This window comes from Lutra lutra, chromosome 3 (genome assembly GCF_902655055.1).
Source record: "Lutra lutra chromosome 3, mLutLut1.2, whole genome shotgun sequence".
In the NCBI taxonomy this organism is placed as follows: Eukaryota; Metazoa; Chordata; class Mammalia; order Carnivora; family Mustelidae; genus Lutra; species Lutra lutra.
Window position 1 is genome coordinate 174,117,365 of NC_062280.1, and position 72,089 is coordinate 174,189,453.

The window sequence follows — 72,089 nt, forward strand, 5'->3', positions numbered from 1 at the left end:
TTATTACCAGAGCTCTCTGTTTCTGCATTTTCTGCATTCTCCTTCTCCTTCTTCTTCTCCTTCTTCTTCTTTCTTCTTTTTTGAAATAGACTTTATAGGGAGGATGGTTTTTGGTTCATATAAAAATCCAGTGGAATGTACACAATTCTCATGTAGTCCACCCCTAACACACCCATAGCCTCCCAGAGTGATACATTTGTTACCAGAAATGAACTGACATTGACACTCGTTATCACCACAGTCCATAGTTTCCTTTAGGCTTCACTCTTCGTGATATGCAGTCTATGGCTTTTGATACATGTATAATAACATGTATCCATCACTATAGTTCCCTACAGAATGGTTTCACTGCCCTAAAATTCACTTGTGCTCCACTTTTTCATCTATCTCTCCTTCCAAATCTCTGGCAACCACTATTCCTTTTCCTATTCTCATAGTTTTGCCTTTTTATAGAATGCCTTATATTTGAATTACATCATATATAAGCTCTTTCAGTGCTGATAGGACATATATATTGACTTCATAACCATGGATCCATTACAGTCCCCAAATTTTACTGTTTGAACCAGTTAATACATGAAGAGATACAGAAAAAAATTCCGAAGAGATACAGAAAAAAATTCCAAAGAAAAAGGAATGACTTTAGGGAATTTACTTAGGTCTCTAACAGTGCATAGAATCCTTCAGATACTATGAGTTAAAAACAAAAAATGATGATTGTATCATTAAAAAAAAGTTCATGAAATGTCAAGAGAGAAATTCAGTCAAATATTGAAGAAATCATTGGCATAAAGTAGCTCTTAAATCATTGGAAGGAACTCAAATAATAGTATGTGCAACTTGTACCAAGAAAATGTGTTGAAATTACTTCCTTTGCCATGCTGTCGCTTCATATTAAGAAATAGATACACTGAAAACTCATGGTAAATTTGCAAAGCAGGGAAACCAACAGATATCTTCAGTTTTGACCTTTTTAATAGGTTGTTTGAGCACAAAAATGAAAGTATTAGATTCAACATTGCAACTCTGCATTGGGAAAAAATATGCTGAAATTCTGACAAATTCCAGTTTAATGTGTTGTCAACATATATTCACAAAGAAATACATGCTTAGGCTCCTAATATGTTATTTTTAAATAAATTCATATTTTAAATACCCATCTAAAATGTGAGCTATATTTGGAAATTTCATTATAGAACTGTTATAAATATATATATTTCCCTTTCACTACTTAAACCAATTTCCATATAAAATACTTTAATGCATCTTTATTAATTGTTAACATTATGGAGAGTTAAAATAGACTTTTATCAAGGAAGATCAGTTTGCTTCTCAGAGATGGCCCAATAAATGGTAGTAGTGTGTGAGTTCCCCTTTTCCAGGATAAATACTTGATTTTACTCAATGCTAAATTATTAAGGTAAGAGTCAAACACTATGTTTAATTTGCAAAGAAAGCAAATTATAAATAAAGTGTTGCTGTCATATTGAGTAAGCTGTTTAATGTAATACCAATAGGATCTAGGGAAAGTGGGATTCAAAATCAGATCTGTCTTTACTACTGTGTATATTGCTTTCCAATCAGCATTTATCTGGACTTCAAGATATGGATTCACACTAATTAGGGTAAATGAGACTAATACAGATATCACAACACAATCGACAACGTGTAAAAAAGATATTTCTTTCCATAGCCTAAACAACTTTTATCTGTCCAAGTACCACTTCCTCTTTTTAGAGGAACAAGAGGAACAAATACAGAGAAAATGGTAACTGGTTATCCATGTTATATTATATACAGTGCAGGATATTAAAAATATTCATCACCATATGAGAAAAAAATCCTATGTTATCCTTGCATTCCCAATACTTGTGACTTACCAAATACACGGGTTTCAGTTTTCAGACAAAGAGCCCCACCCTTTGACACTCTCCCAAATTCTGGAGAGATCCCATGTAGATATAGGTCATGTAGTAGATAGGCTACAAAGACAGAATGTTTTCCTTATCTCTCCGTACACACCAGTTCCCCCAGGAGGTGAATCTAGCTCCTCTCCCCTTTAATGTAGCCGATGTTCTAACAAAAACCTAATCCATGTGGTACTGGCTCTGGGATGAAGTGATAAGAAAAGTCCAGAAAGACAGCAAGAAGATTATCAGGAGAAACAAGAAATTCAGTGAGAAAACTGATAATGGAGACTGAAAACACCAGGCATGTTATGTTTTGGTAGAAAAACTGGCAAGGCTACTGTGTTATGTGTATTGATAGAAAATATACCTAATAGATTTGAGAGCTAAGTAGACATATTTTCAGGCATAATGTTCAAAGTGCCAGTAGGTTTATACATGCTCCCTATGATCTATTATAAAGAAAAAGAGATGAACTAAAGAAGGAGCTGTTCAGTTTTCCAGCAGAGTTTGGAGGAAATATTTCAAACCCAATATTTGCTAAGTTAGAAAATATAAGCTTTTTTTCATCCCCTACTACTCCTGACCAAAAAAAACCCCAAAAAAAACAAAAAAAAAAAACAAAAAAAAAAAGAAAGAAAAAAGAAAAAAAAATTTCCAAGTGAGAAATCACAGTAAGATAAATATCAGTCCATAATATTTCCAGTAAAATGTGGCTTCAAGGTAACTACAAGTTTAGGGCTGCAAGTTTCTTATTACATTCTTTGAAAGATTTAAAGTGGTGCTTTATAATCCCCTGAAGCTAAACCAAATGGATTCTAAGAATCTTAGGGCATCGCCCCATAGGAGTCTTACCCGCCGAAAATAAAAGGATGTCTGTCTCTTATAAATGAGTCCTTGGGAGCACTGAGTCAATTTCACTGTTACTTATTAAAACCAACAATGTTTTTAAGAGAACTGTATTGGTGAAAGAAACAACAGCCTGTAATAAAAGGGACAAGGCAGTGTAAAAGAAAAGAGAAATATGGCTCTCCTATTTTTAAGGGCAGTGTAGCTAAGAAGTTAAGAAAGCTATTCAGTTGTAAGCACAGGCTCTCTTTTTCATCAAGACATAAGAAAGAGTAAACTCAAAAGGCAGAGAGAAGCTCTTAGAAGATAGTGCTTAAAACCTTTGGAAAATACTCCCAAGGAGAGAAAGTAGGCCTTAACTGAAGAACCTCCCCTGTTCCAGGAGTAGGAGTCTCTAACAAAATATGTACAGTTGGATTTCAAAATGTCCATGGACCAGTGGTTGCTATGTGCTTCTATTTGCTACGTTTTTGAGTTTCCAGGATTTTTTTTTTTTCCTGTTCCTGACTCATCATTGTATTTTGGGTTGTAGGGTAAGGGGGAAGATTTTAATTTTTGTTCACATATATTTAGATTTAGGTAATTTTTGTTTTTTTTTTGTTTTGTTTTTGTTTTTGAGAGGGAGGGAGTTGGGGAGAGGCAGAGGGAGAGAGAGAGAATCTTAAGCAGTCCCCATACCCAGTGTGGAGCGCAACACCGGCTCGATCTCACAACCCTTTGATCCATGCTGAAATCAAGAGTCGAATGCTTAACCAACCGAGCCACCCAGGCACCACATCTTTTTAGTTCTGGCATAAGAATCACTATACTGAGAAACTATAGTGAGAAACTGCCCCTAAGGAAGCCCCTCTCAGCTGGACCTGATTTATATGATACAATCCTGGCTATGTGCTAGTGCCAGTTTTGGATAGATTTTGCATGAAGTGGGTGTGTATTTCACCTCTTTCTAGTCTAGTCCATTCCATTCTAGTCCATTCTAGTCTAGTGTGTTCCGTTGAATACAGCTGAGAGAATAACCACAGTCTGTCATCATGTGGAACAGAACTGCCCAGCACAGCCCCATGGGAATTTCTACCCCACAAAATCATGAGAAAGAACACATCCTTGATCTAAACTACAAACTATTGGAACTATTATGCAGGAATGGATAACTGACCCAGAATGAAGTTTTTATATAGATAACCATGGATAGTTCTGTAATGGTTAGGTATTATAGATACATTATAAGCACTGTTACAAATATGAGAATCAATTGAAAATGAGGGATATTTATTTATTTATAAAAATTTTATTTATTTGTTTGAAAGAGAGAGAGAGAGCATGAGTCGGGGGGAGGGGCGAAACAGACTCCCCAGTGAGTAGAGAGCTTGAACCTGTGATCATGACCCAAGCCAAAGGCAGATGCTTAATGGACTGAGCCACCCAGTTGCCCCAGGGAATTTTTATTTAAAAAATGGAATCATGTGCATTATACAGAAGTTAGTAAAATTTAAATTTTACCTCAGATTTTGGATCAAATTAGAATAATGTATTGAGCTTAAAGAAGAATTTTGCATGGCACACTTTAAATTTTTTTTATTTTCATAAAGATACATATATCTCTCAGATGACTGGTGTTTTTGTCACAGACAAGCATCATGGCCATAAAATAATGATATGGAGTTCATAAGAGAGAGAAAAGACAGAATTTAGTTGTTAATCTAAGAATTGGATTATTTCAATCATATACTTATTCGGTCACATTTTAATATATCTTATTAGGTCTCATAATGTGGTTCATCTAATTGCAGTCCTCTTTTATTTGTTGAAATATATATGATATATAAAAATTTCTTGTCCTGGGGCACCTGGCTGGCTCAGGGGGTTGAGCCTCTGCCTTTGGCTCAGGTCATGATCCCAGGGTCCTGGGATCGAGTCCCACATCGGGCTCTCTGCTTGGCAGGGAGCCTGCTTCCTCCTCTCTCTCTGTCTGCCTCTCTGCCTACTTGTGATTTCTGTCTGTCAAATAAATAAATAATCTTAAAAAAAATAAAAATAAATTAAAAAAAAATAAAAATTTCTTGTCCTATGGAGAGGCCCTTTGTAGTTGCTATGAGTCTATCATAAACATTTTACCAGTTCATTGAGAAAGTAATACTGTTATAAAGCTCATAATTTAATTCATGACACTGAGCAAAATGCATTTTAACAGTACTACTTTTGTATTATTTATTTTATTATTCATCTGAGAAATAGTCAAAATAAGCAAAAATGTTTATTTTGTGTGACTCAGAAGGAGAGGCAGAATTAGACTCTCTAAGGGTAGCCATTCTTGGACAAAGTACATCTTCATTTGCATGGATAATTGCTGAGATCATAGAAATATATATGATAACCATACAGGTTTTCTTTCATAGTGTTACTTATTGAAAATCAGTACATGAATATTTTAAATGGATACAAACAGATTTTAAGAGAACAGTGATAAAATATGAAAAAATTTAAAAGCACTTAAAATATTCCTTATTGACCATATTTTTAGGTCTATTTCTGCTGAAAGTGACAGAAAACTAACTTGAACTAATTTATGCCAAAAAAAAGAAATGATTGCAAAGCAGTGCAAAAGTCTTTGGGAGTAATTTTGAATTCAGACATGGATTGAAAACTAGTCATCAAGACTGGATTTCTCTCTCCATTTTGGTTCTGCCTTCCTCTCTGCTGCCTTCACACTCTTGTTCTCAAGATATGGATAGTAAATCTGTACCATTAAGCAGTGAGTGCACCTGGAATGCCATTAGACTCACTTAAGGAACTCTAAACCCTTACCTAAATCCAGCTCCTCAGAAGCAGTCTTAGTTGGTCTGCAGTGGACCTACACATCCATATTGTTTAAAGGTCTTCAAATGTTTGTGACAAAGAGAGCTCTCCTCTTCTGTCGATACAAGTCTTAGGAGCAAATCTCATTGGCCTCTATGTAATCAGTATTCCAACCTTGAACCAATCATTTTAGGTCACTCTGAGGACTCTCAGGCCAATCAGGGATGGCCCACCTATTTCCTAGCAACTGGGACAATTCCATCAAAACCACGTGTGCAAAGGCAGTTTTGGAATGTGGTACTTAAGGAATGTTAGGGTAATATTTTGACAGAAAGATGACAGCATTCCTGATAGCAAAAGCAGCAAGGTATCCACCATAAGTCAAATATGTAATGTACTTGTGTGTTATTTTTCTAATTCTTGGTGAACCACGATTCAAAAATTAGAATGCAAAAAGTAATATTTCACTGTAAGTTATAGTAGGTTGTTTTCTGTGTGTCATGGAAATTTCCCAGATGTAGGCATTATATTTTAAATATAGCAAATAAAATATGCAAATATAAATGTTTATTTCATTTATGCCTTGAGTTATTATTTTTTTAATTTATTTATTTGAGAGAGAAAGAGTGCAGGGGTAGGGAGGGAGGTAGGAGGGAGAAAGACAACCCCAAACAGACTCCCTACTGAGGATGGAGCCCAAAGTAAGGCTCAATCCCAAGACCCTGAGATCATGACCCAAGCCAAAATAAGAATCAGACACTCAGAGGCAGGGGCGAGATGGCAGAGAAGTAAGAGACCCCATTTCAACCGGTCCCCTAAAGTGAGCTAATTATCTACCAGAACACTCTGAACACCCATGAAATCAGCCTGAGATATGGGATTATATACTTCTGGATCTCTGCAAGAGGAGAAGACGCCAGTTGAGAGGTAAAGTGAGTGGGAATCAGACTGATATCGGAGGATAAACAGAAGGGGGAGGGAGCCACCAGAAATGACCCATTGTAAAAAATACCCCAATATGAGAGTGTCCTGTGATTGGGCCCAGCATTACCTTGGAGTCTGGTTACAAGCACTCAAAAAGAGCAAAAGCGCTTAAGGGGCAACTGGTGGAATCGGGTGGTAACGGGCACAGGCCTAAACCCATGGACCCAGGACGGCCTCCGCCGGAGACCACCTGTGCCAGAGTGTGGCAGAGCCTACAGGCTGTGGTTCCTGAGCAGCCAGCTTTCCGTGGCTTGCACCAGTGCTGGGCCAGGCGCCCTCCGCAAGTGAGGGAGTCTGAGGTGTGTGCCAGCCAGCGCGCTCTAGAACCACAGCCTTTGGCATTCTGCAGGTGCACTGTACGACCGACCAGGGACTGAACTGTGCTTCCTGCCCACACCTGAGAGTACTCTGTGTGGGCACTAGCCGGTGGGCACCAGGGCTAGGCGAGAGCCTGGACACTCCCAGCCCAGGCTTGGAAATCTCAGTGTGCGATCTCTGCTTAAGCGCAGTCCTGGCAAAGGCGGCCACTGAAAGCGGGCTCCCTGGACCAATATCACTGGTGCTTTTAGTAGCATGGAGGTGCAGAGACAAAGCAGGCGTCTTTTGGGCGATCCTGGAGACAGTGGCTGGGGACATGCACTGCCTGTGGGAGGTCGCACCGCTCAGCGGCTCAGCAGAGTTGGCAGGGGGAGTCTGTGTTCTGGGCCACCCACGGGGAGCAGACTGAGGCTCCTCTCTGAAGATGAAGGTCTGGGCGCAGTTTGCTTTCCACTAAACCTTTGAAAAGCCACAAAAAGCCTCCAAAGAACAAAAACCTCCAGAGAACAAAAGCCTGAAAAACCGGTTTCCACAGAGCCCAGCCCCTTGATAGGGGGCAGGAGGACTCAACCCAAGCAAGACTGCCTGAAAAACAACACAGCAGGCCCCTCCCCAAGAAAGCCAGCCAAAAGAATGAGAGGACAACCACCACAGGGTCCCCCTAAAACTGTAAAACCCCAGTATCAAGGTCAAAGAAGATATTAAGCTCCCAGTATTGCCCTAAAGCCTGTATATTTCATAGATAGAACTTTCATTTTTAATTTGTTCTCACTATTCTTATTCTTTTTAATTTTTTAACCTATTTACCATTACACCAAGAGGATCAATATAACAAATTCCATAATAACCTTTTAACTTGAACTTTTTTCATACATATATCTGTGGGGGTTTTTTGCTTTTCTATTTTTTAAAAATATACGTATAGATATAAGCTTCACGGTAACCCTCTTTCCCTCATCAATACTACCCCTTTATATAAACCAGTTTTAATCTCCCTTTAACTCTGGATTAAACTCCCTTTAACAAAGATATCAAGATACATCCAGGAAGAATCAAAATAACATTTTTCCCCCACATTGACGATTTATAACTGCCCTCCCATCTTTTTCTTCTGTCAGTGTTTCTGTGTATTTGTTTTTGTTCTGGTATTATATAAATTTTATACTTGGGGCTCATTCTGGCTGGGTTCTTTTTTTTTTTTTTCCTTGTCATTTACTTTTGTCAATCTTTTCATTTGTCCATTTCTGTTCATATACCTTATAAATCTTACCTTTGGGGCCCATTCTGGCTGGGTCTTCTCTCTCTCTCTCTCTCTTTTCTGTCTCTCTCTTTTTCTCTTTTTTTCTTTTTTCTCTCTTTTTGGTGGTAACTTCGATTGCTCAGAAGCATTCCAGGGTGCCCCTTGCCTGGATCACAGCTGATATATTCAGCTACACATCCCCTCAACCACCTCTCACAAAATGACTAGGACCAGGAATGCCCAACAGAGGAAAAATTCAGAGACTGTGACCTCTCCATCAGAGTTATTGGGTCTGGACATAAACAGTATGTCAGAAGGGGAATTTAGGGTAACAATTATCCAGGCAATGACTAGGTTGGAGAAAACCATTAATGACAACATGGAATCTATTAAGGCAGAAGTGAAAGCCACCTGAGAAGAAGTTAAAAATGCTATCAATGAGATCCAATCTAATCTAAATTCTCTAACAGCTAGGGTAACTGAGGCAGAAGATAGAATTAGTGATCTAGAGGACAAAATGATAGAGAAAAAGGATCAGGAGGAGCCCTGGAACAAACAGCTTAGAAACTATGAAGACAGAATTAGGGAACTAAATGATGCCATCAGAATTATTGGGATCCCTGAGGGGGAGGAAAGAAAGAAGATTAGAAGATACAGTTGAACAAATTCTCCATGAAAATTTTCCCAGTCTGGGGAATGGAACCAGCGTTTGTGTCCTAGATGCAGAAAGTTCCCCAAGATCACAGAACCTAGAAAGACCTTGAGACACCTCCTTGTGAAACTGATGAATAATAATTCATAATTTTAGACAGGAGCTCTTGAGAGCAGCTAGGGGGAAGAGATTCTTTATGTACAGAGGAAGGTCTATCAGAATAACATCAGACCTGTCCACAGAAACCTGGCAAGCCAGAAAAGGCTGGCAAGACATATTCAGGGCACTAAATGAGAAGAACATGCAGCCAAGAATACTTTATCCAGCAAGGCTGACATTCAAAATGGATGGAGAGATAAAGAGTTTCCAAAACCAGCAAGGTTTAAAATAGTATGTGACCACCAAGCCAGCACTACAAGAAATATTAAGGGGGGTTCTATAAAAGAAGAAAGAACCCAAGAGTGTCATAGAACAGAAATTTACAGAGAAAATCTATAGAAACAAGGACTTCACAGGCAACATGATGCCAATAAAAATGTATCTCTCAATAATCACTTTCAATGTGAACGGCCTAAACACTCCCAAAAAATGGCACAGGGTAGCAGATTGGATAAAACGACAGGACCTGTCCATATGTTGTCTATAAGAGACCCATTTTGAACTTAAGGACACATCCAGACTGAAAGTGAAGGGATGGAGAAGCATCTTTCATGTCAATGGGCCTCAAAAGAAAGCTAGAGTAGCAATTCTTATATCAGATAAATTAGATTTTACACCAAAGACCATAGTCAGAGATAAAGAAGGACCCTACATCATTCTTAAAGGGTCTATCCACCCAATCTAACAATTGTAAATATTTATGCCCCTGATATGGGAGCAGCCAACTACATAAGACAACTGTTGATCAAAATAAAGAGTCTTATTGATATGAATACATTAATAGTAGGGGATCTTAACATGCCACTAAGAGACAGATCATCCAAGCAGAAAATCAATCAAGAAACAAGAGCATTGAATGACACATTGGACTAGAGGGCCCTCATAGATATCTACAGAACATTCCACCCTAAAACAACAGAATACTCATTCTTCTTGAGTGCACATGGAACTTTCTCCAGAATAGACCACAAACTGGGTAACAAATCAAGGCTCAACCAATACCAAAAGACTGAGATTATTCCCTGCATATTCTCAGACCACATGATTTGAAACTGGAACTCAACCACAAGAAAAAGTTCGGAAGGAATTCAAACACTTGGAAGCTAAAGACCACCTTGCTTAGGAATGCTTGGATCAACCAGGAAATCAAAGAAGAACTTAAACAATTCATGGAAACCAATGCGAATGAAGACACTTCAGTCCAAAACCTATGGGATACAGCAAAGGTGGTCCGAAGGGGGAAATACATAGCCATCCAAGCCTACCTCAAAAAAATTGAAAAATCCAGAATACATCAGCTCTCTTTACACCTTAAAGAACTGGAGAATCAACAACAAATGAAGCCAACCCCACACACAAGAAGGGAAATAACAAGATTAGAGCAGAGATCAATGAGATAGAAACTAGAGACACAGTAGAACACAATTATGAAACTAGAAGCTGTTTTTTTGAAAGAATCAATAAGATCGACAAATCATTGGCCAAACTAATCCAAAATAAAAGAGAGATCACCCAAATTAATAAAATTTTGAATGAAAAGGGAGACATCACGACTAACACTAAGGAAATAGTAACAATCATCAGAAATTATTATCAACCATTATAAGCCAATAAGTTAAGCAATCTAGAGGAAATGGATGCATTCCTGGAGACCTATAAACCTCCAAAACTGAATCAGGAGGAAATTGACAACCTGAGTAGATCAATATCTAGTAACAAGATTGAAGTAGTGATCAAAAACCTCCCAAAAAACAAGAGCCCACGATCTGACAGATTCCCTGGAGAAATTCTACCAAACATTCAAAGAAGGCATAATACCTATTCTCCTGAAGCTGTTTCAAAAAATAGAAACAGAAGGAAAATTTCCAGACTCTTTTTATGAAGCCAGCATTACCCTGATCCCCAAACCAGGCAAAGACCCCACCAAAAAGGAGAATTTCAGGCAAATATCCCTGATGAATATGGATGCTAAGATTCTCAACAAGATCCTAGCTAATAGGATCTAACAACATTAAAAAGATTTTCCACCGTGACCAGGTGGGATTTATCCATGGGATACAAGGGTGGTTTAACATTCGCAAATCAATCAATGTGATAGAACATATCAGTAAAAGAAGAGAGAACCACATGGTCTTCTCAATTGATGCAGAAAAAGCATTTGACAAGATACAGCATCCGTTCCTGATTAAAATGTTTCAAAGTATAGGGGTAGAGGGAACATTCCTCAACTTCATAAAATCTTTCTATGAAAAACCCAGAGCGAATATCATCCTCAATGGGGAAAAGCTGACAGCCTTCCCTTTGAGATCAGGGACACGGCAAGGATGTCTACTCCCACCACTCTTGTTCAACATAGTACTAGAAGTCCTAGCAACAGCAATCAGACAACACAAATAAATAAAAGGCATTCAAATTGGCAATGGAGAAATCAAACTCTCTCTGTTCGTAGATGACATGATACTATATATGGAAAGCTCAAAGACTCTACTGCCAAACTACTAGAACTCATACAGCAATTCAGTAATGTGGCAGGATACAAAATCAACATACAGAAATCAGTTGCTTTCTTATACACTAACAATGAAAATACAGAAATGAAATTAGAGAGTCAATTCCATTTACTATAGCACCAAAAACCATAAGATACCTGGGAATAAACCTAACCAAAGAGGTAAAGGATCTGTACTTGAGCTACTACAGAATACTTATGGAAAAAATTGAAGACACAAAAAGATGAAAGACCATTCCATGCTCATGGATCGGAAGAATAAACATTGTTAAAATGTCTATACTGCCTAGAGCAATCTATACTTTTAATGCCATCCCAATCAAAATTACACTGGCATTTTTCAACGAGCTGGAACAAACAATCCTAAAATTTGTATGGAACCAGAAGAGACCCGCATTGCTAAGGAAATGTTGAAAAAGAAAAACAAAACTCAGGCATCGCGTTGCCTGATTTCAAGCTTTACTACAAAGTTGTGATCATCAAGACAGCATGATACTGGCACAAAAACAGACACATAGACCAGTGGAACAAAGTAGAGAGCCCAGATACAGACCCTCAACTCTATTGTCAAATAATCTTCAACAAAGCAGGAAAAAATATACAGTGGGATAAAGACAGTCTCTTCAATAAATGGTGGTGGGAAAATTGGACAGCTACATGTAGAAGAATGAAACTTGACCATTCTCTTACACAATAAACAAAGATAAACTCGAAATGGATAAAAGACCTCAATGTGAGGCAGGAATCTATCTAAATCCTCGTGGAAAACACAGGCAGTAATCTCTTTGACCTCACCCCAGCAACTTCTTTCAAGATATATCTCCAAAGATAAAGGAAATAAAAGTGAAAATGAACTTTTGGGACTTCATCAAGATCAAAAGCTTCTGCACAGCAAAGGAAACAGTCAACAAAACAAAGAGGTAACCCACGGATTGGGAGAAGATATTCGCAAATGACACTACAGACAAAGGGTTGATATCCAAGATCTATAAAGGACTCCTCAAACTCAACACATGCAAAACAGATAATCATATCAAAAAATGGGCAGAAGACATGAACAGACACTTCTCTAAAGAAGACATACAAATGGCTAACAGACACATGAAAAAATGTTCATCATCATTAGCAATTAGGGAGATTCAAATCAAAACCACATTGAGATACCACCTTACATCAGTTAGAATGGCCAAAATCATCAAGACAGTAAACAACATGTGTTGGAAAGGATGTGAAGAAAGAGGAAACCTCTTACACTATTGGCAGGAACGCAAGTTGGTGCAGCCACTTTGGAAAACAGTGTGGAGATTCCTTAAGAAATTAAAAATAGGGCTTCCTTATGACCCTGCAACTGCACTACTGGGTATTTACCCCAAAGATACTGATGTAGTGAAAAGAAGGGCCATCTGTACACCAATGTTCATAGTAGCAGTGGCCACAGTCGCCAAACTATGGAGAGAACCAAGATGCCCTTCAATGGATGAATGGATAAAGAAGATATGGTCTATATATACAAAGGAGAATTATGCCTCCATCAGAAAGAATGAGTACCCAACTTTTGTATCAACATGGATGGGACTGGAGGAGTCAAGGAGAGAGAGTCAATTATCATATGGTTTCATTTACTTGTGGGGCATAAGGAATAACATGGAGGACATTGGGAGATGGAGAGGAGAAGTGAGTTGGGGGAAATCAGAGGGGGAGACAAACTGTGAGGGGCTGTGGACTCTGAGAAATAAACTGAGGGTTTTGGAGGGGACAGGGTGGGGGGTTGGGTGAGCCTGGTGGTGGGTATTATGGAGGGCACATATTTCATGGAGACTGGGTGTGGTGCATAAACAATAAATGCTGGAACACTGAAAATAAAAGAAAATGGGGAAAAAAAAAGAATCAGACACTCAATGAACTAAACCATCTAGGTACTCCTAATAGTATTATTATTATTGAAATAAGCAGAGCCTTTTCTTCTATCTACAGATTGTTCTACAACTAAAAACTATGTATCCTTTACAGATATTTTTGTATGAAAGAGCCAAAAATTTTATCAAAATTATACTCTTCTAAATTCAAGCAGTGAAGGAAAGATTCTGATATACACATTAGAATCTTATCCTTTATATATTCTTCATTTTTCTTCATAGAGAAATATGTCATTTCACAAAGTACTTGAGTATCTGATGCTCACTTAAATCTCAAAAACTCAGATTCCATTTTGAAACACCATTAAGTAAATAGACCACAATTACCAGAGAAATTGAGGTTGCATGCAGTGAGTCACATAGAAAGAGAAAGGAATTGGTTTACTCTAATTTAACAGACCCTCTGGTATTAATAGTACCTGTCAACAACAGAGAAGATGCTTTCTGGGAAAAAGGAGTTGCAAGTTCCCTGTTAATTCGTTTATTGATCTATGACCTAATGCATAGAGGATAATTAAATGAAACTCTTTGTAGACATCTTTTGCATTAAGGTGAATACACAGCATTCATTTGTTAGCTTTTATTTTTGTTGTTTTGGTTGTATCACAACAGCTTAACTTTGGTTAACATGCAGGAAAATGGATTTATTGAAAAGACATGGACTATGTCAAGAAGTTAGAAGTAATAACTCATAGGCAGAAAAGAAACCTAGAAACTTGAAGAGCATCAGCACAGAATTTCACTGACCTTCTCTCTAATGAATATCCTGGCTCTGCTAAATGAAGCCCAGCTATCAGCAGCATCAGTGCCTCCTGAGCGCTGACAGAAAAGACAAAACTGTCCACTGTATTATAGACCAGCTAACAAGTTCTAACAAGTTCCCTGGTTTATCCTTATGCACAAAGATTGAGAAGCGGTTCAATTAGTGTGACCCAAATATAACAACAAATCTCTGTCTCTCCATTCTTAAGTTAAGAGGGTGGTAGAGAAAATCTGGTCAACTTGGCTCTAGCTGAGTGTTTCTCTAAGTTATATCACAAATGGAGTAGGGCTCAGTCACACAGAGCAAATGCTGGCTCTTAGAGTCTCTTCACACCAGCATGTGGACTCAACAGGTACATTGTTTTAGGAATGCAGAATCACTCCCCTGCCTTTTGACAGATGTGAATACGATATGAATATGGAATTAAAAAACAAGGAGGGATACCTGTGTGGCTTAGTTGGTTAGGTGGCTGCCTTTGGCTTGCGTCGTGGTCCCAGGGTCCTGGGATCCAGCCTCATGTCAGACTACCAGCTCAGCAGGGAGACTGCTTCTCCCTCTCTCCTCTGCTTTTGCTCGCTCTCTCTCTTTCTCTCAAATAGATAAACAAAATCTTTTAGGAATTCATAAAAAGAAATGCAAAAAAAAAAAAAAAAAGAAAAAAAGAAATGAAACAAGTGTTAGAAGCCAAGGCATTTCAAAAGAAAAAATATATGAGTAAGTTTTATTTAAGTTTGGAAGTCTCTTTAACAAATCATCAGTGAAAAGTTTTGAGATATGCTTATTGAAAGATAAGACAAGGGGCGCCTGGGTGGCTCAGTTGGCTAAGCCACTGCCTTCGGCTCAGGTCATGATCCCAGGGTCCCGAGATCAAGTCCTGCATCGGGCTCCTTGCTCAGGGGAGAGCCTGCTTCTCTCTCTGCCTCTGCCTGCCACTTTGCCTGCTTGTGCTCTCTCTCTCTCTCTGACACATAAATAAATAAAATCTTTAAAAAAAAATAAAGAAAGATAAGACAAAATACTTAATATGTAGATAGTTGGGGATACTTGGGAATATGATCAATGAGGGCTAGCTTTATCCATATATAAACTGTTGCATATGTGTGTGTGTATATATATACATATATATACACACATATAGTAAATGTAGAAATTGAATAGATACAGAAATTAATGTAGATCTGTATGTAAATGTGAATTAGTATACATACATATACTTATTATCTTTCTCCATTGTGTTATTAGAAAACAAGAAAGTTCACAAAGAGATGGGAACATTTCACATGGATAAAAGAAGCAAGTTGAAAAAGTTCCCAGTGGCCAAGACTGAAATAATTAGAGTAAAATAATAATGAAATGACTAGATTTTTCACTCGTGTAATAAAATAAATGCCCTTGAGTTTATACTGATGTAAATAAAAGAAAGAAAAATATATAATTTTCTTGGGGTGCCTAGCTGGCTCAGTCAGTTAAGTGTCTGCCTTCAGTTCAGGTCATGATCTCAGGGTCCTGGGACCCAGTCCCATATCGGGCTCCTAGCTCAAAGGGGAGTCTGCTTCTTCCTCTCTCTTTGCCCCTGTCCCCGACTTGTTCTCTCTCTTTCTCTTTCACTCTCTCTCAAATAAATAAAATCTTAAAAAAAGAAAAATAAATAATTTTCTTAAAATAGAATTCTAATTAATAAGCACAGAAACAGTAATGGAGGTAGAAAATTGCCATTTGCCAAATAACATAGTGTTAATCACTGCAAACAAGACCTCTTGATAGATTATTAAAGTTACTAAGACATGGGGCACCTGGTTGGCTCAGTTATTAAGCATCTGTCTTTAGCTCAGGTCATGATCCCAGAGTCCTGGGATCAAGACCCAGGCTCCTGCTCAGCAGAGAGTCTGCTTCTCCCTCTCCCTCTGCCTGTCGCTCCCCCTGCTTGTGCTCACTCATTCTCTCTTTCTCTCACTCTCAAATAAATAAATAAAATATTTTTTTAAATAAAATAAATTTAGTAAGACAAAGTATAATGGGATACAAGAATGTTATTAAAGTCTCAAAGTATTTCCCCAAAAGAAAATTATTAATTACAAAGGGGGGAAAAAAGTAACATTAGAATCCAGAAATCTGGGGGCACCTGGGTGGCTCAGTGGGTTAAAGCCTCTGCCTTCAGCTCAGGTCATGATCCCAGGGTCCTGGGATCGAGCCCCGCATTGGGCTCTCTGCTCAGCAGGGAGCCTGCTTCCTCCTCCTCTCTCTCTCTGCCTGCTTCTCTGCCTACTTGTGATCTCTGTCTGTCAAATAAATAAATAAAATCTTTAAAAAAAAAAAAAAGAATCCAGAAATCTGACAGGCACAACTGTAACAAACTGATCAGTGTTATCAGTGTCAGTATTCTGACATAACGGAATCCTGCATCTCTGACCTGATTGACTGTGAAGAACATGGTACCATGTCCATGTCATTCTTTCACCAAATGACATCACTATAACCATGAGAAACTATTACACAAACCTAAATTAAGGAAAAGTCTCCAATAGGGCAGACCAGGGTTAGAGAAAAACAGGAAGGTTATAAAAGACAGGAAAGACTGAGAGACAGTCTTTAACAGATAAAAAGCCTATAATAGATCAGCAGAAACTAAACATGACAGATATATTTAGTGTAGTGTTCTTGATTGGAACTTAGTCCAGAAAAAAGTAAAGGTTGGGAACCTGGTGAAATTTGTGTAAGGTCTCAAGCTTCGTTAATAGTATTCATAGCAATGTTAATTACCTGGTTTGATATTTGTATCATGGTTATGTAAGATGTTAACATCGAGTAAACTAGGTGAAACATTCATGGGGAAACTACACACTACCTCTATACCTCTTTTGTAAATCTCAATGTATTTCTCAATAAAAGGTGAAAAATAAAAACTTACTTTTTTCTTCATATATGTTTTTTAAATATTTTCTTCAGCTAAGGAGAATTCCCTCTGTAATTATTAAACATCCTAACAGACTGAACAATAAAAATCCCATTCAAGTAAAGTGTTGAATATACATATGGATTAAAAAGACTCTTTTCAATGATGTATTAATTTAGAAGATGTTTCATATTACTATATTTTTGGTTGTCCATCTCTTCACTATTAATATTTAAGAGATTTTAGGAAGTCATTATTACTGTGATAGTAAAGCAAAAAATATCAATTTTGTTTACCCACATAAAAAATGTATATGATTTAAAGCAATATATTTTTTTTCTGTTTTATAGCTGGTACACAGAATCAAATACTATAATATTTAATTTCTGAACACTGGATTTAAATAAGCATTATTTTTTGTTGTTGAACGCTAAATCATGTTAGCCCACTATTCAATTTCAGCAATAAATATTTCCTGTTAATAAAGTTCTCATTCCTATATATTTTCCAGATTATACAAATACTTTTGAAGATCACATCATATTTATAGTGCAGTTTTAGGTTCGCAGCAAGACTGAGTGAAAAATGTAGAGATTTTCCATATACCATCTGTCAGCACACATGCACAACCTCCTCCACTATCAATATCCAGATCAGTACATTTGTTATAATCAATGAACCTCCATTGATACCCTATATCCAAAAGCCAAAATCCATAGTTTACGTTATGGATCAGTGTTGGTGTAATACATTCCATGTATAATGAAATCTATTTGCCATTTTAGTGTTGTACATTATAGTGTCACTACCATCAAGTTCTCTGTGCTCCCATATTCTTTCCTTCCTTTCCTCTAACCCCTGGAATTACTGATCATTCTCCTGTCTCCATCCTTTTGCTTTTTCCAGAATGTCAGTACAGTATATAGTCTTTCCAGATTGGCTTCTTTGCCCAGTAGTATGCATTCCAAGTTCCTCCTTGTGTTTTCATGGCTTGAGAGCCCATTGGTTTTTAGCTCCGAGTAACTTTCCTTTATCTGAATGTACCAGTTTATGCGTTCACCTGCTGAAGGGTATTTCCTTTGCTTCTAAGTTTTGGCAATTATGAATAAACCTACTGTAAATGTCCATGTGCAGGCTGTGGGGCACTCTGATGGGGTAGGGGCCAGTAGTGGAAGAATTCACCCAAGGCTGAACAAAAGAGATGAAATTTTATTGAATACACTGCAAGGAAGCAGAGGGCAGGGCCGCAGAGGAGAAGTGTCTGCCGTGAAGTGGTGGTGAGGGGCCACAATTACAGGGCAGAGTTGACAGAACATGGGGACATATGGAATTTGCCCTTTTGTGGTAATCTTAGGAACTGTACCTCATTGTAACTGGTCAGTTAGAGCCTATGGTTATTTCGAGGTAGGTTGCTTAATGCCTGTTTGCATTCAGCTTGGGGGGTCACTGTGGGGCCATGTGCCTTGATCAAATTTCCACTGGTCAAGTCTGTTACCTAAAAAGCAGCCTCTACACAGGTTTTCTCATGATATCATTCAACCCATTTGGGTAAATACCATGGTAAGATTGCTATATATTATGGTAAGAGCATGTTCAGTTTTGTAAGAAACTGCAAAATTATCTTCCAAGTGGCTATTCTACTTTACATTTCTACCAGCAATGAATTTAACATAGTCAATGTTTTGGATTTTGGCCATTGTGCAGTGGTGTTTCATTCTTGTTTTATTTGCAATTCCTTAATGACATGAGATATTGGGCATATTTCTGTGTATTTATTTTCCCTCTGTATACCTTCTTTAGTGAGGTGTATATACAGAGATCTTTTGCCTATTGTTAGATTGGGTTGTTCATTTTTTTATTGTCAAGATTTAAGTGTTCTTTGTGTATTTTGGAAAAGTCTTTTATTACATATGTCTTTTGCAAATATTTTTCTTCCAGTCTATGTTGTCTTCTCATTCTCTTAACATTGTCTTTCCCAGAACAGAAGTGTTTAATTTTCATCAAATTTAGCTTATCAAGTCTTTCTTTCATGGATCCTATTTTTGGTGTTATATCTAAAAAGTCATCTCTAATCCCAAGGTCGTTTAGTTTTTTCTCCTGTATTATCTTCTACTTTTATAGTTTTGTATTTCATAGTAAAGTCTGTGATCCATTTTGAGTTAGTTCTTGTGAAAGGCATAATGTCTGTGATTAGATTCATTTGGCTGATGAATGACTAGTTGTTCCAGCACCGTTTGTTGAAAAGACTATCTTTTGTAGTACTCTTTGTTTCTTTGTCAAAGATCAGTTGAGTGTATTTTTGTGGGTTTCTTCTTCTTTTTCAAATTAGTATTTATCTATTTTATGAAAATATGAAAACACCTAAAAAATATGGCCCTCTTGGAATTGGCAGTGTGAGAATTAAACAAAATTCAAAATTTGTTCATTCCAAAATGAACAAAATGAGGGGCGCCTGGGTGGCTCAGTTGGTTAAGCATCTGCCTTTGGCTCAGGTCATGATCCCAGAGTCCTGGGATCAAGCCCTGCCTCTCTGTGCTTGGCTGAGAGCCTGCTTCTCCTCCTCCCCCTCACCCCGCTCATGCTCTCTCTCTCAAATAAATAAAAAAAAAATCTTAAAAAAACTTAACAAAATGAGAAAATTCCTTGTTCATTAAACTTAAATCTAACACATTTAAATTTTCTAAAAAATTTACTTTGGTATATCTAGATATCCTCTTGGAGAGAAAAGATGTGAAGGAATACCAGAATTCTAGCTTCTGGAGGGGAGGGGAGGGACCCAATCAATTTCTTTTTCATTTTTAGATTATTGTTATAGTATCCTTATCAATAATAGACAAGCTATTATGTCAGTATACTATTAAAGAAGAAAAGCATTTAATCACTTCACTGAGATTTTTATACCTGCTTAATCACTATACTATTCTATCACATTGTAAGCATGTTTTAGCATATATTAAGAGCAATACAGCAAAATCAAACATTCACAATATGTCAAACATTTTGCAAAAAAACGTGAAAAGCAAGACACTCATTTACTTCCTTAGAAATGCTAATTAATCATGAACAGTGCTACAGAAGAAGTTCTCTAAGAGCAAGCCTACTCACAGCAACAGCTTTGTGGGTTAGGAAAATGGCATTGTTCCAAAAAATCTTTCTTACGAGCATTAAAGAAAAAAATGCAGTAAACTTCAATCTTAATTGGAAATATCGAAAAGAAACTTTGAAACCCAAAGGATGGAAATGAAACAAAAGACTGAAAAAATGATAACAGAGAAACACAGACACTTCAAAATAAATTCTCTTAGGAAAAAGGTTGAAATTACAGTGTTGCTTCATAGAGAAATCTCAATAAATAGTTTCCAATTTACATCTGAAAATAATATTTTCTGATCACAGATGTCTAAAAATTTTAACGATAGCTTCAATGTTCAAAATCATGGCAATAACAGCAAAAAGCCTGTGGCCAGTGAGTTAATATTAAATGGTGCTAGTTTGTTTTCAGATTTATAAGGCAAAATGTGGCCAAGAAACTTTTAATTATTTTTGCATGCAAGAATTACATTACTAACTAAATGAAATTATGGAAAGATGAAAGTATGCATGTGTTAAAGTCTGTGTTATTTAGCAGTATGCTCTCAGATTTGGAACTAAGTAAAGCTCTATTGCTATTTTTAACATTTTTAATATTTAGGAGATAGACAATGTCTAAATAGTCAGTTCTGTACATTTCAAGCTCTGTTATTTAAAAGAATGCTGTGTGCTATCATTGAAGTACAGATAAATAAGCCACTATTATTTATTGAAAAAGCAATAATTATTGATGGACTTGAAAACCATGGAAATCTTTCATCCCAGTTCAGCCTTCTCAATTTATCTATGAGGAAAATGAATTAGAAAGATGAATTGACTTGCCTAACTTTGTATTAGAAAGCTAGCAAAGTCACAACTTTGCCTCATATATATTATAGAAAATTCCCCTTTATGATCTAATTTTTGTTCCGAATGTTACTTTGTGATACTCTTGTTCAAAATCACATGTTTCTTTCATGGAAGCAATGTTGGTTATGACAATATGCTCTATGACCATCTTACCCAACGTCTGTATGAGCTATATTCTGTTTGTCCAAAGCTAATTTTTTGGTTCCTGTAGTAGAAGTCCCTTCCATACACAAAGGAAAAGAAATATATATTTTCCTTTTTAAATGTTTCTTAGGATTTGTGTTATGTATTTGGATTAATGGGACTCCTTTAATTTGGAGCTATCCCTTTGGCACACCTGTTAAAGAGTATGCCTTCCTTTCTCTTTTGTGGCTATACTCCCCCCTCATATTTTTATGTTCTTCCCTCTAGGCTTTCAGGGACTTCATGAGCTTTCCTTAAGCCATGATTTATAATTATTTTTCTTTCTATCAATTATTTTAAGAATTACTTTTTAAGTCAACTAAGTTCACAGAGAAATGAACTTAATCCTCTGTCTCCATGTTATCCCAATATCCCATTACAAAATATATATTGAATTAAAATATGGCATAATCTCAGTGGAGCTCCTTCCATATACTCTGATAACATGTATCACAAATAGAAAGACTCTGGCTTTTTAAATGGACAGGTTTATCATAAATCATCTATAAAATACTGGTCATGTCTTTAGTTCCATATTGGTTGGCCCTTAGCATCCAAACCTCAGGTCCTGGTTAAGATGAACACTCCAGTTGGACTCATCTTTTTTTTTTTTTTTTTCTTTTCTTTTCTTTTCTTTCCTTTCCTTTCCTTTCTTTGTGTGTGTGTGTGCAGAGGTAGTGGTTTCTTTGCAGGGGAGCTGGACTGCCCCAGTAAGACTCTTTAAATGTAGTAAACGAACTGGTCTATTTGCTTGAAGCCAAAGACTGTTTCCAGCTGATAAGTTTGATTGCTCTCTTTTAGTCGATGCAAAAGCCCTGAAGGGGAATTGCTTTAGATTCCTTTTTAGACCCTAAGCCAGCTCTGCAAAGCTCCAAGAAGACTAAACAAATTAAAAGACTTGGGGAGTGAATTTACAGTGAAAGCAAAATGGTTTAGGAGAACATAAATAATGCATTATGTAACGGGGAGGGGGGGTGATGGACTCAATCAAGCTCTATGAAAAAGACAAAAGTAATCCCTCTGAAATAATCAACTTAAGTTAAATAAATGAAAAATATTAGAGCACACTTAAATTGTTTTATTACTCTAACTCTAAAATTTGGTAATGACAATCTTATTTTTCATAAATAAAACTGAAAAGATCATGCCTATTTTGCTCAATTGAAATGAATAGTCCTTTTAAACTTGTAATGCAGAATTGGATCATTCTGTACTGGAAATGATGTTACTGCAACATGGCATTCCAAGCGATTTGCAATCATGTGAATTATTCCAGTGGCATTTAAGATAGGAACAGCTAATTGTAAGGCTGATGAATAATAAGTAAATAGTGGTTTCCTCATTATTTTAAATTATAAGTTTTCAAATATTCAGAGCTATGTTTATTAGAGAATAAAGGAGAGAAATCAAAGCTATATCAACATTAAAATCTCACCTAAACAGATTATGAACTTCTAAATATTTAATTATTTCAGTTTCTGTACTTATCTCTAAGAATAAGTACTATAAAACATACTTTTTCAAATGTACCATTTTCCTTTACTGTTGATTTTTATAAATCTGAGGCAAGGAAGGCAGTAATATTAGTCTATTTCCTCTCACACCATATAAAAGATTTCTAATTTGGAGATTCTCCAAAGACATTATAGCTCTCCAAGACATTATAGCATAGAAAAAGAAGTAAGTTTGTATCCACAAAATAAACTGAGTGGGATGTGGGTAGACTCTAGAAAGAGATGGAATTTGAAGAGAGATGGAAAGAGGAACTAGTGTTGATTCTGGGATAAGTGCTGGTAGAAGGAAACTAAAAAGACAAAAATTGTAACAGAAAGAATGAAATCAAATTGTTCTTCACCCCTGAATGAAGGACGAGGTAACAAATGACAGCAAAGACAAACAACAGTTGAGGAACTGGCCAAGATTAAACCATTTTCGAGTCTGAGTATCAAAAAGCCTGTAATGCAAAAAGAAGGGTGGGGGGCAGAAAGCATCCATTTAAGTAATTGCTTCCATGGGAAGCCACCACCCTTAGAAGAATGTTGCAACATTCTAGGGAGCCAGAGTAATTCCCAAGTTTCAAGCATCACGCAGGTTGTTGCTACCTTTATCATATAAACTTATTATTATAAATGTGTTTTTTGGGAAATAATATTCTGAAAATAACTGGCATGATTTTATCTTTTGCCTTTTCAAGTATAAGATGCACACACACATCTTACTAAAGATATTTTATGATAAAGGAAAATTAGGATTGGCTATCAAAGGAAATAAAAGGTAAGTCTAAGATAATAACATTTTTTTCTGGTATGTAAAACAGGGTTATAAAGCTAGACCATAGCATTCAGAATCAGGTATTTAGGAGGGAGATCAATTTTCTGATTATTTTTCTTCCATTTAAATAAATCACAGTTCAAAACAGGAAGGCTCAGTCCATAGTGTTCTCTTGAAACATGGAGAAAAAAATCTACCTTATATGACAGTTCCATGCAGCTATAGCAAAGATATCTATGAAATAGGGGGCCTGAAAGCATAAATCCCCTATTTGGGGGAGCATAGATGATTACGGGAAGGAGGCAAAGCAATCAAATTGGACGATCTTTCTCTCTCTGAGCTTTGACCCACTGAAGAGGAAGTGCTTTAGTAAGAGAGGTTACCATTTAGGGCAGATTAGGGCTCTGTTCCATACTGATTTGAAGTTGGGTCATATCAAAGTACATCTGGTAGCTCTACATGCACAGACAGAGGGAAGTCCATGACATTTTTTTCCTGCTTTTTCTTCTCATGATGTGTTGATGGCTTGACCCAGATATTGCTGGGAATCTACACAGGGAGTTTGCCTTAGGAAAACTAGTTTTGTAATGTGCTCGTGGAGTGGACTGCCAGGAATGTTTCTGTAAATCACATTATAGAGTTGTTTTATATATGTCTTATGATTATGTTGTTTACTATTTAGTTTATAAGATAAGAAACAGGGTAATTTTGAATCATTCCTGAAATAATAGAACACTTGATATAGTGCCTAATATGTCTAGAAGCATTTTATCTATATTCCTTAATGTTTCACAAGAGTCTCACAAGAAAGTTAAGTGTTATTATTATTATTGTCCTAAAACCTCTGTGATGTCTATGCCATCACCTAAAACATCAAATGGCAAACAGGGAAAGTGACCGGATTACCTCCACCATCTTCACTGTACCATCTACCAGTGTTTTGAGGCTATATCTAAAGATCTTGATTTGCTGCCCGCCAGACTCAAAAACTGGACTTACAGTCATCTCCAATCATGAATCTTTGTTCTTCTTTTTATTTTCATAGAAATCTTCCTCATTAAAAATCTGATCATATGTATCATCCAGAAAATATCTTCTACTACTAAGATCCATCAGATGACTCACATAGTCCTTCAACAACAGAAATCTGGTGAAAAACTAAGTAAATATATTTTTCTATGCCATTCAATGGGAAACTTGGTTTCCTTTCAATAAAAGAGAAGACTGACCGAGATGACAAATTTTCCTGTCCATGTCTAAGATGAGAAAAGCCTTCTCTTAAGCTAGCAAACTCATTGGTCTGTTCATGGATCACACAATGATCTTAATACTAGTAATGCTTTGAGTAAACAGGTATGACTGTGTATTTTCAAGACATATTTTTTTTTTGCATGTAATGAGTACTTACCAGTTTTAAAACAGTAAATAAAAAAAAGCTACAGTTTTTAAACTGTTTACAAATATAGAATGTCTTTCCAATAGTCATAATAGTAACATTTCTTGTTTTAAGTTAAACAAAAAAAGAAAAATACATCTCACGTCTAGTACTCTCTCTTGAGTAACAAAACATGTTTGATATTATATACCAAGTTCAGATAATAAAAGGAAAGAAAATGCCTTTCAATCTTTATTTTGATGTAAATACTTCTGAGACTGATTCATAACAAAAAATAATTTTTATATGAGCATATGTAATACACCTAGGCATACCCACTTTAAAACTATTGAATATTTTCATATTGTTTATTTAGATATGAAGCATCACCTGTCTAATGATATATAAAACCCGAAAAACCGTAAGTGTTCTCTGGGCTGACTTGCAGACACACATAACTCTCAGACGTTACTCTCTTCCCCTGACTTAGTCTGTATTTGATTACCTTAGTCCCCGCTCCCAATCTTTCTTTCTTTCTTTTTATTTATTTATTTATTTATTTATTTATTTATTTGACAGACAGAGATCATAAGTAGGCAAAGAGAGAGGGAGGGAAGCAGGCTCCCTGCGGAGCAGAGAGCTCGATGCGGGGCTCCATCCCAGGACCCTGGGATCATGACCTGAGCCGAAGACAGAGGCTTTAACCCACTGAGCCACCCAGGCGCCCCCCCCCCCCCCCCCCCCGCTCCCAATCTTTCTAAAAACTAAATCTAACCTTTTTTAAACCTAACCTTATTTTTTTAAACCCAACTTTATTTTTTTCCTCCCCAAATTGCATTTTATTAATTGCATGCTCTTTAAAAAAAAAAAAAAAAAAATTGTGTACCTGAACAATCAGATGGACCTGACATAGACGCTTCCAGTCCAGAGGAATATTTTAATTAATCTCAGAAGAGTTTTAAGGTGTTATAGAAACACGATTAACTGATAAACTGATGTAAGAGGAGTAATTATGTCAAAACACTCGAGTCCTATCGCAAGCTTTTTCCCCATCAAATAGTATATAGTGTCTTAGTACCTCCAATACTCTAGCAACACAAGCAACACAAGTCCTTATATAGGACTGTATTTTCCAGTTGTAAGAAAAAAAATGTTCGGTAATTTCAGTTCAGCAACTTCTGGATATATGTGTTGATGTTTGAAAATCATTTTTATGTGATACTTAATAAATTGTTTAGATCCTGTGGTGGTAAATCTTTCCATAGGAGAGTGACAAAGGATGAAGGTAGCAGGTGTGAGCCACTTTCAATTTGAATTTGATTGCTACTCAAGCTACTTAAGAATCAAGAAACTGAATTTTATATCTGTGTACCTTCTGTATATAATGAAGCTAATTATTCTAAAAATAATTGAGCTGACATTTCTGTGGTAATACCATCAAACCTGATTGTCATAATCTTTGAAAAGAAAAGGTTGAAGCTTAAATGATTATTTCTTATTTATAGTACAATAATTTAGCAGAGCCTGGAAATTACTTTGTAGGATTAGAATAGATGTTAATCAAATCCAAACAAGATGTGAGAAAATAATTGGAGTTTAGGGTGCAGGTTTAATTAAGGGGTGCTTAAGAACCTGCATCACCCATTTATTTATGCAGAAAACACACATAATAACCTTTAAGGAATTTTTGATAGCAAATGTATGGCATTCAGAAAACCTTGTGGGTGTTGCAGACACACTCAACAATCACCTAACAAAAACAAAGGTATTACACTTACTTCTTTCCAAAGGTGGAACATAATAGGAGATAGTGTATGCTGAATGTTAATTATGCAAGTTAGATATATACAAAAGCACAGACTGAAAAGCAGTGTTTCTCAAACTGTGGTCACCAGATGACGTGATTATGAATAATATCTGGTGCTTATTCAACAGGCAGAGTGATGAATCTCATCAGAATACTTAGAAGTAGAATCTGGGATCTGGATCTTATTTTTCTTTCTTCCGTTTTTAAAAGATTTATTTATTGGGGCACCTGGGTGGCTCAGTCAGTTAACCGTCTGCCTTCTGCTCAGGTCATGATCCCAAGGTCCTGGCATCAGGCTCCCTCCTCAGTGGAGAGCCTGCTTCTCCCTCTCCCTCTGCTCATCTCCCCCACCCCTCACCCCTCCACTCGGGCTTTTGCTCTGGCACACTCTCTATTTCAAATAAATAAATAAAAGCTTAAAAAAGAGATTTTATTTATTTATTTAAGAGAAAGGGACAGAGAGAGAGAGACATGGGGGGGGTACAGAGGGCAAGAATCTTCAAGCAGACTCCCCACTGAGGATATAGCTGGAGGAGCCTTGATCCTACAACCCATGAGATCATGACCTGTGCTGAAACCAAATCAGATGCTCAATTGACAGAGCCACCCAGATGCTCCCCCTCTTTTTAATGCATCTTATTTTTCAAGGACCCCACCAAGATTCATATGAACACTAACATTTGAGAAACACAGAGGAAAGCTGTAGCAGAAATTTGAAATTATCCCTCGGTGACTCTAAGTTACGTCTGTTACAGAGTAGGTGCATAACTTTGGTCAATTTCTTATTCATAAGTAAAATGGAAAACTCAATAATACACTCATCTATCTATCTCACCGGGATTTTTGAAGAACAGCAACAACAACAACAAAAAAACACTTTCAGTTGTTACCTGATACACAATATTATTTGTTGTTTGAACGTTTTTTAGGATTGCAAATGAGATACAGTAAAATAAATAAATAAATAAATATATAGATAGATAGATGTGCATATATACTAAAAAAATAAACTATTTGGGGTATGTATAACTTCAATTATCCAGTTCTCAGTGTCATTGTTATTATAATCTTGGATCTTGATCAAACATTTTCTATTATCTCTAACCCTTCTTCTGTCACTATTCAAATAACACTTTAATGATTTTGATTCATTAGTAAATGATAAGCCTAGAAATTAGAAATAATGATCCCATGTACATGCTCTTTAATAATAAATTATTTATCGATTGATCATTTTATTGGTCTTTTCTTTAATACAAGCACAAGGTCAGGACATTTTAATGACTGAGGCACCCGGGTGCCCTCAAGGTCAGGACATTTTAACTTTTAGAACAGAAATCATTAATTCTCAGAGCAGTTTTTTTTTCCCCAAAATTCTATGCATATAATTTGTTAAAGCAAATGTAGATATACAGAAATAATAACTAAAAACAAATAGCATATAAGTACATTTAACACCTGCAGATAATCATTATGGTAAAAGTTAAGGAGCAAAACTGGGCTAAAATCATATATAGTAGTCAAGCATAAGTGGCCAAACTCACAGTTCAGTTGTTTCTGGTGCAAAATATTAAAGACTAACAAATGTAAGACATTCTAAAAATATGCTTCTACACTTAATTAAAGCAAATATTTAGCTGATACTAAACACATCAAGCAATACAAAAAAGCATGAAATAATTATAACAGAAATTAGCATGTACCTATTGCCATAGCAACGCCTCCTTTATTTTTAAGCCATTGGTTGATAGCTGCATATAGGTATTTATTAATTTATTCATTTGATAAAGACATCTTTCTAGTCACTATCCATGTGCTTTAAATGTATTAACTCATTTAAAAGATGTTCAACATCTCTAAACATCAGGGAAATGTAAATCAAAACCACAGTGAAATTCAACCTCATACCAGTCACAATGGCTGGTATCAAAAAGACAAGAAATAACAAGTGTTGGTGGGGATGTGGAGAAAAGGGAATGCTTGTGCACTGTTGCTAAGTGAAATAAGTCAGAAAGAGAAAGGTAGATACCATATGGTATCATTTATATATGGAAACTCTGAAACCAAAACAGACAGTATAGAGAACAAACTGGTGGTTGCCAGAGGGAAGGTGGGTGAGGGGATGGGCAAAGTAGATGAAGAGGATTAGGAGGTACAAACTTTCAGTTATGAAACAAATAAGTTATGGGGATGAGAAGTACAGCATAGGGAATATAGCCAATAATATTTTAATAACATTGTATGGTGACAGATGGTTACTAGACTTATTGTGCTGAGCAATATTGTAGTGAGTAATGAATAGAATTGTTGAATCAATGTGTTGTACACTTAAAACTAATATAAGTATTGTATGTTAATTATACTTCAATAAAAATAAATCGTTGTCACCACAAGAAAAATATTTTTATACTCCATAGGCCATTTTTTGTTTATGTAATTAGAATGAACTTTCATCTACAACAACTTAAAGATATTGTATTGCTGAAGTTAACATCTGCAGATCATATGTTTTTGTGGGCTTAGATATTTTAAAAATTTAACTCATTTAGTAATCATTAAAGTATTTAAATAAAGAGAATAATTCCACAAATATATACATATATTTATATATGTTTACCTACATTTATTATATATATGGAGAGGGATATATAGATCTGTTTAGCTTTAAAGAGCCAACTTTTGGCTTTTTTATCTTTTTTTTTTTAAGATTTTATTTATTTATTTGAAGAGAGAGACACAGCAAGAGAGGGAACACAAGCAGGGGGAGTGGGAGAGGGAGAAGCAGCCTCCCCACTAAACAGAGAGTCTGATGTGGGGCTCGATCCCAGGACCCTGGGATCATGACCTGAACTGAAGGCAGACACCTAATGACTGAGTCACCCAGGCGCCCCAGGCTTTGTTATCTTTCTTTATGGTTTGCCTGTTTTTAGGCAAAATCATATCATTGATGCCTATTCTTATCTTTTTCATATCACCCAAGTGTATATATATTTAAGTAAATATATAGAAAGAATTATGACAATAAATTCAACAACATATATTAAATGAATAAATATTATAAAAATATTTGTTTTTATAATATATCTGATAATATAACTTATCAGAATTGACCCAAGATGCAATATAAAACATAAAACATTTTTCTAGTTCAGTATCTATTGGAAGACTGAAATAATTTTCAAATGCTTTAACTTTAAACAAAAGCCCAGAATACCAACCCTACACAATTTTCAAAAGGAGAAGAGGAAGAGACACCTTCCAACTGATCTTATAAAGAAGAAAAAAATGTATGATCAGTTTAATAGATGCTGGAAAAGCATTTGAAAAAGTCAACCTCTAAACTCTCAGCAAATTAAAAACAGAGAAAAGACTCCTTAAAGGGCAAGTGCAAACAAACCTAGCCCTTGGCCCTGTAGATGAGACACGGACTCATGATAGGAGTAAGCTCTTTCACAAAACTTCATTGACTATGTCCTGTGCCCTCTGGATCTGCCACCCTCCGCCAGGGTCTTGTTCATTATTCTCAATGGCCAAATCTGAGCTGGAAATGCACAACTTAAATAGTCCATCCTAGAAGATTTATTTTAAGATGAAACAGCCTTCTCTCTTTTCTGAGTAACTGGGCCTGAGTATGTTTAAATTTGGAAAATGCCACTAAAATTGCCACTGGGCAAAAAGGGAACGGAGGGAGAATCCTGAAGCCTTATTTACTCTACATAAAGTAAGGACGGGAAAATACCGCTCCTGCAGGCACTGGTTTCTCCAGCAACCAATTTCTACAGCAAGATCTACCAAGACGATTTACCCATCTGCTGTCAAAAAACAGTTCATTCTGATGTTTGTACCAGAGGGTATATGTTTCTCCTTATATTTTAAGTACAAAATGAATATAACTTTGTATAAACTGCCCCACTATATTTGGAAGTCCGATGTCTCTTTCCATATAAATGTGTCCAATAAAGTAGGTTAAATATCTTGAAAAACGACACATATATTGGTAGGATTAGAGTAACAAATGGAAGAAAACATCGTATTAGACTTGCTTCTGAGAGACTGCCTGTACAGATAGATGCAAACAGAACACTGTTCAACAAAACTAGCCCATACTCCATCGCGCAGGAAGCCAAACCACAGTCTCAGTAGCACCGTGGCAGTTGGTCCGAGTGGTCAGGACTTAATCACTAACTGCTGGCTTCCCTAATTTTTTTATTCCTTTCTCACTCACACTTCCAGCTTAGAACCAATCACCACAGAAAGACAAACATACTCTCCTAACCAATCACAGAGGATGCCTCACTTCTAGCTAGGCCTGAACTAATACTAGGAGTAATAATATGAGGAATAGTAGAGGGAGGCCAATAATATGGGGAAATAATATACTGATAATACTGTCTTCCATGTAACCTCATGCGAAAAACCTCCAATCAGGGCATACCTGAAGCCCTTCCTTTTTTCCCACTCTTCCTTTGAGTCTGTGCCAAACACATGTGATGATGTATGGCTTCTTATATGTCATGGCAAGCTCTGCAGGAACAGCCTTGGTTTTCATTTGGGTGATCTTCATTTATTTCCTCAGTTGGAGGAAAATATACAACCTCATTCTAACCTGGTAAATAGATATTTCAGTGAACCATTTAATCCATTTTCTATTAAAATCAAACGTATTAGAAGTGATGGCAACAAAAATAACAATCAAATCAGTCAATGGGACATGTTTATGAGATTCGTGCGGGATGACTGAAATTCTTTATGATGATTTGTAGATTTACTCAGATTGGCAGAAAATTCATTTCAATATTAATTATTTATTCAATTACCTCCACACTAATTTATTCAGATTGGCAGAAACTTTATTTCAACATTTATTTCAGTCATATTGATTAAAATGTATGAAAAGTCTAAAATTGGTTTTCAGAAATAAGTTTCCAATAGTATGATGAGGTTTTAAGTATGTATTTTATTAGAAATGACAAACCGTGTGACTTCTTTATACTTGCAAGGCACCCTCCATTGGATTTCAAAGCATTTTTAATTTCTATTTGCAATGGTCTTGTTGCTTTTGGAGCCCTGAGACTTAGCAACTGGATAGACACATCACCTGCAGGAGTTGATGAACTACAAATCAGAAATCCCACGATGGAAAAACTGTCAGCTTTCTTGTTAGAAATAGCCTAAAGGAGGGGTAAGTTAGGCCCAACAGTTTTGGGGAAGAAGTGCAGATTAAGGACAAGGGTCCCATTACATTGGCTAGATAATATAAATTACAGAACAAATGTGGGCTGAGATTTCTTAGTTTATCTCTGGCTTATAGTAAAATACAAAATGGAAGCTACCAGTTATCTCTTGGACACACTTTTTGGGGGCATCAAGTTCTACATAAAACTACTCCCACGTTCAGTTTCCAAAATGATTTTGAGAAGTGCTTCAACTTCATGATTTTTCAGTCTGTGTGATATCTTTCTGCCCCCCCCTTTCAAATCTATAGATTGATTTGAGATGTCAGATTCTATAATTGTACCATATTCCAAGTTTTCCAAGCCACCTTTTAAACTTTTAAGCTGTTTGTCCTTTGATTTTTAAAATATTTATTCCCATATGCTTGAAATGGTATTCTTTATGTTTAGTACAGACTTGTGTATCATCTTTAAATTAACATAAAACAACATACTCCTAGAAAGTAACTTTTGCTTCACTTGGTGGAAAGCAAAAATACTTATCTTCCTAAAGCTATGCCTTCAGAGTATTCATTTCGTTGATTTTAAATAAATGGCTACTTTTCTAAATTTAACTGACTTTAATTAAGGATAGTCAAAATAAGGTGATTAAAAACACTGGGTCATAGATCAATGGAACAGAATAGAGAGCCCAGAAATGGACCCTCAACTCTATGGTCAACTCATCTTCGACAAAGCAGGAAAGAATGTCCAATGGAACAAAGACAGCCTCTTCAATAAATGGTGTTGGGAAAATTGGACAGCCACATGCAGAAAAATGAAATTGGATCATTTCCTTACACCACACACGAAAATAGACTCAAAATGGATGAAGGATCTCAATGTGAGAAAGGAATCCATCAAAATCCTCGAGGAGAACACAGGCAGCAACCTCTTCAACGTCAGCCGCAGCAACATCTTCCTAGGAACATCACCAAAGGCAAGGGAAGCAAGGGCAAAAATGAACTTTTGGGATTTCATCAAGATCAAAAGCTTTTGCACAGCAAAAGAAACAGTGAACAAAACCAAAAGACAACTGACAGAATGGGAGAAGATATTTGCAAATGACATATCAGATAAAGGGCTAGTGTCCAAAATCTATAAAGAACTTAGCAAACTCAACACCCAAAGAACAAATAATCCAATCAAGAAATGGGCAGAGGACATGAACAGACATTTCTGCAAAGAAGACATCCAGATGGCCAACAGACACATGAAAAAGTGCTCCATATCACTCGGCATCAGGGAAATACAAATCAAAACCACCATGAGATATCACCTCACACCAGTCAGAATGGCTAAAATTAACAAGTCAGGAAATGACAGATGTTGGCGAGGATGCGGAGAAAGGGGAACCCTCCTACACTGTTGGTGGGAATGCAAGCTGGTGCAACCACTCTGGAAAACAGCATGGAGGTTCCTCAAAATGTTGAAAATAGAACTACCCTATGACCCTGCAATTGCACTGCTGGGTATTTACCCTAAAGATACAAACGTAGTGATCCGAAGGGGCACATGCACCCGAATGTTTATAGCAGCAATGTCTACAATAGCCAAACTATGGAAAGAACCTAGATGTCCATCTACAGACGAATGGATAAAGAAGATGTGGTATATATACACAATGGAATACTATGCAGCCATCAAAAGAAATGAAATCTTGCCATTTGCGACGACGTGGATGGAACTAGAGGGTATCATGCTTAGCGAAATAAGTCAATCGGAGAAAGACAACTATCATATGATCTCCCTGATATGAGGGAGAGGAGATGCAACATGGGGGCTTGAGGGGGTAGGAGAAGAGTAATTGAAACAAGATGGGATTGGGAGGGAGACAAACCATAAGTGACTCTTAATCTCACAAAACAAACTGAGGGTTGATGGGGGGAGGGGGTTGGGAGAGGGGGTGGGGTTATGGATATTGGGGAGGGTATGTGCTATGGTGAGTGTTGTGAAGTGTGTAAACCTGGCGATTCGCAGACCTGTACCCCTGGGGATAAAAATATATGTTTATAAAGCTGTAAAAAAAAAAAAAAAAAAGAAAGAAAGAAAGAAAGGATGAATACCCAAGTTTTGTAGCAACATGGACAGGACTGGAAGAGATGATGATGAGTGAAATAAGTCAAGCAGAGAGAGTCAATTATCATATGGTTTCACTTATTTGTGGAGCATAACAAATAGCATGGAGGACAAGGGGAGATGGAGAGGAGAAGGGAGTTGAGGGAAATTGGAAGTGGAGGTGAACCATGAGAGACTATGGACTCTGAAAAACGATCTGAGAATTTTGAAGGGGTGGGGGGTGGGAGGTTGGGGGCACCAGGTGGTGGGTATTGTAGAGGGCACGGATTGCATGGAGCACTGGGTGTGGTGCAAAAATAATGAATACTGTTATGCTGAAAAAATAAAAAAATTAAAAAAAAAAAAAAAAAACACTGGGTGATTCAGTCATCATGAGTTAATTCATTAAATAGCCAAAGGCCTTCGCAGAAAACAATCATAGTGTTTCAGGTTTCCCTTTAGTGCCTGAGGTTCTTTGTCAGGCCCCTTTGAAGAATGAAGAGGCAGACCAGATGACCAGTGGTGGGCAGCAAAGGAAAATTTATTGAGTGATAGTACAAAGGCTTCCAAAGAGGGAGGGTACCTGAGAGGGTTGCTGTTGGAGTTTCTAAGTCCAGGGTTTTTTTTTTTTTTTTTAAGATTTTATTTATTTATTTGACAGAGAGAGATCACAAACAGGCAGAGAGGCAGGCAGAGAGACAGGAGGAAGCAGGCTCCCTGCTGAGCAGAGAGCCCGATGCGGGGCTCGATCCCAGGACTCCGAGATCATGACCTGAGCCGAAGGCAGTGGCTTAACCCACTGAGCCACCCAGGCGCCCCTTCTTTTTTTTTTTTTTTTTTTTTTCCAGGGGGTTTTAAGAGAATGTTCGCAGCTGTTTTAACCTGATTAACCCTCTGCGCCTGTCACCCAATCAGGTTTTTTGTGTATACGTTCATCCACCTATCAGGGAGTAGTTCACATGGGAAAGGGTGGAGGGCTCCTTCCCTAGAGGTTTGTGTAAAATCCTTTTAAGGGGGGTCTTTTGTCCCTGCCTGCCTTTCTTCTGACTATCCTTCTTTAACAGTAAACGAAGAAATAAGTCTCATAAGTCTGGTTCATTTTGAGGAGTGCTGATTTTCCCAAGGGCTCATTTCAAATTAGAGTAATGGCTAAATGAAAGCAAAGCTTACAAACAAAAGCAATAGTGAAAGTTTTCATTATGGATTATTGCTTATTGATTTTCTCTGAATTATAGTCAATATGATTTGACTGATATCTATCTATACATAAAAATACTTTTGTTGCCGTACCAGGATTGTTACAATAGAGGGTCACCATAATATCACATAGGATATTCACAGGGCTCCAATGGTACCACCTTCTTCTGTTCATAGGAAAATCATGTTTTAATCGTATTTCTTCCTGTTGCTCTGAAAATGTTCTGGACCGTTTATGGACCTTTCCAAAGTGTTTTGTAATTCTCTTGATACTCCCTGACAACATTTTTTTTTTTTAACTACTCTATTTTGGGTAAATTATTACGCTTTTGTCAATGGAGACTTGCAGAGAAACCCCAGTGCATGAGTGTGTGGTTCTAAGGATGACTGCCCAGAGGATATGATTCTTTGAAGAGCCAAGCCTTTGGTCTACCTTATGTAGAAGCTGCTGAGGTTGGTGATACAGTCCCTTTCAGTTTGCATCTCCTTGAAAAAATGACCACGTTGGCTATTTCTATAACTTTATCTGAAGCCGTTGTTATTTTTAAATTGGGTTTTCTTTCATTTTATTATTGATTTGTAAGAATTCATGCTATAATCTGGATTAAAGCACCTCATCAGTTTTATTTGTTACAAATAGCTTCTCTCCTCTTTGTCTTGCTTTTTAATTTGTTTCTATCTTTTAATGAAAAGAAGCTGTTAATTTTAATGTAGCCATTTGTCAATATTTTTCTTAATGTTTTTTAGGCTTTCTAACTTTCTAAGTTTTGGTTAAGAAATTTTCCTACTCTAAGTTTCTGAAGATATTCTCTGATCTGAAAGATTTATTAACCTCACTTTCACATTTATTTATACCATAACAACAACAAAAAAAGTAATTTATATGAACGGTGTGAGGTAAGTACTAAATTTTCAGTTTTTTATATATAGCTATCTAGTAGACTCAGAATCATTTAATCTTTCCTCAGCACTGCAGTATTGCTTTTGTATTAAATGAAATGTGTTGATTTTTGAACTTGCTGTCCTGATCCATGGACTTCTTGCTTATCTTTATAGGAAATAAAGCAGAGAACTTTACTAGTGTTTTTTTTAAATTAAATTCAACTAGTTGACATACAGTACATGATTAGTTTCAGATGTAGCATTCAGTAATTCATCAGTTGCATATAACACCCAGTGCTCATTGTATCATGTGCGCTCCTTAATGCCCATCACCCGGTTACCCCTCCCCGACTAGTGTTTTTAACAACTCACCTTATCTAGTAGAGTAATTATCCCTCTTTGGTCATCTTCACATCTTTTTATTGTTCTTGGTCATTTGAATTTTCATATACATTTTAGAATCAACTTGTTAATTTACCAAAAAAATGGGAAGGGGGGAAACTTCTGTAGTTTTGACTGGATTTACACTGAATTTATACATCAATAGATTAATTTAGGAAAATGTGTCCTTTAGTCATTTGAGGTCCTCAAATTCAAGAATATATTTATACCCCTCCATCCTCTTCAATATAAAAGAAATAAAGAGGGTGCCTGGGTGGCTCAGTGGGTTAAGCCGCTGCCTTCGGCTCAGGTCATGATCTCAGGGTCCTGGGATTGAGTCCCGCATCGGGCTCTCTGCTCAGCAGGGAGCCTGCTTCCCTCTCTCTCTCTCTCTGCCTGCCTCTCCGTCTACTTGTGATCTCTCTCTGTCAAATAAATAAATAAAATCTTTAAAAAAATAAATAAAATAAAAGAAATAAAGATTCCTTACATATATTTTTAGATTCTTAGTTAATGACTTTTAACTTTATTCCGTTATGTTTTACTTTTTATAACTGCTTCTATTTTATATAATACAACTGATTTTTTGTATTGCAGTTACATACTGATTTTAGTATATTGATCTTGATTCCAAGTACGTTGATGAATTTACTTATGAAATCTAACTTATCTGTAGACTCTTGATACGGCACATAGACAATTGTGTCATCTGTAAATTATTAAAGCTGTATTTCTTTATTTTCATTTCTCATGCTATTCAATCGTTTTGTCTTGTTTATTGACTAAGACCTTCAATGCAATATTGAATGAAAGCAGTGAAAATAAATGATCATTTCTCATTTTTGATCTCAAAAAAAGTGAGTGAGCTAAATATTTCTGATTCAGTAGGATGTTTACTGTAGATTTTATGTATATACGTTTTATTTGAATATAGAATTTCTACACTAAATTTGGAAGTATTTTTTAATCACAAATGAATATTGAGTATTATCAACTGTCTTATCTGTATTGGTTAAGGTACAATATCTGTACTGTTTAGTTGTTACATTGTTACAATTGTTTCTTCTCTCTCCTTATTTGGTTAATTAATATATTTGGGTACTATAGTAGATTTTTTTTCTTGTTATTGTTATTTAGGGGACTTTTATCTAAGTGCACAAATCCTAGATCTACAACTCAGTGAAATAGTCATGCACTTAACATGTACTTAACTGTAGTCAGTATCAGATTAAGAAAAACTGCACTAAGCCCCAAAAGCCCTCTGATGCTTCTTCATAGTGACTAACTGAACTATGATAACTTCTAACTACATGTATTCATTTTGTCTGTTTTTGAACATTACATAAATTGAATCACATATGTGTACTCTTTTTTACTTGTGTGTTTTTTTTTTAAAGATTTTATTTATTTATTTGAGAGAGAGACAGTGAGAGAGAGCATGAGCGAGGAGAAGGTCAGAGGGAGAAGCAGACTCCCCGTGGAGCTGGGAGCCCGATGCGGGACTCGATCCCGGGACTCCGGGATCATGACCTGAGCCAAAGGCAGTCGTCCAACCAACTGAGCCACCCAGGCGTCCCTACTTGTGTTTTTATATCTGAAATTATTTTCTGAGATTCATTTCTATTGGTGCCTATAGTTGCAACTTGTACAATTAATTTCACGAGTATTTTATGTATAAATACATCAAAATTTATTTTCTTTTCTGCAATGATGAGCTTTGATTTTCCAGGCTGGCTATTATTATATATGTATATATATATATTTTTTTAAAGATTGTATATATTTGACAGAGAGAGAGATCTCAAGCAGGCAGAGAGGCAGGCAGGGAGAGAGAGGGAAACTGGCTCCCTGCTGAGCAGAGAGCCTGATGCCTCACTTGATCCCAGGACCCTGAGATCAGGACCTGAGCTGAAGGCAGAGGCTTAACCCACTGAGCCACCCAGGCGCCCCTAGGCTGGGCATTATTATAAATAGAAATGTTACTATATATGGTGTATGATTAGTTGGATTTATCCTGCTGTTTATAATCCTATTGAGGGGGACCTTATTAAATACCTGTCTATGTCTTTCAGATTAATCAGAGTGGACAACGGAGTGGAATAATCATAGAAAAAAATTTCAGAAGTCATGATGATGTAGACATGAGAGGTATATGTTGTTTGTGGACAATTCACTATGGAATTTCTACATATCTTAGGGCAGATTTTGTTGTATACTGTATTTTCAAAGGGGTTTACCCAACAAATAATACTGGAAGATATCATTTCTTCCGTGAAGGTAGAAAGAATATCAATTTTCTTCTTTAATGATAAAAATAATATCTCTCTGTAGAGCAAAAGTTGGGAAGGTTTGCTTGCAGGTTCCCTATAAGAGTAGGGGTTTTCTAAGCTAGAGCTTCCTCAGCTATGAAATAAATTCACTGTTTGCATAGCATCTGTCTTGGTCTACCTCAGCACCATCCCCATGGAATTTGTGGAATATGGGGAGTAAACGGAATATGAACATAAAGCTCATGCTGCCTGCCCTGCTTTCTAATAAAGTTCATTGTTTCTGAGTGAAGGATCTTGTGTTTGCTGACAGCATCAGTGAAGTTGAGGCGGCAGACTAATTTGTTAGCTTGCATCATCTCCTAGCTCCCACAGTTTTTGACAATCTGTTTCATTCTGAATATTTAATTTTTGGCTTACCTTCTAGTTTAATAATACTCTTTTCACCAGTATCTAATCTGCTTTTCAGTGCATTTACTGAGTTTTTAATATCATTTACTATAACTCTTAGTTCTAATTACATTTACATTCTTTTTTTTTTTTTTCTTTTAGCTTCTTAAGCATCCTCATCATTGCTTACTTTAAATTCTGTGACTGGTAACTCCCTTATCTGTATTCTCTATGGGTCTCTGCCTTTGGCCAGTTGTTTTTCTTGGTTTTCATTCACATTCTGTTCCTCGTATGCCTGGTTAATTTTGATCGAGTGCTTGACATTTCATATTGCACCTTATTAAGATAATTTGAGGCTTTGGATTATGTAAATCTTATCTAGAGAGAATTTATCTTTGCTTCTGGCAGTGTAATAAAATTGAGATGATCTGAAACTCTGGTTTTAGTGAAGACTTGTTTCTTTCCAGTTCATGTTTATTCCTTTATTGTAGTCCATCGAGGGCCCATTCCAAATTCTATGGATTTTTTCCAGATGGCATTAAACTCCAAGCTTGTGCTTTTAAGTTCACAAGTCTGTAGAAAGCTTTGCTCAGCTTCCCAACCTCTTAACTGCTGCTTCCAAATCATTGTGATTTCTAAAAGAGAAAAGGTCTCAAATGTCCATTTCATCTGTTTATTATCCTCTGCTCTCCCAGACTGATTTCACAATTTCTCAGTGCCTTGTTCTCTGATGCATTTTTGCTTCATTCAGTAAGTAGTTGTTCTTAGTGAAGTTATTTCAAGCCATCTAGTCCATCATTACCAGAAGAAACTCCTCAACTGTTTTTAACTCAATTAATTTATTTCATCTCATTCTTTTCTATAAATGAACTATTTCCCAGTAGACCTCAGTACATCTATCACTTAAATCTCTTTTGGTTCTACCCAAAGTTATATTCAGTCATGTCTGCACCCTAGCATGTACAGGAAATGCAAGTTTATGTTGCTTTACATTAATCATTAAATATTATATATATATGTATATATATATATAAAAATACGAGTATCATCTAGATTAAATATGGCATATATTTAAGTCAAGACCTTAAAATACAATAGAAAGATTATACTACAAATCTTTTATCAGACTATGCAAAATTATCATGGTATTTTACCAAGAAAACCAAGCACTAGGAAAGAGAAAAACTGATATATTTCAGGTATCAGAAAAGAATGTTTCTGAGGTAACACTTCTTCCTAAGGATGCAGAATATCAAAGTTGTCAGTTGTCAATGTAGACTTATAAAAGGCAAGTTATATAAATGGAAATTAACTTGAAATGAATAGACATTTGACTCATTCAAATCCTGAACCTATCTCATTATAGTATTAGCAAACTTTAAGTGAAAAATTATAAAAGATAACATTATGAAATTGTCATAATGACCATAACATCACATTGATTCTTTGTTCTGAAGATTAAAGGATTTTGTAGCAAGTTAAGGAGCACTTTCTTCCTTCTCAGTACCAAAATAATTCATCAAAAGCAATTACATATCCTTGTCTGAATCACAGGAATTTAGAGGCTTTTAATAAATAAGGTTGTGATTATTATTAGAAGCAAATTAAATAATTTGGTCTAAACTGAAATCTAAGAAGTACATTAACCCACAATTGTTGCTTCTGTTCTAAAGATCTTTCTGGAGCTCATCAGTTCATTCCTTATGAGTTTATATCCCATTGTTAATACAGCTATGTTCCCTTTATCCTCATAAATATGGAGTATCACAATCAGTTCCAAATAGCACCAATATACTTTAAGAACTTTCTTCAAGGGTAGGTCATTTCTCAAACTTGGTGCCATTTCTTAGTTTTCAGGGATCTTTTATGTCTCCTCATTCCAAAGAACATCAACACATGGACCTACTATTTGGTCGTATTATGCTGACAGGTCTGAAAAGTTTGAATTAATAAAGAATTTAAATGACATGGTAACACATTTATCAGAGAATGGAAAATGTATTCCACAAAATATGTAGGATTTCCATTTCAGGGAAGGTTATGGGATTCTTCCACATCCTAGAATAAATTGCTGTACTTTTTGCTCACTACCACTACAAAAGAGACATAGAATGTTGACTCAATCTTTTTACTTCATGAACTGAAAGACAGCCAAACTTAAGAGACCAATAGCAAGATAAATTTCTTTAGTTAAGAGGGAATCTGTCAACTGGTTCTTTCACCCAGCAAACTGAGTATCAGTCAAGCATTTGTGACATTTCAGAATGATGTACAGCAGATATAACAAACCACAGTTGGAAACCACAGTGGAGCCTTCTTAGTTTAGAAGCAAGACCATGCCATCTTTTGCATGTAACCATGATTGTTTTCAGAAATAGCTTTTAGGTTGGTAATAAGGCCATAAAAGGGCATAAAAGCTGAAATCTTGAATGCTTATCACATTATTATATGACCTTAAATGTTCTTTGTGAATTGTTTTTGTTGAACTGACATAATTGGGGGTGCATATCACCCTAAAAAAACCCTTGAGATATACAGTTGAACTTTAAAAAATATGGGTTTGAACTGTGTGGGTCCACATATAAGCCGATTTTTTACAGTACAATACTGTAAAAATATTTTCTCTTCCTTATGATTTTCTTAATAAAATTTTATATTCTTAAGTTCACTTTATTGCAAGAATATAGCATTTAATACATATAAAAACAAAATATTTGTTAATCGATTGTTTATATTATTGGTAAGTCTTCTAGTAAACAATGAGCTCTTAGCAGTTAATGTTTTGAGGAGTCAAAAATTATACATGGGTTTTTGACTGTGTGTGTTTGTAGGAGGGGATTCATGCCCCTAACCCCGTGTAGCTCAAGGGACAATTGTATATGTAATTTCCTGATATGCACAAATAAGTTGCACGATCAAACCATGTCATTAACCTTCCCATCATGATTATTCCTACCAGGTAAGTCTCATCTTCAACTCACACTTTTCTCATAAGGCATATTCTTTGGTCATCTGACAAAGGAGGTGGAAAATAACAGTTTATTGATGACTCAATATATACCCTTATATATCAGTAGGACAACCAGAAATGGACTGTGTTGACAGTATAGCTTTCTCAGGAGTGCTTCTGAAGGCTATGGGGCCAAGGAATGGCTTTCCAGGAGAGATTCCTTAGAATGGTGCATCCTGCCATCCACTTTAGAAATATATATGGCATGAGTTAAGACTATTCCATAATTCTGGGTGGTTAATTTTGTTGGATAGTCAAAGAAATGAAAGAAGCAAGTTTGAGCAATTAGAAAGAATGGGGATTCTTACAGACAGAAGTTATATAATGGCCCAAAGTATAAAAACATTTGTATCACATGTTAATTCTTACTCAAAAGCCATTATGTCAGAGAAGATTTTAATTATCAGTTGGGTAAGTTTACTTAAGCTAAATATGTAAGTAAGCCTTCTTCAACTGCCACTGTAATACTCTCACAAAGACCTCAGAAAGAGACAATTTTGCAAATAGGAGGCTATGCAGAAAATCAATGGCATGGACCTCCATAACTAAGGTTATTTTAGTTATTGCTGCCACTGAGTAATTAAACTTGCTAGTAGAGATAAACAGCCTCAAGCCCCGAATATTGTATAATATTCTAAGTAAAAGTAGCCTTGAAACAGGTCAAATTTATTTGCTCCTTCCACCTTAGAGAAAGTAGAAATTTATTCTCAAAGAGATGCTCATTCATGTTTTCAAAATATTTTATCTGCCTTTATGCCTTATTAGTACCAAAGTCTATCCATTGACTAAATGATGACAAATTGCTTTAGTGTTTTATAGAGTTTTGCTTTTGACTGAGGATTCTTTATACAGCAATATAAGGAAGGCAGTAGGCCAGTGTCTATAGAAATCATTAGCTTTCCCAGTCAGGGATCAGTTCTAAACAACAGCATGCAAGGTACAGAATATATTTTGTGCAGATCTGAAAGTTAATAAATAGAAGTAGGGCATGACACTTCTATAGTTATTCATAAGTATCCATTCACAAAATATTTGTCTAGTATTCCCATGACTGTCATCTTGTGCAATTTAGAGATTTTACTACCTCAAAAAGACAGACTACCACTAATGGATCCATGATTCCATTGAATTAGATGATATGATGGAAATTTACTTTTTAACGCTTCTGATACCATTTGGGGAAAATAGGAATTTTAATGCTGGTTTCAGTGATTTCTGCAGATTGGAAACATCAGAAAGTTTGGATGGAGACAACATTTATTCTGGGAATACTTCACTTTTTTTTTTTTTTTTAAATACAATGATGAATGTCAATGAAAGACTACTGTAACACTAGAAAAGCAGTACCACCATGGGTTCAGATCTTTCAGAAGAAAGGGTTATGTTATAAAAAAAAGTCTTAGTGGCACCTTGGTGGTACAGTCAGCTAAGAATCATCCCATTCTTGGTTTCAGCTCAGGTCTGATCTCAGGGTTGTGAGATCAAAGCCCGCATCGGGCTCGACGCTCTGCGTAGAGTCTCTGCTTCAGTTTGTCTCTCCTTCTCCATCTGCCTCCCGCCTCCCACTCTCTCTCTTTCTCAAATAAATAAATCTTTTTTTAAAAAAGTCTCAGAACCTGACCAGTTGAGTTCCAGATCAAATTCAAATTCCAGATTGAATTTAAAAGAATATTTAAAGAAGATGAATGTTCATAAATTCCAACTATGACTCAGTGATCAGCTGTGGAACTGAGGAATTATCTTTTCAATATTAATTGCCTTTCTTTTCAGAGCTATTTAAATCTATCTATATACTTTTTTATTAGTTTCTTTCATCTATATATAGTATATATTGCTTATGGTTAACTATGAAACTTAATCAGTATATGAAATAATATTTAGACAGCATTAGATCAGAACTAGAATAGAAATGGACAACACTGAATTATCTGGACCTTAGCATTCTATGTGATAAATATTGAGTTTGCCTCCCTTTTGGTCACATAGTCCACATATGAATAAATTTTGCATTGAAAGGGGACAGATGGATTATGCTTCCTGAGAGCAATTTTCTGGTCTGGAAGTTTATGTATGGGAAGATTTATGTGGATGTTGAGCAACCAAGTTTTAGATTATTATAGTTATTTGTCTTATTTTTATTACTCAGCATGTGAACACACTACCTATTTTAAGTTAGTCTACTACTATGCTATTCTGAATTCTTCTTCTACTTACACCATGGAAAAAAGAAGAGCTCCCTATTTTCTGTTTTCAGCTTCTGGAGAGTTGAAAATGAGCATATGACCAATAATCACCCATTTCAGTTCTCTTACATGGAGCTATAAATATTTTGAGGAGATCTTAAAAATGAATGGCCAATCACAGAAATGGTATGGACATTAGAGGTAATGTTGGGAGCCAATGCAGTGGGACCTTTGGGAACATCCAAAAAAGCCCATTTTTATGATATGGTATTTACTGGATTTCACATTGCCTAGTTTTCCTTTTTCCTGACAATTTTTTCCTAAACCTTGTTCTCTAGTCTTTTTGATGATTCTTTGAGAAGCTAGTCTAGATAGACTCCAAGTAACAAACTGGGACCCAAACTGACATGAAGGAAAAAGCAGATGAGTTGCTAAGAAACTTATGTAAAATGACAACATATAAATATTAAAGTTGTTTTTCTCTCATATTATGTAGCATATACAAACACAAAGTAATTTCACAAATTAACTGCCATTCTGTACCAAGGAAACAATAACATTGGAAAAGGAGTAGAATTCTAGGAACAAAAAATTATATGAAGGACACAGACATGAGTGAGAGCTCTGGGGTAGATTGAGGAACAGGTTAATCAAAGGGCACAGGTACTCTTGGTTACTAAATAAGTGTAAAAGATAAAGCAGAACACTAAGACCAAATCATTGTTTCACAAATCTACCTAAGTATAAGAATTACTTGGAAGCCTTATTATGGACCCTCTACTGAGATCTTTGGTGTTAATGTTGGGATGAGTCTAAGGATATCTATATTTTTATCTAAGTCCCCAAACAATCTCACAATCCACAATGCCTGGGACAATTCTGGACTAAAAATAAGTTTGTATGAATAAGAGTACTAATTATCAACAGATGTCTGAAACCCAGATAATTATGATTTAAAGGATACTTTTGCTTATAATAATAACATAATCATGCTTTTGACAAAGTTTCAAAAATGAGATTGGAAAAAGTCTCCCAGCTTCAGAATGTGTTCTCTAGCTCAACAAACTCAACAAACTGGAGAGATGTTCAGTTATTTTATTATGTTGCTTATAAGTAGCTTGGATCCAAAAGTGCAGAAAGGGAGAGATGATTGTCTGTGGCTCCCTGAAAGAGTCACACATTGCTTTCAAATTCAGTTGGCAAGAATTCAGTCAGAAACATCTGTAAGAATTTAGCACTGAGCCATGTATTCACTGATTTCTCTACCTGTTATTCTAATTACAACACTATAAAATTTTTATTTTTATTCCAGTTCCCTCTGATGCTGCTGGAAGATCACAGAATAAACACAGCAGGGAATGGGAGTCTAAGTTAAGAAAGCAATGGAAGAGAATAAGGCAGGAAAACAGAAAAAGTGAACTGGGAAGCTATGTGTCATCATGTATAGAATAACAAACAGACCCTCCACATCCTATGGTTTCTGTCTCCAACATAGCCTCAAAAGAAATGGAAATTGCCTTTAAGCTGGGTAATATACTCAGCAGAACAGTATGGTATTAAGTAATAAATAGAGTCAGTGTACATATATTAAAAGAGGGGGAGATAAATTTATGTTAAGGCTATACTTCCATAGATTTCCTTCACTTACTGCTCATCTGTTTTTTAGGCTATATTGCAAGCAGAAGATACTCTGAGCTCTCCCAATATTATATTCAGTTTTTCTTAAATCTGAATATATTTGGGTCAGCTTTGGCCATATTTCCTTTTGTGATTTGACAAAGGAAGGTATCAAGGAAGTAGGTATTTTATACATATATGATTTTGAGGGTCTAAACTACATTGCTTTGGAAATAGGAATTGACAAAAGAAAAAAAAAGAAAAAGAGGAGAGTTAGTTGTGAGTGAGACCAAAATCCCAAGTCATAATTAAGCTCATGATCCTATAAGTTTATCACATAGATTCTACATTGTTTTCTTAGTCTCAAATTTCCAGTTAATTAGTTTAAAAGTAATAGAAAGGAAAACCCAATATAAACTTCTTTAAGTGAAATGGAACTTAGAGGTTATGTTGCTTAAACTCTAGAGTAGAGTGAAACTGGACCTCTAAGGTGTCCCAGGACTCTTTGCTGGTTTTAAGGCTGGCCTCTTGGTAAAATAAGTGTTACCATGCAGTGTCAGCAGGCAGTGACACCACAATAGTTCCTGATGGTATCCTCCAGATGACAAAGTCACATGAAAAGTAGAGTCTGCTTCTTTATATACATAGACAAAGAAAAGTCCAGATATGACGATTTACAGCCACTAGTTACATTATGTAACCAATTTTCTGATCAGTTATTCTGAGTTGCAAATACTGGGTCATATTTCTGCCCCTAGAGACACAGATAAAATTGACTGTATCTGCAAAAATGGAAAGAGAATTAGAAATAAATAGTAAACGTAAAGTAAATGTGGGCTCTCTCACCAAAAAAATAAGGGAAGATTGTTGGCCTTGTGGGAAAACCCACAAAATCCATTAGTATGTTTACCAATTTATTCCAGAATAGTTAGATAGTTGGATAAGGTTTCAGCCCCCAAATTGAACATCATATCAATTATAGCATTCTGAAGAACCCTAAACATGCACAAGAAAGTTAATTACAAGTTTTTGAAAGTACCCATGCCATATTCTATCACAAGTAATAATTAACAGCTGGGTACTTATTTCATTCTATCATCATAAAAAAAAACCCAAAAAACAAAAACTTTCATGGTTGAACAGTTCATTTTATTTCCAAATGCTTTCAGAATAACTATTTATTTCTGAATGTTGCCAAATTCATGCAATTAATAGATAAAATATTAAAGGATTATTCCCAGTGTAAAATGTTAGTAGTCACAGTTTTTTAAAACAAATAATTGGGAATATCTTCTCTAAGACATCCAAGATGAAGGAAAAAGTAAACTGTTTTCATGCAATTAAAGTATTTTAATTTTTAAAATAATTTTGTGATTTAATAATGGTCTGGTGTTGACTGTTTTTACCTCATAAATTTGGTTCCTAAGGATTTGTCTTTATTTATTAAGAGTATTAATATTCTTAAAATTTGTAGTTTAAGGGACTCAAGTGCAAAATTACTATTTTGATAGTAAAAAGTATCTCAAAATTAGTCTTTATTATTAAAACAAAAGATGAGGAAGAGACTTGTTTAAACTTAAACTTAATGTATTTGAACACTTGGTTATAAGTGATAGAAATCCTTCTTAATTAGGTTAAAAAATAAGGGAAATACACTAAATCTCAGACTCCAAAGAATATTTTAGAAAGTATATTAGGGGCACCTCGGTGGTGCAGTTTGTTAAGCGTGGGACTCTTGACCTCAGGTCATGATTTCAGGGTTGTGGATCAAGCCCTGTGTTGGGCCCCATGCTCAATGTGGAGTTTGCTTGAGATTCTCTCCCTCTCCCTCTGCCCTTCTCCCTGACCCTCCTGTGTGTGTGTTTTTTCTCTCTCTCTCTCTCAAATAAATAAATCTTAAAAAAAAAGAGAAACTATTTTAGAAACTTCTGAGAACCATGACTTGTGTGCTACCATAACTTTTTCTTAAATATTTTTTTTCTGTTTAGATCAGTTTCTTCTTTTATTATGTTAAGGTTTGCTTTATACCCATGACAAGAGAGATACCAAAAACTCCAGGTTTTATCTTTAGTTTCCTTTTCTGGTGAAAAATATTACTTTCAGTATTAATCTACTCACAAGTTCTGAATCCAATTAAATCAAATACCACCCTTGGTCCAAACAATTTTACTAACAAGGCAGTTCCCTTATTAAATCTAAGGGGGAACAAGAACAGTTCAAGAAAAGGTGCTCAGTGCTGAATGTTTCAGATCTTACCTTAATTACTTAAGGTGACATGCACCTCATTTTTACCACTTTCTATATTATTCTTACTTCTGAATAACATACATGAGAAATGTGAATAAACTCAGCTACCATAGTTCTACTATCCTTAAACCTGTTTTTTGGGGGTTATCTAAAATGCATGGCATAGGAATCCAAAGATTTCAATCATTCAAACTAATTTTGATAAAGCTAAACAAGATTTAACCCAACAGCATTTTATTTAACTTCAATTTCCTAGATCATTAACTCATTCTTGTTGTTATCTTTGTCTACTTTGAATTTGTAAATTAAGCAAATGGTTTTTTTTTGTTTTTTTTTTTTTTGTAAAGAAATCTAGGCAAAAATCTCAGATTGGTAAAAGGAAATATTGAAAATGTTCAACACAAATTGGGCATATTGGTATTTTTATCATGCAAAGTTTTAAAGTGCATGCTTTCTGTGTAGCACTAAAAATCACAGCTCTTCCAGTTCACATTTATGTTTCATCTATGAAGAGGTGGAAGAAGTCTGCATGCCAAAAAGTTTCCCTCAGTATTCACAGTTTGAGAGCTTGAACTTGAAGGGGATCATTGGATTGTAAACCATTTTACTTTTCATATAATTGATATGAAACTGGCAATACATCACATAGGTATGTCATAGACTGTTACTCTTTACACAATACCTAAATGTTCTTAAAACTGCTAGCAAATCATGCTTTTAATCTATAACTCAACTAAAAATAAATAATATATAGTTAATTTGTCAAGCATAAAATACATATTTTTCTCGCTTGGTAAATACATGGTATCTCACTATACTCTTGGTCTAAAATAAATGACATGAATGGTTTCCTTTGCACTTTCATAATAAGTTTTGTATTAATTTTATACCAAAGAAGTTATGATAAAGGCCTAAGTGACATTATCACTTGCAGAAACATTTCTAAGCCCATTGATAATTATTTCCTTATACCAGTGTAGATGCAAGTCTCTTTGTAGATAGTAGGATCAGAATAATTTTCTATGTCCTTTTCTAGAACCTGGCCTTGCACTCCTTGTAGAAGGTAGGGATGTTATTTCAAGGAACAGAGATATTGTAACTGGAGCTCTGATTGATAAAGGAAAATAAAATTATAGTCATATACTCTAAAATTTTATTTTACTTAATAAAATTTTTGTTTTACCTAATGAATATCAGCCAATTCATTCCAACAATGTAATAAGAGAATTATATACCATGACCAAGTGGGATTTATCCCACATATATATAGGACTGGTTTAACATTTAACTCAATGCATCGTGTCAATAAGCTAAAAAAAGAAAATCACATGGCCATACCAATGCATGCAGAAAAAAACATTTGACAAAATCTAAAACACTTTCATAATAAAAAGAGTAAAATAGGAATAGAATGGAACTTGTTCAATTTGATAAAGAATACCTTAAAAAACTTATAACCAACATCATACTTGTTTGTGAGAAATTAAAAACTTTCCAACAAGGCAAGGAGTCCTTTCTCATTACTCTTTCTCAATATCCTACTGGAACTTTTAGCCAATGCATAAGACAAGAACAGGAAATAAAAGATATGCAGATAGAGAAAAGAAAAAAAAAACTATCTTTGTTCACTGATATCATGATTATCTATGTAGAAAATCCAAAAGAATAGACAACAAAACTCTTGGAACTGATAAGGGATTATAGCCAGGTAGCAGGATACAAGATTAATACACAAAAATTAATTGTTTTGTAAATAAACACAATGAACAAGTAGAATTTGAAATTAAAAAGATATTATTTATATCAGTACCTAAAAATGAAGTACTTAGATATAAATCTAACAAAATTTGTGCAAGATTTATATGTGGGAAACTGACTGTCAAACTCTGATGAATGACTTTAAGGATGAACTAAATAAATGAAGAGATATAGAATGTTCATGGATAGGAAAACTCAATATTGTCAAAATGTCAGTTCTTACCAATTTGATTTATAGATTTAATGCTATCCCAGTTAAAATCCCAGCAAGTTATTTTGTGGATATTGATAAACTAATTATACAGAAAGGCAAGAGACCCAGAATAGCCAATACAATTTTGAAGGAGAAGAATAGAGTTGAGAATAGACATTACCTGACTTCAAGTCTTTCTATAAAGCTACAATAATCAAGCAAGTGTGGTATTGGTGAAAAGATAGACAAACGGATCAATGGAGCAGAATAAAGAGCCCAGAAATGGAGCCACATAAATATAGTCCACTGATCATTCACAAAAGAGCAAAGGCAACACAATGGAGCAAAAATGGTCATTTTGACAAACAGTATCAAACAACTGGCCATCCACATGCATAAAATAAGTAAGCAAATCTAGACACAGACCTTTCACGCTTCACAAAAATTAACTCAAAATGGATCACAGAACCTAAATGTAAAACACAAAACTATAGAAATCATAAGAGATAATATAGGAGAAACCTGGACAACCTTGGGTGTATCTGTAACATTTTAGGATACAACATCAAAGGTATGATCTATGAAACAAATCACTGATAAGCTACAGCTGCACTTAATTATATTTAAGAACTTTTTTGTGACACAGTATTAAGAGAATGAGAACATCAGCGACAGACTCGGAGAAAATATTTGCAAAAGACGCATCTGATAAAGGACAATTATCCAAAATATGCAAAGAACACTTCAAACTCCACAAGAAGAAAGCAAACAACCTGATTTAAAAAACAAAAACAGACCAAACCTTAACAGACACCTCATCAAAGAACATGCACATATGACAAATAAGCATATGTAAAGGTATTCTACATCATATGTTATAAGACAAATACAAATTCAAGTTAACAGTGAGATACAACTACTAGAATATACCTGTTAGAATGGTCAAAATTGGGAACACTGACAAGACCAAAAGTTGGTGAGGATATAGAGCAGTAGGAATACTTACAATTTGCTGGTGGGAATGCACAATGGTACAACCATTCGGGAAGACATCTGGCAGTTTCTCACAACACCAAACATTCTCACCATCAGATCCAGACATCATGCTCCCTGGTATTTACCTAAAGTAAAAAAAAAAAAAAAAAAAAAAAAAAAAAAAAAAAAAAAAATTATGTCTACAACAAATCCTACAAGCGGATGTTTATAACAACTTTATTTATAATTGCCAAAACTTGGAAGTAACCAAAGTGTTTTAGTAAGTGAATGGATACCTAAAGTGTGGTACATCCAGACAATGGAATATTATTCAGAGCTAAGAAGAAAAGAGCTATTATACCCTGAAAAGACATGGAGGAACTCTTAAATGCACATTACTAAGTGAGAGAAGCCATTCTGTAAAGGCTGCATGAGAGAGATGTGAATTCCTGGAAACAAAAAGGAGTGTTTGAAGGAGGGAATGGTACAGAAAATTAAATGATATTGTTGATAAGATTATTTTTAATGTCAACATTCAATAATTTTTGATTGGTAAATAATTTTATCTGGTTTTGAAACACTAAATGATATTTTGCCTTCTTAATTATTAAGCTGATGAAAATGTGTGTTTCATTAAAACCTGATTTACCAAATACAATTTTTTTTTAAATATTGCAGAGAAAGACATGGTTTCTTTTGGAAAGGTGCTGTTTTAAAACATAGTCTGAAGACACATAAAGAGGAAGGGAGAAGCACAGGCAGATGCTGAACATAATGGCCCTCCTTTTATAACAGACAAGAAATGCAAAGCTCCCATAACAGATTGTTATTTGGGAACTAACCAACAGACACTTATGTGAGGCTCTTCTATGAGCCGAGTATCTGAGCATGTTAAAACCTCTCTGTGGGACTGGCTCTCTTTTTCTTAATTTTGAAAAGGAAAAACACTGTTTTGAGTTTCTTCTTTACACAAGTTGGCCGGCTTGGATGCAAAAAAAAAAAAACAAAAAACAAAAAACGGGAGAGATGCTTCCAGCCTAACGGATGATTCAGAGAACTTATTACCCAGCTTTCTGGAAGAAGCTGAAGCCAGTGGAAATGTTACAACCCTGAAAGGCAACCCAGCCCTCTATGACAGAAATAACTCAGATGCAAAAGTACTCTTTTCTAAGATTGTTATGCCAATTGGCATTGCAATTAAAAATTCTGCTGGGGAAGATCTCAGCCCTGCTGATTTAATTACTAGGCTTTGCCTGACCTTTTTTGTTTAAATTTTGCTGTATTGAGTGTTGCTATGGAATCCTGCCTAAATTTATTTAGTAGTGTTGAAAGAAAATATGATGGAACTGACTATTTTGGTTAAAAATAACAAAAACAAAATGGGATCTGTATGGCTAAGAAAAGATCTTGTTAGACAACTTATTTATTTATTTATTTATTTATTTATTTATTTATTTATTTATTTAAATTCCCAGATGCTTGTCTGGTCATCCAAGCCAAATGAAGAGAATTGTTGGTAATTAAAAAGTAATTCATTGAAGTGAGTGCAGCTGTAGCAATGGCTTTCCTGCCAGACTCAGTGTGAGATATAGAAGCAAATTGTAACTGTTTCAAGTGAAAAAAATATTCTTTACTTATGAGGATAAATCTGAAATGTTTATTTCATTTATAAAAACTTCAATGAATTTTTAGCAAGGAAATTATAAAGAAGAAAGGAAAGTTTGCCAATTTGACAAATATTAGCCTCACATATGTGTGCATCTGAATAATTATATACAAACTGCTCTAAAATAAGCAAGCGAATATTGTACAGCCATTTTTTTTCCTATTTTATCCCTCAGGTTTAAAAGGCTTGAAAATAAGGAGCCTGGGAAAGGGGTGGGGGGAGCATTTAAATTATTTATTTATTTTGACTTTTAAATATCGATAATACTTTAAAACTTGGCATTAAAATACCACTAAAGCTATGAATATTTTATTAACCTTCTTTGGGCATTTTCTTTGCCAAGTATTGTTTCTATGACCTTCAAATCACAGGTTTCTGCATGGTAAATCCCTCCCACACCCACCTGAGGGTGTATGGTTTCTTTAGTTGGTATCTCCCAGATTCCTTTTGGCTTTGCTTGCTTTATCCGGTCATCACTATGAACGTTTTTATTCCCCCCCCATTTTAGCACTTACCATAATTTTGAAGCTACTTATTTCTATTTTTGTCTTCTCTAAGAGACTGCTATTATTTGAAGGTCAGAGCCAAAAACATTTTCACCTTTATTGTTTATGCCCTACCTTCACACATCACTTTTCAGGGCACAGCAAACTTCGGGCCCTCAGGAGGGCCTTGGTAAAAGGAAACTGAGTGCAGAAAGAGCAGAGGAATGATAAACCTTATATAAACTCTTATAATTTATTTTGGTTTTATTAGTTTATTTTACCAAAATGTGTCAGTGCTATTTGCATAAGAAGTGTTAGTGCATGGGTTATGTTTATTAATGAAATGTCGATTACTTAAAATACAGCTGGTTTATTGCTCTACTTTTATTAAATATATGCATTTTTATTAGACTTATGTTCAAACTATATAATGTGAAGATTTATTGGGAAACTGCATTAACCACAATTAGCTTTAAAGCAAAATATTAGACTGTAAAATTCTAAAAACTGAAGGATAGACTTATTCTCTGTATATATGTATATCCATGAAAACTTGATGGATCTCAACTGTAAAACACTATCTTCTGAACTGTTCATAAACTTCATGTTCGATCCATAAGTTGATATATGAAATAAGTAAGTCTCCATTTGAAATACAAAATATTTAAAAGTAGGATTCAAAGACTTTAATAGCTATTATCACTCTGGAAGTTATTAAAAAGAGTAAAACATAAAACTGTGAATGGAAATAGTAATAGGTTGTTGTAGGTGTAAAAGGGTTAAAAAAAGGCATGCAAATAATCCAAAACTAAGAATTAAAGCACATTTGGGGCATCTGGGTGGCTCAGTTGGTTAAGCATCTGGCTCTTGTTTTGGCTTAGGTCATGATCTGGGCTGCGAGATTGAGCTCTCTCCCCCACTCTCTACCCCTCCCCACTTCTCTAAAAAATAATAATAATAATTTTTAAAAATTAAAGCACATTCATTCATTCTGTAAATACGTTCTGAGATATTTGATGTACCAGTTATTGAAAATATGAAAATCTATTTAGCAATTGCTTTTATAGTTTATTTTCTAGTAAGTGTGAGGCAAGAGACAATAAATGTGAATGAATGGATGAATGAATGAATGAATATCAGGTATATGTGAAATGAAGAAAAATAAACAGAAAATAACAACTGGAAACCAATTGATAAAGGTGTGTGTGAGCAGAGACTTGAAGTATGGAAGTGAAATCTGGGTAGCCATGTAAGAGCTTTTTGGGGCAGAGGGAACAGTTTGGTAAAAGGCCCTGTGGCAGGACTATCCCTTGATTGTTCCATAGACATGGAGTAAATTGTGTACCTGAAATGAAATGAGTGAGATAGAGATAGTTATAATATTAGATTAGAGAAGTGGTCCAGCACAACATGACGTAGGGCCATGTAGCTTACGGAATGACATCTTTCATTCTGAGAAAATTGTTAAGCTACTGTATGGTTTGGAGTCAAGGAACCCATTTAAGTGTTTGAAAAAGCACATTATTATTGCTTTGTGAAGAATAAATTATAGAAGGCCAAAGAGGAAAGTGGTGAGACTGGTTGGAATTTTTTGTAACTAGAGTTCCGTACTTAGCTGGAATGCCCTAGTGGGACAATACCTGCTCGTCTTTCAGAATTTGTAAAACATATGCTTCATGACAATTCCGAGTTCTTTGAATTTATCTTTCATATTTTTTCATAAAACTCGTTTTACTTTATTTCTGTTTTTTAATACTATTTCTGTACTTATATCATCTCTTCATCTAATGACCATGGCTAATACAAATACATATAGCTGTCACTTAATATTCACGTACTATGTGGCATGTTGTGTACATAAACCACGACAATCCCCTAAGGCAGGAGTTATCATGTACTACTTCATAATGAAAAGTGAAGCACCTGCACGTTTAATCAACCTGCTTACTAATTTTCTGCTATTAAATAGCAGATCTGACATTCAGATCCAGATCTACTTGTTACATGACCTGCCTGTTACTTTTCCCCTGAACTACGTGGATGTTCCTAGTAATTATGGTCTATTAATTATAGCAGGATCTAAGCAAAAGTCTTAATGTGAATCTGAAAGAAAAAACATTTCCAAATTAGAAAGATTTAAGAATCCCAGAGTTATATCATGGAAATTCATATCTCTACTGATCAATTGCTTTCTAGAATAATGATGTCTATAAAACATAGGAATGGAAATTAGAAATAATCTGTCTACTCCACAGCTTTCAGACTTTCAATACTTTCAGACTTTCAGATAAAATAGTTGATCAAATTATTTTTTTAAACGTTGACAAATTGGTTGTCCATTTCATATACAAACTCTTTCCAGACCAAAGTATTGCTTATTACATATGCACTCTCAGTTGGCCTACCTGTCAGAGACTATACATGATAAATAAACTACTTTCAAGTCTGTACATTGTCTCCACCTTTTCTCTAGGAATTATGTGATTATTGCTACTAACAATCATTTTTAAAAGATTATTTATTTACTTATTTGAGAGAGAGAGAGAAAGAGAGAGAGAGCATGCAAATAGAGGGAGAGGCAGAGGGCGAAGGGAAAAAGAAGGGGAAAGAATCCCAAGCAGACTCCATGCTGAGTGTGAGTTCCAAGCAGGATTCAATCTCAGGACCCTGAAATTATGACCTCAGCCAAAACCAAATAACTGACTGAGACACTCAGGTGCCCCCCCAAAAAATCATGGGTAGTGCAGTCTTTTAGTATAGCTATACATATATCCAGTTTCTGGCATTTTGTGGGAAAGAAATTTAAGACTAACAAACTATTTGCATATACAGTTCATTTCTGTGAAGAATAGTGTGTAAAGCCTTGTAAATCCACAAAAATAAGGAAATACTACCACTTTATCCAACTATTTTCATATTCCTGATACACTTGAATGGGCTGATACACTTGAATGACCAAAAATGTTTTCAATTTATTTGTTGCAAAGTGTTGCTGGATGTCTAATTGAATTACCCACTATGTTTCAAGGAATTAATGAGTTATTAAAAAAAAAAGATGTAATTTCAATCAATCATTATTTTTTCCCTTTTTTAATATTAGCATAGTAAGCTAAAATTAACATGCATTTAAAAAGCATAGGAAATATGACTTGACTAAGAAGTAGTCAAGTGATCCTGTGGGGGAAATTCAGAGTACATCTCCTAAAAAATTAGTAACTGCTATTCGAATGTACCTTAGAATTTTCCATTAGCTTTTCAGTTTATTTGGAACTTCTAAAAAAAAATTGCACATTCTAGATCCATGGCTGGGTGGCTCAGTTGGTTAAGCGTCTGTCTTTAGCTCAGGTTGTGATTGCAGGGTCCTGGAATTGAGTCCTACATCAGACTCCTTGCTCAGTGGGAAGCCTGCTTCTCCTGCCTCTGCCGGCTGTTCCCCTCTCTCTCTGACAAATAAATAAGTAATATCTTAAAAAAAAAAAACAAAAAACCTGTACATCCTCTGACTGTAGAAAATGTAATCACAACTTCTGAGAATTGTTGAAATTGTTTTTAGATGCCTCTCTGTATTTCTGAGGATTTATTGAAAATATATGTTGAAGGGCATCTTCCTAAGAAATCAACAAATTCATGGTAAAATATTTAAAATACATACTTTCTCCTAAAAAGAAAATAAACCTTTCACTAATTGTAATTTTGAATTAGTTTTTTAAATGAAACCTCCCTAAACTTTAAGATATATTTGATAAATGAAATTTATGTTGACTTATCAAACATATAGTCAAAGTTTTCAAGTGTTCCTTTATGCTATGGATCGGGATATCCAGAACAGGAGTGTTCCGAACAAGGGGAACAAGTGAAAATCCCGGCAGGACTTTGACCTAGCTTATTTGCAACCCACTGAGGAAGGGATAGAGGTTTAGGAGATGAGTTCAGGGACACTACAAGGCACTAGAGGATCTTATGTTCTACACAAAGACATTGGAGTATCTTTGGATAGAAATAGAAAGCATCAAAAGGCTTGAGAAAAGCAGTGAAGATCTGAATTGCATTTTAATCAGTATATTTAATTATTCATTGAAAAAAAAAAAAAAGTCAGACATTCCAGATTAGTAAGGGACTTATTCCTTTAAAGAATGAATTGAAAAGCTAAAAAGTTTCTCACATTTCAGTGACATTCATAATTCTGGTTGTAAATTCAATCTTTAAAATGTTTTCCCGCACCTGACTTGGTAAGTGAAAATCAGCCATATGTCACCAAATTCTTCCCCATTTGCCCCAACACAAACCTCTGCCAACTCTACCTTTACTGTGACAAGTCAGATAAAATAAGAAAACAAACAAAAGAAATTCTGGGAAATTTGCTTGCTAGTTTTCTTGGGGGAGGGGGGCCAGGGGGAGGTGTTGAGGAACTTGGGGATAGAAGTTAATTTAAACCTAAAGGGAGCAGATTATGTATATTCTTTAAGTTTTACATTCTGCTGCTTGATGAACCCAGCAACCTGATGAAGGTAAGGACTTTATCAGAGTGGCTCGACACATATTTTAATATATCAATTAATTTATGCTTGTGGGTAGGGACATTTTTCCTTTCTATATGCTCGTAGATATTTTATCTTCTTATGGATGGGTAAGGATGGATTGTGAAAGGGAGATTGGGACACTCATACTAAAAACTGTATTGCATGTAATTATGAAAACCACTTATAGTGGTAAACCTCTAATCCAACTCCCATTTAACTACATTTATGCCTTGTTTTATCTAAAATTCATAAGTTTCTGGGTATTTTTTCCTTACAAAGAGACATTTATCTATCTCTAGGTTATTTCTTTCAAAAACATGAACTCAGTGCTTGCAAGTTGCATTTCAAATGATTCTTCTAAATAAAGACAGTTTGCTCCCAAAAATGTACCAGCTGATAAAATAATTTTCATCCTATTAAACATATAAGTCAGGAAGGAAATATACTACAATATTTAATGGAATTACAGATAAAGTCTTATTCATGGTATAAAATACTGTGAGAAATATTTCTCACATGTAAGAAAGTGATGGGAAAATACTATATTTATAAAGGAGATGCACATTAGTATAGTTCTTCTGTCCTACTTTATCACTGTTAATGGGAAAATGTGGAATTATAGAACCAGATAGTTTAAAGGAAATTTCAGCAAACATGTCATAATACTTCCATGAGTGTCCTAAAAAAAAAAAAAATCTGTACATTGTAAAAGAGAATGGTGAAATATACATTGGAAATTTCACATATGTGGTTTTCAAAGGACACTCACATAAATTATAATATTCATTTTGCACTAATGTAATATGAAGGAGAAAGCCCTATTATTTTCAGCTTACTGTAAAGCAATGAATTCTTTTAAAGATATTATTTATTGATTTGAGTGAGACAGAGCAGGAGGAGCAAGGAAGGGCCAGAGGGAGAGGGAGAAACAGACTCCCTGCTGAGGGGGAGCTCAACATGGGACCCAATCCTAAGATTCCAGGATCATGACCTGAGCCGAAGGCAGATGCTTAACAAACAGACTGTGCCAACCAGGCAACACTTAAGCAATTGATTAATATCTAAATCCAAAGCTATCTGTCCAGTTACTAACTGAGATAAGAATAAATTTCTTATCTATGCTATCTTTAATTAGTTCCTCATTATAACTTCAAATTGCTAAGGGAAAATGAAAATGACATTTTATTTTATTTTTTGAAAATGACATTTTAAAGTGAAATTCAATTTATATTTTTGTTTCTATTATTGATTGATTTATTATATTATTTCTTATATTTCTTATTTCTTATATTATTTCCTTGAATGCTAAATTTATTTTTTACATATTCTCCTTATTTCAGTTCTAAGCAAAATTAAATATGCAGTATCACTTACTATAGTAATATGGTTAAGATGACAAGATGTAATGTAAATAAAAACTGAAACTATTTTATTTATATTTGTCCTTACCCTTGTGAATGAGTCTGGTAATCCTAAATTTTGGTCCAGCTTTAAAATCCAGTTTGAACCTAGTTCCATTTAATAAACAAACATATGCAAAATTAAAAATCTGGTTTTCTCCCCAACAAAACACAAATGGAGTTTGAGAGATACAATTTTTTTTTCAAAAGTAAAAGAAATGTTCGTAACACGGATTCCATCTCAGCAATTTTGACATGTTAGTGGGTTTCCCTTCAATCTCTATTTATCAGAGGTTGTTCAACTATAATCTACTTTTCAGCCCTTTAACCTGATACTATACTTTTACATTGTGTGACTCAAAAATGAAAGTCTTTTGGTCAATTAATTCAACTGCGCTACACCTAGAATAGTATTTGTTTTCCTTATATACAATCCTTATATACAAAATATAAGGATTTTATATCTTTTGGATTCCCTAATAAAAGCAGAAATAATCCACAGAATTGAAAATATGTTATGTAAAAATTAGATAGTATTTTTTCTAATGTGTGTGTCTGTGTAATTTTGCATTTGATAATAAGGCATATTTTTAAAAAATTGGATTCAATTTCAATTACATTGTATTAATAAGACTTTTTAAAAGTTACTTAATTTTTATTTTTATTTTATTTTTTTTAAATTTTATTTATTTATTTATTTGACAGAGAGAGATATCACAAGTAGGCGGAGAGGCAGGCAGAGAGAGAGAGGAAGAAGCAGGCTCCCCGCCGAGCAGAGAGCCAGATGTGGGGCCCGATCCCAGGACCCTGGGATCATGACCTGAGCTGAAGGCAGAGGCTTTAACCCACTGAGCCACCCAGGTGCCCCAGTTACTTAATTTTTAAATGCTATGTCTCCAACAAGTGTTAGAATATGATGGATGATTAAAGAGGCAAAGAAGACAAAGTCTATTAAGGAAAGTATGGATTATTCTATTATTATACCTGGATTTTATACTGCTTGGGGAGGAAAAAAATGTTGATTTCCTAAGTTACATTTAAAAAATATCTATTAGTCTTAAGACTGCTCAGAAGCAGGGATTCTCAGTGCTAGGACTATTGACATTTTGGGCTGAATAGCTTTTTGTTGTGAGGATCCGTTCATGCATTAGAGAAATGGTTTGTATCATCTCTGACCTCTGCCCACTGAATTCAGATAACTTCCCCAGCTCCTCTCCTCCAATTTGTTGACAACTAAAAATGTCTTGAGACCCTGCCAAATGACCTTATGTGGGGTGCAAATTGCCTTGGCTGATAACCAATGATTTAGGAAAAACTCTCAGCAGAGCATATTTTTGATAAAAGTTACTTTGTCCTATTTTATCTTTTGCTTCCAAGGTAAACATTTGCATCAGTATTTTTAAAAATGTAAGTTCAATGGGCATAAATTCATTTCAGAATATAAAATGTATTATCTTATTATTATGTATTGGGTATTTTATATTAAACATAAAATTTTAACAAACTTAAGACACTTTTCTTTAGCTTTGTTAAATGGGTAAAATGAATAAACTTTTTTTTTTAAGATTTTATTTATTTATTTGACAGAGAGAGTCATAGTGAGAGAGGGAACACAAGTCAGGGAGTAGGGAGGGAAAAGCAAGCTTCCTGCTGAGCAGGGAGCCCAATGCAGGGCTAGATCCCAGGATCCAGATCTGAGCCTAAGGCAGCCACTTAATGACTGAACCACCCAAGCGCCCCAAAATTGATAAACTTTACATGAGAAACATGCAATTGCCTCATCTGCCAAATATAGATATTGCTTTTAAAGTAAATAGTCATTGGAGAGTATTTCATAGTTAGTATTGTTTTAAATAAAACTAACTGGATTTTACAGGCATCAAAACTTAATTGAAATACATTGACCTGTGTTTGTAAGTTGAGTATTATCTCATGCAGGTATTTCTATGTTAATAAAGCTTATTATTAAGGACTTGTGTATGTCTCCAAAAAGTCTATCAAATGTTGTATTTCCATACGTTTACCCTTCCACACCCTTTTATGTTTATGTTTGTCATGCTTCGTAAATGTAACCTGGAGGAATGTTGGTATTTTTGGAGCTTGTGAAGTTGAGAAGAATGACTTGTTACACTGTTACAATTAATTGCAGTTACTTTACTTTATTATATCTAGTAATTGGCCATTTAGTTTATATCTGTGAAATTAACTCCTAATCAATATTTTCATGTGTAATATTCATGGATATAATCTTACAAATACAAGCATTTTTAAAACAAAAGAAGTAAATCTAATGAAGACTATAATATCTTAAGGCTTTTTCTCATTATCTCTCAATATGTCATTAATTATTTTAATTTCATTTACTTAATTATTCTTCATCCCATAAATGTTATCACTTAGTCATTCAGATTTTCAATGTTAATTTATTTGGAAATTAACACATGATTTTAAGTTTTAACTTTGGAAAGTGACTAATAAAATTTTATATTTGGAATGAATTTACCTTCTTTTAATGAGCTAATTATTCATTATACTTGTTGGCAGTCTTTTCTAAGCTATCTCTGGTTTCTTTATACTTAGCAGGTAATTAAAGGTTTTAAACTAAACATGATATTCCATGTGCAGCCTTATTAGTCTTTTGGAATTTATGTGTTTATTTCTTATATTTATTTCTTATTGCTAGAAACCATCTATTATGACAAAAGCTGTTTCTTATACCACTTACTTAACTTGTAACACTCAGCTAAGCATCTTAGCAGTACCACTTAGCATGGTGGGCAATTTCTCAGATAGATGTCAAATTTGTACTGATATTTACTTGTGCTTGAGGGATTTCTAAATCCAGAGCTACCTTTTGGTTATCTGTGGTGCATGAGACTAGCAAAAATAGGGATGCCAACACATTTGAGAATTTCTTTTTGGCTTTATCCTTTAAGGCATTTAACAACAAATTTTAGTGATATTTTGTTACTTTTTATTATTACCTTACTGTTATTTTTCCAAAATTTAATACCAACTTTTCTAATCATATCTATATCCCTTTCTAAACAGGGGAATAATGGAACAGGACTGAGGCTTTTAGGATTATAGCACTGGCTCCCAGAAAACTGAAAGGAAATGGATAAAAATGTGTGGAAGCAGAAGTGACAGTCTTAGGAACGTGCCCATTCGTGAGAGAGGGAGGTGGGTTCGAATGAAAGACTTATCCCTTGGAATCTTGATGGTAAAAAGTAGAAGGAAACAAGTTGCAGATGTCAAGAGTCATAAATAAATAAACACTGTCAAGCAGAAGAAACAGTAACCATAACCCCAACATAAACAGGGTTACCATCTAGTAAAGACACTGCAATATAAAACAAAGAAACCTAGTTAAGTCCAAAAACCCTATAAGAGCCATATGTTACTAGAAGCACAGAATACTGAAATTCCATTGCTCACTTACCATGTCAGCAAAAATTAAAAAACATATCAAAACTTTTACTTAGTGAGTTTGTAAGTAATCCTCTTCTGTAGTAGTGATAGGTGCACATCTTTTGGTTGAATGAATCTTAACATTCATTAAGTACCTCTTATTCTGCTTCTTAGAGAGTAGTTAAGATAATGGGTATAACACCAAGAAAAATAGATGTGGGTCCTGTTTACATAGGGCCCCATCTTTAGCTGATATCAAAAAGGTAGAGGTTTGATTTGGCATCCTCTATGTGGTATGCACATGTTTTCTCTAAATAGACACTGAGTAGTAAATCAGAAAGTTAAGCTCATGAAAAAACTGTTCACCATGATTAGGGTCCAACAGCATTTAATAGTCAATCACAGGCAATTTCATGCTGTGAACAAAGGGAAAAAATGGAAACTTCTCTCTCTCTCTCTCTCTTTTTTTTTTTTAACATTCCTGACCTGAAAGGCTTGAACAGTATCTCTTAGGACAGATTTACTTGAAAATAAATCAAATACTCGTAAGTTCTCTTGATCAGAAGATTGTGTTGGAAATCTGCTAATTCTCACACTTTGGTTTAGGTCAAAACATTCATATGGGACTTAAGGCATCACTGAAATTTGAAAGAACTGATATATGATAAATGCTAGAGTCATACCTTATGACCAGACCTTTGTCTTTTTGTAGCTTCTCTTCCTCTCTTGTCATCTGAGTCATATCTACTCCCAGTACCTACCCTCAAAAGTTGTAGTATTCATCAAAGTTACTAATTACCAGTGATAATCATTCATTAAAATGCCTCACTGCGTTCCAGAACTAAAGGTTGCTAATCCCAGGAATTAAAATATCTTTAAAAGTATGGCCTTTGTAGTCAGTAATAGATAATTTTTGTAGTATTGCTAAAAAAACTTTTAGCATATAAATACCAGAAATTTTACTTCCCTTCATAATACATGGTGAGATAATCACCAATGAATAATTAGAGATATCCTTATAAACTCAAAGTAATCAAACCATAGTTGTAAATAGTAAGATGGAACATTTCTTTCTATTGAAGTCCTCCATTGATTTAGGGCAAGTTAACAAAGTACCAGTGGTCTCTTACTCAGAATTGCAGCCATTTTCTTTTACTCTCATCTGTAAAAACCAGTTGTAAAATAGGAGTTCCAACCACAAGAAGAGAAGTGAATAAATGTACTTTGCTCTACAGCATTTGAAAAATGTAAAACTAAATCCAAATCTCTATTAATCTGGTTCAACAGAGAAATAATATTTTAGTCATCAATTTCAGCTTTTTTGGAGGGAGGGGTACATATCACCTTTTCATATTCTTATAGAGGTCCTTGGGTTTTTTAAAATCTGCCAAAATTACAGAGAAGTCCTCTATCTCTATCTTACCATGGGTTTTTGCCTCCTTCCTTGAAAGTCAATGATGACTTTGCAGCTTCTGTGCCCTCCTGGAAAGAATGGAAATTGGCCCAGGATCCAGCCTCCCTAAGCAACAAGAAGGTATATTCCCTCTGAAGATATACCATCTACTCCAGGGAAAATGTGATATGATGAATGGCCAACAAATCTGGTGATAATAGGTAATAAAATTTAACTGGCTAAAAGACAATGACCTGAGTGGCCAGGTCATTATATTGAAAAACTCACCCACTTACTAAATATTATATTTTCCATGTATTTGTAAAATTCACAAGGTCTACAGAATGTTACAGCTTTCAGAGCATTTGAGTCTCTCTCTTGAATTATAATTGGCAGGTTCAGAGTTACAGTTTAATTGTAATTATAATTTATTTTCTATTTGCCTGCTGCAGTTCTGCCACAGCATTTCCACTGTGAACAAACTACAAAGTACTCTGGGCTCTTGCAGAGGTCAGGCTTGTGACATTTGGGAATGCATTTCTTGCAAGTTTTGACTTAACAAGTGTTTACAAAGGGTGAATGTCAATACACTTGTAAATCAGGAAATTTTCTCAATTTCAACACATTTTCCATCCCAATCCAGAAATACAATTGACCTTATCTAATATAGTTTGAGTACATTGAAAAAAACTTGAAATATTCAGTGTCTGAAATATGAATGCATACACATTGACATTCAACTTAGCTAACCCTCAAAACCACAGCTAATTGGCTGAATTGTGGTCTGAGATCTAAAAACACACACACACATTATAAATAAAAGTAATGGAACAAAAACTTCAAAAATATTCAGAGTTTGTCAGAACCATCCCATGTAGTAAAATTTGCTAAAAACTTTGCAAATAGTTAACAGGAACATATTTTGTGATAACATGTAACTTGACAAGCATAATGAGTTGTTTTGAGTAACTTCTCTAATAGGCACTTAGCAAGGACACAAATAAGCTTGGGCTTTCATATACCTATAAAACTGAGACCTATTTATAGTAGCTTCCTCTACCTATCTTGCAAAAACTTCTTGGCAACAAATGAAAGGCCTGATTATTCCTCTAGAATGGAAGAGGGAAATGTTTAATAAAAATGGAAAACAAAAAAAATTTAAACATTAAAAAAAAATGAAAAACAAATACAAATTGCAATTTCAATGCATCATTTTGCTGCTTCAGAAAACAATGAAATTACAAGCAACGTACTTGTAGCAAATTATGTAAACCACAAATGAAAACGATAAACCCATCAAATGATTGATGCTGTGACCTATACCTGCACTGCAAAATTACTTAAAATGCTCTGGGTTAAAGAAATTGGACTGTATTAGCTCATTGGCCATTCTATAAAAGTAAACCTGTAGACGAATTACAATATATACCTTCTCAATGTTTAATTGTTGCTCAAATGTATCTGCTTGGTATTTTTAGTGAAATGTTATATCTACTCTCCTTGCCAAAGGTAAAGGAAAGGGTTTAGGAAAAAGACATTTGAGAGTATGATAAAAGATCTATGGAACACATATTTCGCAGTAAACTTGTGGCTTGCTTCTTCCACTGTTGAAGCCATTTAAGGAAGAGGGCGAACTCACCGCTTTTGTATTCTTTTTTTTTTTAAAGTTTTTTTTTAAGATTTTATTTATTTATTTGACAGACAGAGATTACAAGTAGGCAGAGAGGCAGGCGGAGAGAGAGAGGAGGAAACAGGCTCCCTGCTGAGCAGAGAGTCCGATGTGGGGCTCGATCCCAGGACCCTGAGATCATGACCTGAGCTGAAGGCAGAGGCTTAACCCACTGAGCCACCCAGGCGCCCCCCCGCTTTTGTATTCTTAAGACAAGTTTATTAGAGGCCATTGAAAGAAATTCCTTGCTTCTCTCAGATTACAACACACTTTGAACCCGAATCCAATAAATCACTCATATTTTCAAGTTTATGTGCAGTTGTAATTCAAGCACAATTTCAACACCATCAATAAGGTTAAGGTATAGCCTTGCAGCATACAGAACAGGGATGCAAATTTGCTGCTCAATATCATTGCTAATGGATTTCTTTCTTTCAAGTTCTTCATGCTTTTGTTATGCGTTTTCTAAATCAACAGCTGCTAAAATTGTCAGTGAAGTGCTCCCTGCTTACACTGAAGTGATCTTACTCTCACTCATACCTGCTTTGCCTGCAGCCTGCAAACTCAGACTTCATTGTGCATTCCGCTCTAGTGCCTTCGTTGGCTCTGGTGCACTGGTTGTGACCATCACTGGTGTGCAGTCAGCATTTTGGCATTCTAGACGCTTTTGTTTTGCATCTTCTCTAGATTTTAGGAAATGTTCTTATAAGAGTTCAACATGACCGTTCAGCTGATCCAGGGTTTTAACCGTGAACTGCCTAAATTTCATCTTGTGATTTTGTCCAAACTCCCACACAATGCGTAGATTCTCCTGTTAACCTTTAGGATCAAGACAGTCTGAAATTTAAGCAAATTCTCAGACTCATTTGTAGCATCAGTTTCAAATGCAGCAAGTGAGAGTCCTGGCCAGTTATGTGGTACACCTGGAATTATGTGCAACATCTGTTAAATTAGTGAAATGTCAAGCCATTTTTCCTGAGGAAAGATAATTAAATGTGTGTGGTTATAATGATAGTAATGTTGATGGTCTGAGAGGATATACTGCATAGGAGAAGAGAAGGATCCATATTTGAGCATCAGAAATTGAAATACTATGTATAACTAGGACAAAAACTGGACTTTAGGGAGATTTGGAATCATAAAAAAAGAAAAAAATATTCCAGCAATGTAAAGAATTGAGAATAGACGCCAACCCTTTAAAACTAGGAATTAGACGCTATACGTGCCATTTAGAGTCTTCTCTTTCATGCAAAGTAGACAGGCATATGTGTGCTCTCACACATATATGCTCACACACACACAGGCTTGGCATTTGCCACTGAACATGATAGATATATAACTGACTTTATAATCAGAGAAATGACTCTGTTTCTCAGTCCTCAGTAATATTGGACAGATGTCTGTATGAAATAACAAAGCAAAAACAAAATACCATATGTACATGTTTCTAATTCTATAATTTAAAGTAAAAAAAAATACTCTTTGTTTCATAGTAAATGGAAACTAACACCCTAAACAAGGTCCTTTTCTCCTTTTAGCATTTTTCTTTACCCTATCTGACCACTGTTTTCCTCAGACATACCATTCACCGCAGGCTTTCACTCTAATGTGTTTAACAGATGTGTATGTGTATGCTTATCTGAAATTGTATGATACTGTTTCATGATGTATCTGCTTATAATTTACACAAGTGATTTTTTTTTCTATAAGTCTCATTGCATTTTAATTTTTGTTGCTCAACAATTTGTTCTGAGTTATGCATGTACGCATAACATTCTGTTACATAAACCTACTTCACTTTAATTATTTACTATATTTATTTTTGGTTGCCAATAACCTTCAGATATAATGTAAAAATGCCAGAAAATGCTGGATGTCATTGCCCATTTCTTCACTGCTAGTTATCTGAGGAACAAGATTATCATATGATTGAATTGATGGCGAGGTGACCAATAGTCATTACCAGGGACAACCTTCCAATTCTACAGAAACTAAAATTGACCCAGATGAAGATTTTTTTTTTTTTTTGTCATTGGATGAAAAATATGGATGCTTATGTGACTTCCTCATAAAGATACTACATTTTGGGTTTCTCTTTCTGTGAAATCTAGAGGTCGTGTTGTAATTTCAAGAACGGGGTAGAGCTCCATGAGACAATGATAGTCTTCTAAAGCCATCACAGTTGGAGACCTACCTTAGATGTTGCTTGTGATATCCATACTTAACATATATATTTTTACTGGTTCTTTTAAATAAAATGTTTCCTGTTTAAGTGATAAATGGTCAGAATTGTTACTTTTTTTTTCTCTTGGAAATGCCATCAATATGAACCCATGTATATATATAATGATTTTGATTAGGTTTAGCTGCTATTCTAAAGAATATCCAAATAATATTAACTCAAACAGGAGAGGAGCTTATTTATTTTTTTACGAAGCTCTTATCTGCTCTATCACTCTGGCATTACATCAGAATCTTAAGCAGGAGGAAGTAAGGGAGAAAGGGGACAAGTAGAACTTTTGAGTCATCTGTTCAAGTTTCCAGGAAGTTTAGCTTCCATTTTGTTAGTCAACACTTATTCATAAGGCCATGCAATATGACTCAAAGAAGGCTTGTCTTTATCCCAGGCAGCTGTGTGCTTAGGATTGGGAACAATTTGCCGCTACAGAAACAGGCTGGTTCCTGAAAAATACGGCCCATCTTCGTAATCCTTTGTGTAGCTTTATGTCCTTTGCTTCTTTGAATCAAATCAGTAACTTTATCCATTACTGCTTTTGACTTCAGAATGAGCGTTTCAACAGTGGATTTTTTTTTTTTTCTGTCGTTCTTTGAGTTGTGTCAAGGATAGTCCTCATTGCTTGCTGTGTTTCTTGTCTTCACTTCTACCCAGAAAACGACTGCTCGGCCCCAGCTACTTCTGGCAGTCCCAGTATGTATTTTTGAGTTTGGGATTACATTTGTCTCCAAGATTCTATAAAAATGAAATTTCTGAGTTCTTCAAAAATTCAAAAACATATTCTTATGCTTTTGTAAAGATTTCAAGAGGACAAGGAGGAAATGCTGAAATACAGTTTTGTTTAAAGCAGATGTTCTTATAAGCATTTTAAATTCTGTTCCAGTGAAAGAAAAATAAAAAAGGATAATAGAGGCGATTTTAGTTTAACTTGGAAAGAGTAATTAACAAGAAGCTAAAAATGTTTGCATAGAAGAAGTCCATAAACACCTAGACAATAATGTGATTATAGTCTTCACTACAAGACAAGAGGTATAGTAAATGGGAAAGGGAAGAGAGAGGTTTGAAGAAGCAAGCGGTCATTCAACATGGAAGTGATCTTTCAACATTTTCCAGACCCATGAATTTTGGAGGAATTTATTTTCCATCCTTTGCATTTATTTAATTAGATGTATAGAATAGTGTGACACCCTAACAACCAGGTCCAGTTAGCATCAATATCACTGATATCATCAATGTAATGAATCAGTGTAACAGACCAGTCCAGCAGCATGGAGAAGAGAGCAAGTTTGTTCCAGATTAGATCATACTGCAGGATTGTGAGAGTTACATTGCTATGCAGTAGGGCAGTAAAGATATATTACTGGTATGCTCAGCTGAAAGAAAAGCATTTTGATGATTTTTACTATCAAATTTAGAGGAAAAAAACATTTTCCAGATCAATAGCTCATACCAAGTGCTAGCTGAGGGATATGTTAATTTATTCCAGCTATGAAACCTCATCTGTTACAGCAGCTGCAATTGGAGTCAATAAGGGATTGAGATGATAATAATCCATCATTATTCTCCAAGATCCATCTGGATTACGTATGATCCCTGTAGACAAATTGACTAGAACGTAGCATGAATCACCATCCTTGTAATGTTCAAGTCTTTTAGAGTGGCAATACCATCATGATTCATTTGGAATTATTGTTTTCGTAGATAAAAACAATTCTAGTGGTTTTCATTCGACCTTTCTTATTACAAGAGCCCAGGGAATCAATGTGGAAATCCTGCCAGTTGTTAAGTTTAACTATTCCAAATTATGGGAAATAACCTCAAGATGTGTTCAAGGATTAACATGTCCTCTGTGAAATGGGCATAAGTCCTTAGGGTGCCTGGGTGGCTCAGTTGGTTAAGCGTTTGCCTTTGGCTCAGGTCATGATCCCAGGGTCCTGGGATTGAGCCCCCCATAGGATTCTCTGCTCAGTGGGTCTGCTTCTACCTCTCCCTCTGCCTGCCACTCCCTCTGGCTGTGCAGGGTCTCTCTCTCTCTCTCTCTCTCTCTCTGTCAAAAAAACAAAAACAAAAAAAAAAGGGCACAAGTCCAAACTTCATTGCTCAATTAATTTCATAAGCCTCAAATCTGACTGGTGGAACACAATGGCATTTCAAGTGTCCTGGATTAAGGTCATTTCAGAGATAGAGTCCAGCAATCTTTCAAAAAATCTGATTATTTTCTCATTACCATTACACAGTTACCCTAGTAAATGGTTACAGGTTATTTGAAGGAAGGAAGAAAGAAATTTTATGTTTTTTTGGCTTTATGGAAAAATCCCTCCTTAAGGGGAATTGGCCTCTACTATGATCAAGAGATTGTAGGTATATGAACTGGGTTAAATCTCATTTGGAGACTGTGATTCTCTATTATGGTGATTTAAATACTTTTGTTAACCAAACTTAGAGTTTAGTTACTCATAGGAATTTAGTAGACTACCCATATGTTTCATTTTAGAGATACAATGTTTAACTAGTCAGTGCTAAAGATTTTGTCAGTGAGATTATTCTGATTATTTCTCCTTCATCATTTTTTTTTAAGGTATTTTATTTATTTATTTGACACAGAGAGAGAGAGAGATAGGAAGAGAGGGAACACCAGCGGGAGTGTGACACAGGGAGAAGCAGGCTTCCCACTGAGCAGGGAACCGGATGCAGGGCTAGATTCCAGAATCCTGGGATCATGACCTGAGCCAATGGCAGATGCTTAACCACTGAGCCACCCAGGTGCCCCCAGATTATTCTGATTTTTAGATTGACTTTGTCACCCATCATGGTAAACATATATACCTTGTGTTTGACAATTAAGGGTCACAACTTGGTCCAGACTTGATCATCCTCATTAAATTTAGAGAACTCAGTTCTATGAACAACAGCAGTTCCCACTGTCATTTCTGGCTTACAAAGAATAATTGTCACAGAACTATTCAAATTTGTTGTGGATGAAGATACCCAAATGCTGGGGTAGACTGGAATGCTTGAATGGATTTATCATATAAAACTGGCTACTATGTCCCACAGAGGTTACAAAGGACATTCCTTTCCAAGTCTAGAAAATATATTTGTGAGTGGGTCCCTTCCATGCTTGAATAGTTCTGTGACAGTTATTCTAAATAAGAAAATATCAACAAAACATTATACTTCTTATTTTTATGAAATGTCTATGATAACACTTATTGCTCCTCCAAAGTTTCATCTCCCAGAGATACTAAATACAGGTGTCTACAGGTGCTAATTTCAGTAATTTCTTGCCACTTCATGCCATAGACTACCAATGGCCATTTTACCACTTGGAAACAGTGTCATTAATGTTTTTAAATATAATCAGGTAGAAATCATATCCAGATAACCCAGGCCCAATTCCAAGAACCCACCATTAAGGTCCTGTTCCTGGGAAATCTTTTAGTCTATTTATTTTTCTAAAAAAATGGAGTTTATTCAGAGAGAAGCAAAACCATCCTGAATGAAATAGTATATAGGATTTATCAAAGTGTTTAGATCTTATGCAGTTTGGGAGCTAGTAGAAGAATATTGGCCATTCTTTACCCTGGCCCAAGACCAGAGAAGACAAAGGAGTAAATCAGACGGGAACTAGAGAAGCTGCAGTTCTAGGTGGTGACCAAATAACATTAGACTAATGCCAACAAGATGGCCAAACACATGGGTGACACATACAAATTGTCATGGTGACTGGCACCCTCCTTCAGTCTTCACAGTATAAAAATATGGCTCCTAGGGGCACCTGGGTGGCTCAGTGGGTTAAAGCCTCTGCTTTCGGCTCAAGTCATGATCCCAGGGTCCTGGGATCGAGCCCTGCATTGGGCTCTCTGCTCAGCAGGGAGCCTGCTTTCCTTCCTCTCTTTCTGCCTGCCTCTCTGCCTACTTGTGATCTCTGTCTGTCAAATAAATTGAAAAAAACTTCCTCGGAAGTATGATTTAAAAAAAAAAAAAAAGAATATGGCTCCTATTTCATTTCTGCCTTCAGATCCTCACAGAAATTTATCCTCTCATCAACACTAACCTTGGGCCATATAGTAAAACAATTCTGAGCAATGCAGTTGTAACCTAACAAAATTGACTCAGGAATAAACCCCACAATTTACAGAACTATAGCTACCTGAGATTCAAATCAAGTGGTATGCAAACCTTTCTTAAAACATCTGTCAGATAAGTAAATAACTATAGATATTGCATTTTGAAGCCTTTTTTATAATAACAGGAATGTGAAATCATAGGCACTGGGACACCATTTTAGCTGTGTCGCTTTTCAAAGAAAACAGATTTGTGTAATGCATAGTTTTGCAGTTCATTTTACTAATGTAGAGCCAATTTTTATATTAC

General features: G+C 35.3%; 2 long non-coding RNA genes across 2 annotated transcripts; both read right to left on the reverse strand.

Moving 5' to 3' along the window:
- Nucleotides 1-36,764: 36,764 nt before the first annotated feature.
- Nucleotides 36,765-45,694, reverse strand: LOC125094734 (uncharacterized). The gene is made up of 3 exons (XR_007125672.1): nucleotides 45,680-45,694; nucleotides 39,087-39,104; nucleotides 36,765-37,591 (listed from the first exon to the last, which is right to left on the reverse strand). It is a non-coding gene; the product is annotated as an uncharacterized LOC125094734 (long non-coding RNA).
- Nucleotides 45,695-48,292: 2,598 nt separating this feature from the next.
- On the reverse strand, nucleotides 48,293-51,655 carry LOC125094733 (uncharacterized). The gene is made up of 2 exons (XR_007125670.1): nucleotides 51,294-51,655; nucleotides 48,293-51,078 (listed from the first exon to the last, which is right to left on the reverse strand). It is a non-coding gene; the product is annotated as an uncharacterized LOC125094733 (long non-coding RNA).
- Nucleotides 51,656-72,089: the final 20,434 nt, after the last annotated feature.